Source organism: Haemaphysalis longicornis, unplaced genomic scaffold (genome assembly GCF_048455015.1).
Source record: "Haemaphysalis longicornis isolate Haplotype H1 unplaced genomic scaffold, Haemaphysalis longicornis Haplotype H1 scaffold_6, whole genome shotgun sequence".
Taxonomy (NCBI): domain Eukaryota; kingdom Metazoa; phylum Arthropoda; class Arachnida; order Ixodida; family Ixodidae; genus Haemaphysalis; species Haemaphysalis longicornis.
The window spans coordinates 122,507,410-122,572,358 of NW_027526407.1; the positions used below are offsets into that span (position 1 = coordinate 122,507,410).

At 46.6% G+C, this 64,949-nt stretch overlaps 1 protein-coding gene across 1 annotated transcript; it reads left to right on the top strand.

Annotated features, from left to right (window-relative positions):
* Nucleotides 1-14,109: 14,109 nt before the first annotated feature.
* Nucleotides 14,110-49,059, top strand: LOC144143236 (putative cytochrome P450 301a1, mitochondrial). Its single transcript, XM_077675020.1, has 7 exons — nt 14,110-14,322; nt 21,298-21,488; nt 22,535-22,665; nt 42,690-42,847; nt 44,705-44,783; nt 46,331-46,561; nt 48,935-49,059. Exons 1-7 carry the CDS (start codon nt 14,126-14,128, stop codon nt 49,052-49,054), a joined length of 1,107 nt encoding a protein of 368 aa, XP_077531146.1. The 5' UTR covers nt 14,110-14,125; the 3' UTR covers nt 49,055-49,059.
* The last annotated feature ends 15,890 nt before the right edge of the window (nt 49,060-64,949 follow it).

The following is a 64,949-nucleotide window of genomic DNA, read 5'->3' on the forward strand; positions in this document are numbered from 1 at the left end:
GGAGCGCCCATTAACGTGCAACTTTCACTACGCCATGGCTGCTACTCAGCCCATTGCTTCTTTCTAAGGTAGTATTTCTAAGGAAGTTGCTTATGTCTTCATTTTGTCAATATAGTAAGTCACCTTACATAACTCAATATAGTTATCCGTCAACACAGCTTCATTGTTCATCTATCTGCACAGTAGTGGAAGTGCTCCAAATTTTTTGGTTGGTGCCCAAAACATCGGCTCTTCCCCCCCCCCCCCCCCACACACACACACACGTACGCTCGCTCACTCACTCACTCACTCACTCACTCACTCACTCACTCACTCACTCACTCAGGCACTTTATAAATTATTACAGGTGTCGAGGGAGATTTTACAATAGTTATCGCCCTGGGCTGCTTCGACGGTTGCTCTTTCAAAGACAAGAGTGTTAATCTCCTTCAAATAAAAGGACGGGGAGAGAGTTGCCTCTGAGCATAAGGAACGCTCAGAAACGTGTACTTGCTGACATTGCGCAAAACTTAGATAAGAACATGGAAGCCGGAGGATTGAGAGGCCGTCGTACGTGTATTTGTCAAAGTCTTGCGTCACCTCCGCGATCTTGCGTGAACAACTCGTCCGAGTGTCTATTCTGCTGCGTCCCAGAAAAGGCGGCTGTTGAAGGAGAGAGAGAGGGAAAAACACTGCAAATAGACGACACCCCGGAAAGTACAGAAGGCCGTTTGCCCGGTGGTGGGCGCCACAGGATCCACAGAACGGAGAACGCGCGTGTTCGGTTGTTGTAAACGACGCCTCCATCGGTCACGTGCGCAGGCGGTTTGCGTCAAGGCTGCAAACCAGTTGTAGGCGCGGTCCCAGTAAGAGGCCGGGGGCGGGTCGTCCGGCCGCACGCGTGAGTGAACGGTGTTAAGAGACAGCGAAGCACAGCGCCTGATTGCAACCGAGAAAGCGAAAGTGCGCCAGTGAGGGGGGGGGGGGGGGGGGGGGGGGGGGGGAGGAAGGGGGGCAGTTGATTCTTAACAAGTTCTTCGCACTGCTTTCTCATTAACTCGTCGGCCCGTTGCAGCGCAACTACAAGCGTGAAGAAAGCACATAAACCACGTGTCGTAATCATCTGGTATATCAGTAAGTGTGTGTGTGAGAGAGAGAGAGAGAGGGAGAGATGGAGAAAGTGTTTATTGAGCATACATTTTCAAGGCGAAGTTTTGCCTCTCGTCATAGGGCACAGGTCTCGCCGGGGATAGGGGAAAGAGAGGGGCAATCAAATAACTGGTTGTATACTCTCATTCGCTAATAAAGAAAAACGCAGACTATTTACAGTGGGCTATGTACATATAAGGAAAAGAGCGGAGTAGTACAGTAAACTATATACGCACGCACGTGTTTCTTCGGCCTTCGTCAGTTCAAGGGTGGGTGTTGAGGCCCGCTTCCTCGAGGCGACAGGCGTAACGCCGAAAGGCGAGGAGGACAATTTGGGGCACGGGGACGAACACGTCGATTTGCCGATGGGGAAAAGTGGACGACGCGCTGTTTGAGAGAGAGGGAAAAACTTCTGACGAGGCTCAGTCCGAGCGGAACACGGATATTGGGCGCACAAAGTTGGGACTACGACGCCGAAGTATCTGACGCTCCAACAGTCGCAGAAACGAAGGAAGAATCATGTATCGACTTCGAGCGTCGAGAAAGCTCGTCGAGCTGAAGGAGCGAGTCGGCACCAGCCGAAATCTGTTGATGAGCATTGAAGACAAACGTCCGAGGTCGCGGCTGTTGGATGCGAAACCTTTCAGCGAAGCCCCGAGGATTCTTTCGCTGCCGCTCATCGGAACTTCGTGGTTTTATTGCCCCGTTGTCGGTGAGTGGTGCCCATTGGTCGTAGCATTACTCCACACTGAAGATTCCTCTCAAATTACTCTGTTAACCATTATTGGCACAGAAACCGTTAAGTATAAAAATTTACAGCTTGCTTATTTAGCACACTTGAATTAGGCATAAAATTAATATTTCTGTTCGCTATCTCACTCTGGGTTTTACGTGCCTTTAGCAATTCTGCTAACAACCAAGGTAAGTCCAGTGAAAGTCCAGGACCCAGGTAGCCGAGCGTAATAATATTTGTCTTTCGTGCACGTATACAAGCTTTCCCGGACGTCAGCGTAGCTACCGTTCTTGTCACCCACAAGTATGGCGGAAGGCTGCACACTTATCTCATGCTCTTATCTTTGGGAGCGCTGAAGAAGCTGGAAGTGGGTCCCAAGAAAGGGTTATCATTTCGCCATGTGCAAGCCATGTAGGTCAATTCCCAGCTTCTTTCTTTACGATGCCGGATGACTTCAAGATATGATAAGAAATATCTCTGTTCACCATCTTACACTCCATTTTAAAGTACAGTTTATCGTCGTACTGTGTACGAACCACCAGGGGTGCTTACTTGAAAGTGTTTTTTTCTGTACTTAGTCCACGTACGTTTCTGTCTTGTTTCTTTAGGATGCTGGAAGACTCGGAAATATGACTTCGAGATATCTCTGTTCACCATCTTACCCTCGATTTTAAAATACAGTTTATCGTCGCACTCTGCACGAATCATCAGCGGTGTTTACCTATATGTATCAAATTTTATGTAAAGCGCGCATGCACCAGTGAATATTACACCTTATTCAAAGGCGACGTTGTATTTTTTGTAAACCAATTAACAAATCACGAGCCATTCCACTCTGTGAAGTTGCACTACTAGCGAAACCTTTTAGCACACGACATGGAAGTAACACAGAATGTGATAGTTATGAGCAAATTTGATTTCTCTTGCGCGCTGACAGCGATCATCCCAACGAAAGACACATACATGCCTACATGCACGCACTTCTATTTTGACTCTACTGATCTTGGAAGTGGGAAATAGTGCCCATTGGTGACTAATCAACTCTGAATGCATATTCAAGTGATAACACACATAAGCTTGAGGTCGGAATCAATGCTTTGAATGGCGCGCGAATTTGCTGGTGACCGCGTGCTAGTAGCTACAAACATTGCTGTCCAATGTCACGTGCTATGCAATGCCTCGCGCTTCGAACACACGTGTAGCCTGGAGTTTTCGGTCGAAACATGAAAAATACACAGAACGCTAGCCATCGAAGCTTCGCCTAAAGCGCTGTGCGACAAACATCCTACGCAACCAATTGCCCCGACACGATGCGGGCAACACGTAACGGAATGTGATAAATATGACAGCAGCTGAAATGGGGGCTGTGTTTTAGCAATCCGTGTATTTCCGTTCGCTCAAAAGATCCCTCGCGGTTTGGAATGCGCACAGTATGTTGCCGCACGTACGGGGGTGATTTAGCGGCTCGGTAGGCGATAGTGTTTCGCGTCACGGCAGCTGGGCTCTTTACTGCAAAAGATATTTCGGAGGGTTCAAGGCCCCGAAGGTATACACCTGGGCTAGGGGGAGGGCCGCAGTCGAGATATCCGGGATAACTTTCACCAATTGGGGATCTTCCCCTAACGTTCGCCGGAATTTCGACACTCGGGAGTTTTCGCTTTTCGCCTCCATCTAAAATGCAGCCTTGCGAGAGCGTCGATCTGACCAGGTTGGTTGCGATTGTGAAACATTACTTCCAAGTTTCCGCACGAGAGAACAGAGCGAACAAACACAGGAAAAGCGCTTGACGTCAACTGTGGAGGTGTAGCGCTTTTCCAAGGACGGAAGAAAACCACACAAGCGCTAGACACCAACTGCGCTTTTCCTGTGTTCTTTCGCCCTGTTCTCTTGTGTGCTAATGCCCATATCTTGCGCTTGTCTTCTGTTCTTCTTCCATATAATTTGGTCTCTACAAGGGATGCCTATGCACACACAGACACACGCGCGCACGCGCACGCACGCACATGCATGCGCACGCACACGCGCACGCCCGCACACGTACACGCACGCACACGCGCGCGCACACGCACACACACGCGCGCACGCACGCACACTGTAACGAAAAGACAATGAAGAGGGCAACGTAGCGTGGCTCTGTCGTACCATCCTCAGACGACGAACAAGCTCTGTGGGTGCGCGCTTCCTGCGCGGTCTCTGTCACATACGTCGTTCGATGGTCTTATCGCTAATGTCGTCTGTCCTGCCGTCACGTAAATATATATATATATATATATATATATATATATATATATATATATATATATATATATATATATATATATATATATATATTGTAGTGAAGAGAAGTGAAAGGACTAAAGGACCTCGATCGTCCAATCCCTGTTCGGGTATGTGCCGGTAGCATCAAGCTGGCATCATCTCTGTGCGTCCTTGTGGTCAGATCAGCGATCCCCTGTCCGGTTCACCTGGAACAGACTGCGCTGCTTCCCGCCTCTCGCTTTTACTGCTTGTTAGCAATTAAACCGCCTTTCAATATATATATATATATATATATATATATATATATATATATATATATATATATATATATGGACTACTAAAGCGCTAAGTTGGGCGAGTTGGTTACTGTATACTAAGGAATTCATCGTACTAGCGAACATTAACACAGGGACACAGCTAAAGAGAAGACGAAAACGCACGCTAGAACTTCGACTCAGTTTATGCCACATAAACAGAAAAACACCAATAAGTACATGAAGAAGGAATGGGTTATCGTAAAAACACGTAATGAAACACTATCACTCATATCACAGGCCACATTACAGCGCCGGTCCATATCATATTGCGTAAATTTAACAGACACGTGCAAACAACCTTCATCCTTCGCTCACCCTCAACCACCTTTCCATCTCCAAAAAATTAATTTCCTTTGCGGATAGTGCCAAAGATGGTGCGCTGACGCATACATCCCCCTCTCTTCTTATCAAGAAGGCTTCCACAATTTCTCGGTCGGTTTGGGAGGGTGACCTATACATGGTGCGCGTACCGCAGAAATCTGGTGTGCAACCCTTGCACCTACGGCAATGATCAGCCAGGAGGCCAGCCCCCATCTGCGCATTGACAGTCGCCTGGTGCTCTCTCAGCCACACATTGAGGCACCTGCCTGTTTGGCTGATGTAGCACTTTTTGCACGATAGGGGGATCCTGTAGACCACCTTCGTCGCGCAATTCACAAACCTGCTTGTATGCCGCACGGCACAGCTGGCCTTGGAGCCGGTGTTATTAACCCTACGCACCATTTTTGACAGCCTTTCAGGTGCCGAAAAAACCACCTGCACACCACATTTCTCACCAACCTTTTTCAGGCGGTGGGACACTTGGCGTACGTAAGGCAAGGCTACCACAGGAACTCTCTGCCTTTGGCATTCAGAACCGGGCAGTGTTGCCCATGTGCTAGGCGTTTTCACTGAGTGTGCAGGTGGTTTGAAGTTTACGTTTCGAGTTGCCGGAGATGGGTGTCTTGCAGTTTCTGGATGTGCGCCTGCACCTTGGGGGTGATCAGCCTTTTTGGCAGTATGCTCCGCGTAGTAAAAAGGGCATCCTGCCCTGTCATTCAGCCCATTCAAAGCTTGTGAAGAGAGGCATTGCAAAGAACATTCTTAGGGCGGCGCTTACCAGGTCTTGCCAGCATAGAATGCAGGCTAGGTTGCTGGAGCGAGCGGAAAGACTGAGAGCGGCAGATTTACCGCCTGAAATGGTGGCCTCTGTGGCAGAAAGCCTTGTGAAGGATCTCAAAACAGACCACGTGCCCGGTTCTGAATGCCAAAGTCAGAGAGTTCCTGTGGTAGCCTTGCCTTACGTACGCCAAGTGTCCCACCTCCTGAAAAAGGTTGGTGAGAAATGTAGTGTACAGGTGGTTTTTTCGGCACCTGAGAGGCTGTCAAAAAATTTACACCATCTTCCCGCGAGGGGAATCATGGGGTAGATGCGACGCATCGGTGGTGGCCGTTGCGTTATTCAAATCATCGGACGATGTCATCGGAGCGCCGGCGGCGGAACGACTGAGCGGAGCGGCGCACTTACCGCGTTTATATGCAGCGGAATGAGAGAGAGCAGCGAATAGCAGCGCATGTGCATGTGTTAACCGAGCGCAAGTACGAGCGCAAGCTGCGCGCTAACGCACAGCTGGCACGGCGACGGGAGTGAGCTGACCGCGCTGACGCACAGATGGCGCTGCGGTGAGAGCGGCGGAGCGCACAGCTGCCGCGCCAAGGATGCGGACTACGCCGCGACAACGACGCGGGACAATGCGAGTTAAAGAGATGCGTCTCATCTAAAATGGTGCGTAGGGTTAATAACGCCGGCTCCAAGGCCAGCTGTGCCGTGCGGCATACAAGCAGGTTTGTGAATTGCGCGACGAAGGTGGTCTACAGGATCCCCCTATCGTGCAAAAAGTGCTACATCAGTCAAACAGGCAGGTGCCTCAATGTGTGGCTGAGAGAGCACCAGGCGACTGTCAATGCGCAGATGGGGGCTGGCCTCCTGGCTGATCATTGCCGTAGGTGCAAGGGTTGCACACCAGATTTCTGCGGTACGCGCACCATGTATAGGTCACCCTCCCAAACCGACCGAGAAATTGTGGAAGCCTTCTTGATAAGAAGAGAGGGGGATGTATGCGTCAGCGCACCATCTTTGGCACTATCCGCAAAGGAAATTAATTTTTTGGAGACGGAAAGGTGGTTGAGGGTGAGCGAAGGATGAAGGTTGTTTGCACGTGTCTGTTAAATTTCCGCAATATGATATGGACCGGCGCTGTAATGTGGCCTGTGATATGAGTGATAGTGTTTCATTACGTGTTTTTACGATAACCCATTCCTTCTTCATGTACTTATTGGTGTTTTTCTGTTTATGTGGCATAAACTGAGTCGAAGTTCTAGCGTGCGTTTTCGTCTTCTCTTTAGCTGTGTCCCTGTCTTAATGTTCGCTAGTACGATGAATCCCTTAGTATATATATATATATATATATATATATATATATATATATATATATATATATATATATATATATATATATATATATATATATATATATATATATATATATATATATATGTGTGTGTGTGTGTGTGTGTGTGTGTGTGTGTGTGTGTGTGTGTGTGTGTGTGTGTGTGTGTGAGGAGTTTTTTGTTGTGAGGAGCCCAAAGTCACGAAAGTTTGTACGCACATGTTCTACGCAGACGAAGTTCGCTAAATTAGTGCATTTCTCCAGCCACTTTTTCAGAAAAAGTGGTAAAAACGATGGCTCATCAGCGTACCGAATTCGTTACATCAAGGCTAACCGTCGCGACACCTTCGTTTCAATGGGGCTGGCAATGGGGAATTAAAAAACTTCGTTAAGTCCAGGAATTCGTTGTATGTAGGTTCGTTACATCCAGGTTTACCTGTATGCGAAGCGACGCCTGTGTGGTATTCTACTTGCAAAACATACTCTTTTGAACCACCAAACTTTTGTTTGCGTCAGTTCTTTGTTACCGTAAGTCCCATGAAGCTGAAATCAGGCAGTAAGTTTTAGTCAGAGGCTTATTATTGCCGGAAGCGTTCATAACCACTAGCGTAACGAATTGGTGGTTTCGGTTTTGGGAACCTGTAAGTTACTTGCCCTTTTTCCCTCCTTTCCTGTGACGCGTTTAATCGGTGTTGCCGGACTCCTGTTACGCTGGGCATAGCTACATGCGCTTCGAATGGGTAGACGGAACACTTCCTTCCGCCTTGTCTGCACTACCTGTAATTGATAATTTGGCGAAATTCATGCAAACTAAATTGATTCTGATAAGCTTTACGTGGTTGGTTATAAGCGCCAATCGTCCTTTTTTCACCGTCACTCACGGGACAACCACACCGCTTTTAGTCATGCGCTAGCCGATCGTTATGTCCTATTAATTTGATTAATTGTGGGGTTAAACGTGCTGACAGTAGGTGCACGTGGGCTATGAGGCGCCCGGTTGTGGGGAGCTTCGGATTAATTTCGAGGTTTACACACGGCCGTTTTCGCTTTTCGCTTCCATCTGGAAAGCATTCACCGGGGACGGAATCGAACAAGCGTCTTTGGACGCGTTCCGTCGCCTTCAACCGTGGCGACACCATGTGATTTCTTTGGAAAAAAATGTCATACTCGTGCCCTCTTTTTTCATTGACAATGCCTCGAAGGCCGTAGAAACCTCTCAAAGCGCTGAACGCATCGTGAGAGAAAGCTGCAAAAATTATTTTTTACTTCGAAGCAGTATACCTCTAACCAGTCAAGGGAATTTTCATGTCCGCGTCAGCAGAAAGCTCCCTGGCTACTACTAACTACTGGTTGCACCCAGGCTACATAAACTAACTACTGGCACCGCAAGGGATTGAACCTGAGCTCGCATAGAGAAAAGAAGCGAGAGCTTGTCGTCTTTCCGACCAAGCTAAGCCCACACGTAGAGACGGGTTCAGCGTCTGGGAAGGGGGACGGCGCTTTTTGTAGGCGACACACGAAACAAGAGTCAGGGGGAGGCAGTGAGAGAAACGATGTCATAGGCGCGCGTGCCGCCCTCTTTTTAAACCTTCGAAAGACGCTCCTCTCCGTGTTTTTTTCTGCCGACGCTGCTGCGTTCGGGCCCGCCCCCGCGAATCCCAGGTAACGGCTGGCAGAGTCCCTGGTTTCACTCTTTGTAGAGCCACGTGTGTGAATTCAAGTGACGCCGCATGGGCAATCGTTGTCGATCTAGTTTACAGCTTCGCCGTACAACCACCTTCACAGCGTGAATTGGAGCCAATTTTTCAAATGAAAAACTGCACGCAAATTGTGCGCGCTCTGTAAACATGCGCGAATGTGCAGCTCCGTGCTCTAAGGTCTCATTTGCAGTAACAGTGAATCGTATGCAGTGGACTCTTGTTAAATAGGACCTCCGGAGACCGGAAGGGTAGATTCATTTTATCACAAGTTTTATTTGCAGAGATAAAATGTTCAGCAGTGCGCGACGTGAATTTTACGTATTAAGGAAAACGGTACACTTTGGGCACAACGTCATTGCACAAAAGGGAACAATTTCAAGGAATTTGATAATTAAATTTGAGAAATTTGAAACTTTCGTTCACGTACTCATTCTGTCTGTAAAATATGGTGAGAACTGTGATGTATAGGATAGTAAACAACGACCTTACATTTGCTTGTTGTAGCTTTGCAGCCGTTTTTTGAAGGCGTCGTTCTTACGCCACGTGGTCGCAGCCAGTTAAGACTTCCACATTGAAAGGAACTAATTCAGTGTTTGGACTGCCTATTCCGCTGGCGCAGATGTAACCGGAAGATCGGAGTCGGTGGTCTTTAACCTTTAGCAACGGCTGCACGGCTCAACCCTAACTGATTGATTGATTGATTGATTGATTGATTGATTGATTGATTGATTGATCGATCGATCGATCGATCGATTGATTGATTGATTGATTGATTGATTGATTGATTGATTGATTGATTGATTGATTGATTGATTGATTGATTGATTGATTGATTGTAGGGTTTAACGCGCCGACGCTACACCGGCAATGAGGCTCACCGTAGCGGAGGGTTCCGGATTAGTTTTGACCACATGGGGATCTTTGAGGTGCGCCGAAATCTCGAACACACGGGCGTTTTCACTTTTAGCCTCCATCAGAAAAGCGGCCGCCGTGGCCGGAAATCGAACCCTCGTCCTCGTGCTCAGCAGTCCAATGCCTTAGCCACTGAGCCACCACGGTGGGTTCTTTCTGAACACTTTCTGAACACAACTGCGCGCACACCATGACTACAAGAGATGCGTCTGCAGGGGGTAGTGTGTGTAAAATCAGAGACCGCCGTAAACGCAACCTGGGAGTTGTGTTTACCCAGCCATGCGTATGCCCAACTATTGCAGTTCCTAGTCTGCTTTCGGTTCCACCTGAGCGGTGGTCGAAAAAATTGAGTTGTGATGAACAATATATTTTTTTACATTGCCCTAATGGAAAGCCAACTAACTGTGAGGTGCATGTCCCGTTTAAGCCGTTGTGCCGTTTATCCGGTTCCCGATTTATCGCGATTCCATGATTTTAAAGGGATAGACAGCCGATATTTTGTGGAGTATATGCTCCCTGTCCCAAATGGAAGGGCATCACTCAAAGCACCTTGAAGCGAAACGGTTTCCTATGGGAGCCCTGGAACGCTTTTAAGCGGAATTTGTAGATATACCAGCCATACGTACGCTGCCGAAATAAATGTCAGCAACTATGTCAGTGAGCCATGCAGCAGACAGTCAGTCAACTTTATTGATGTGAGCGGGGAAGCGGAATGCGGGCCTAGAGAAGTGAGTGGAGCCCTCTTTCCAGGGCCCCAGTTTCAGCTGCCCCAATCTTCGCTCTCCGGATCATCTCTAGCCAAGTCTCAAGGGCGAAGTTGACCAGGGCTGCCTCCCATGTCTCTAGTTTGTTGGGTTCGAGGGTGTTCTCTGGGGGCCTTGTAATGGGGTATCCCCAGGCTGCGTGGAAGAGATTTGCTACCTCTGAAATTTTTTCGCAGTGTTCGTGTCACGCTTGGACACTAAACGGCGCCACCTTTCAGACTTCAGAAAATTTAGTGCCAAACAAAATATTTGCACGAACGTTTTTGGAAATTCCTCGTGGTTAACCCACTCTATAAAACGCTGGCTTTCCTATACTAGGGAGCGTCCACCCTACAAAAATTCGTTGCCTGTCGATTTAAAATATTATCGTCAGCCTAATGTGTTTTGTTTAATTTGGTGGTGTGCAGCATTTTGCAATATTTCAAATGCAATTGACGAAAAGCACCTACACGTGGTCTTTCCAGAGAAGCTACTGCTCTCCGTATTACTTCGAACTCCGAGCAGTTGTTAAGCTTGGTAGCCGCGCGATATGAATGCCGGCTCCTTTTACACGAGACGAGGGAAATAATAACTAATTATTCACCAGAAAAATACTTTTCACGCGGTTCAGCCAATATATGGTTTCGATTCTAGATGGACAATCAATAGCTGATATGTGACATTATAGTCATATATTTGCTATATTTCATACATTAGAGATATTATTTACACAATACATAGAATAGGCAGGGTGATCAAAGTTAAGTCGACAGGTTTTTTTTTTTAATTAGGCGCTTAGATGTACGCGAAGACCACCCCTATAGGGAGGTTATCCGCCCAGGGGGACACAGAATTCGGGGGTAATTAATGATGTCGGTGGCTTAATTAACTAAAATTGAATAATTACCTTTTCAGTGGCTGCAGTAAGCAGGCATGTTTGTATTGAAAAGCAGGCACAATCGTGTTTCCACGCAGTTTTATTGCGCATTCGCACTCCTAAATATCGAACTGCGAATGGTAATTGCCGTTTGCATGATTACGCATGCAAAACACTGAGGGTCGGCGCGAAGCTCCTCCCCTTTGCGACTTACCTGCCCTGTACGGTGTTTAGTTTGACAACGGGGTTGAGGCGTAGGCAAATGTGATAACTGGCACCTTTTCGGTCTTGACTGGCGTTATCGCAGTATGCAGGGCTCGGAACCACAGTCCAAACACAGAACAAAGGGGAAGAGTTTTGCGGTGGTCTTCACTGTCTAGCATGCGTAAGCATGCGAACAGCAATTAAACTTCGCAGTTCGATATGTCGGAGTACGAATGCGCTAGAAGAATTCTGCAAAATGAAACCGCCTAGAAACACGATTGCGTCTAACTTTTCGATACAAACATGCCTACTTACTGCCGCCACTGAAAAGTTAATGTCCCCCTGGGCGCGTAACCTCACTGTAAAAGTGGTGTTCATGTAAATCTAAGCGCCTAATTTAAAGAAACCTGTCGACCTAATTTCGATCACCCTGGATATAGGACATCGCATAAATAGAATATAATGGTTGTAGTCTATAGCCGATATATGGAATCATAAACATATATCGGCTATATTTTTGTGTTCGCTAGATCTGTTTCCCAATATATAATATATACCCATATATCGTCTAAATTCTATAGCCAATGTATGGCGGAACTGTCGGAATGATCTGTACTTGATGGTTACTCTGTCACGCTTCTCAGGGGTACCACTAACTCATTATTGTAGCTGTTCTTCTGTGACGCCTATCGCCATTCATAGTCTAAAACACATTTCGCACTCGGTAGTAGGAACGCTCCATCTTTTAAGATTATTTCCTTTATTAAGCTTCTTCAGCACATAGTAGTTGAGAGAACGTCTAAGCGCCGTATGCTTGCTTGCTCAACCTTAATGCTTGCAGGTCGCGTCGAGTGACTGTGAAGGGCGGTGTGGTTTGATAAAAAAATTAGAGCCGTTCCACTTAATGTGAAAGCTGTCGAAAGTGCAGAGCAGTGATTCGCCATAATGTCCTGCAGCGTCGTTATCCACTCCACTGCTGCATTTCAAATTTCCCGCCTTCACTGTGCTCGCGCTCCCCCTGACTGAGAGAGCGCCAGCGAAAGTTCTGTTCTTTTTGCTCTCGCTTTAATTTCGTAGGCTGGAGCCTTTCTGCGGCATTTCGAACGCGCGATGTCTTTCTTGCGCGGCCTCTTTTTCCGCTTATATCGTAAAAACCAACCCAACAAGCGTTCCTAACTAAATGAACGCGGGGCTGCCGGTTATACACACAGATTTTGCCTTAAAGGTGCCTGCAGTTTTCTTTGCGCTAAATAACGGGGAGATGTATGACAAGCGCCAGCGGTTCACGAGGTTCGAACGGTTATGACTATTTAAACCGCGTGGTTTTCGAAGCCTCAGCGTCAGCGTGACTCCCTGACCAAGGTAGAGAAGGCTTAACTTGGGTCCGTTATCTCGCTGCGCCGCCTGATTTCGGCAGTCGCATCGACCGTTAGCGAGCTAAGACGGGAAGGCGAGCCTATAAAGTGCTCTGCACTTAACACAAAACACGGCTCTTGAGGACGGACCATAGGTGCTCCCATGGCGTCGCGCCATGCTAAGAAGAGTAGTAAAATATGCTTTCCATCCAATTTAGTGCGTGAAAACCGAAATTTATTCTGGAGAGACGCATTTTATTGTAAGGTTCTCGGGGCAGCCGCAGAGGAATGTCGAATTTGGTTGAACTGGTGTTTTCTGGGAATCATGTATTTCAACGAAAAAGGGTAAACGAGTCAGCTTTGAGATGCCCCAAATCGGGTAAATATTCGCAACACATACCCCTTCGTGTCTGGTCTTTACCTTTCACGAAGCAAAATTAATTCAATCTATACGTGGTCCGAAGATGTATCTTCTGGCCACGTCCAGAGGTGTATATTTTTTAGCTCTCCCAGTATGCATCGAATTCGAACACTAATACCCCTGTCAAACGTTCCTATTTAAGTGCACTTGCACAGAGTGCACTCAGCTAAAATGTCATTCGAGAGCAGCTAAACGGCAAACGTGAATGACACTTACAAGGAAAGCACTTTAAGCTGAGTGTTCCCCAAACACACTTTACCCGGGGCCAGCTCGCCGAGTGAGTAATCTCGTGAGCAGAAGTCAGAAAATCTGGAAAAATAACCTATAACCGCGAGTGTTTAGATGATAAAAAGTAACGTTAAAAGTTAGTTATAGATATATCTTGTTTACTTTTACAAAAAGAGAAGCAGCGACGAAAAACAAGAAAATAACCTCTCTCTCAACGACGTGCCAGCGCCGGCTGGTGGGGTTTTGCTCCATGGCAGCCGTTCTATGCGGCGTCCTCGTAGGTGGTTTCGCGTGGCCCTGTGATTGTGTTCCCGCTACAGCCTTCTTTGTTATATTCCACACTTTCAGATGATTTCCCCCAAACGATAATGCTGCCGTTATTCGCTGCGCAGTGAATAACAGGGAAGATATCAGCGCCGGTGTTCAGTCGCCATCCCGACTCCGTTTTTTGTGGACTTGTGCGAGGCGCCGATTGCGATTTTGAACACTGCCAACACAGCAAAATGTTTACATTATTTTTCACGTGACAAAGAGGGGGAATTTCAAGTAATTTTGTGTAATATTTACGCCGGCTATCGTCACTGACATCACGGCCAAGGGCACTTTATTTCGTGGTTTAGCAGCGCGCATCCGAAGTGTCACTCAGGAAGCCCGAGTGCACTCGGCGTAAGTGCACTTAAATAGGCACGTTTGACAGAGGTATAATACTATAAAATATTTTCTTTAATTCCTACCTCCCCATAAAACCCTCAAAGCGGTATCTTCTTTTCTTTCGTTTTCGCAGGTGTATCCAGTAACTTGCAGAAAGCCTCATGGGAGATGTACCGCCGCTACGGACCCATCGTAGCCGAGGAGAACCCCGGTCGGGGGGTCCTGGTGCACCTCTTCTGCGCTGACGACATTCGAACAATGTATCAGCATGAAGGCAAAGTGCCTTACCGGACCGGTTTGCGACCATTCAAGGCCTACCACAGGGCGAAACCCGAGAACTTCCCAAACGTTGGAATTCTGAATATGTGCGTACTTTTATGTTCACTCGTTACTGCTCTAAATTACACCTAGGATCAATCTGACATGGAAGGCGCAATGGGGGCTCAATCTGCACTAGAGATGGTGCTGGTCACGCTTACCTCAAAACTATCAAAAGGAAACCTCCAATGCACACCTGCTATGTGTATTTTGAATTATGTATGTCTTTGTTTCATGACCCAGTAGAGCTCTAGAAGACTATACTCGGTGACAACTTAAGAACGGCACCGGAAGTTGCCGCTGTGCCTTATCACCGTAGCCGGATGTTTCTCCACGCGGCGCAAGTAGGGCGTTACTGGGAATATTTTGAACATGGCGTGAGCCGTTCCCGTGATTTTTTGGACTTAATATGCTTATAAATGACTCCAGCGACGACAAACAAACTGCGTGAGACAAGGCAGACGATATCACGCTTTCATAGCAAACCCCTTTCAAAACGCGCGCGCACTGATGTCACGGGTCCGGCGCTATGGCGGAGTGATACACTACATGAGGTGGTGCCCTTCTTAAGTTGTAACCGAGTATAGTTTGTAAAACTCGAGAAAGAAGAGAAGACATCCGGCTCCCTTGGAAGCCTTCTCGGGATTTACTTTAGTGACGTCACATTGGTTGATAATGTAGATTGATGCTATTCCAGCATTCACCATTTATATCTGTATTAATTTTATGATGATCGAATTTACATTGTTCATGAACGAACACCTTTACACATAAACGCACTCCCATCCTGTAAGAGTGTACCGAGCGACCTTAAAAAAGTGCGCCGGGGCTGGTGTCACCAAATCGGCAACAAACATGGTGCAAAGACGACAGAATTCTTAAGCTGTCATTTCTTGCAAGAATAATGCCTGTATGCTAGAAAAAAAACGTGAACACGGCTTGTACACTGGACTTTGTCTACTGTCCCCTTGAGATACTCTCAAGAAAACGTACGTGGTCGTCGTGCTGTCACTACTTGCCAGTCATGACTGGTAGCGGGCACAAGGTTTGCAGGCACAGTTTTGGGAAGCACGTACCCCTCTCCACCAGTATTTCTAACAAAAAATTGGCTGCGTATCTGCTCCTTTCGTTGCAAATGTCGTCAAAAGACGATAGTCTTTGTATACATTTGGCAAGGAAATGACCCCCTTTGCTTTCCCGCTCACCTTTCATGCTGTTCCTGTACCGTCGCGCTCATCCAAAGGTAAACACACTAAAGGTTTCCCCAAGGCGATTTGAATTTACCGCGTTCCACTGCTACAGGCCGGGTTCCTCGATGCCAGCGCTGCAGCACGGCGGAGACGCGCGTGAATGGAGGCGGCCGACTACAAGGTTTATAGAACCGCGTGGCCGTGCTCCACGTGCGTTCCAAGCAGAACGCGGAACCTAGCTAGTGGAACCTTTCGTTGCTGTTGCTGCGTGATTTTTCATATGCCGCCAGGAGGCGGCGGTTTTCTTCAGTAGATGTAGTATATCATTTTTTATCGAAAAACCAAGCATCCATGAATTTTTAATAAAGGAACACTGTAAATATCCTTTGTGTACTAATTACCTGTCTTATATTTGCGTAATGTCTTGTTCTTGTTCAAGAAAGTTGACAAGTATGTACATATAAACCTGGCTTAGACGTTTGCATTTGGCTGTGAGTATATAAGACTATAGCGCAGTAAGCATTTGACTTTGGCAGGGTGGCTGAATCGAGTTACAGACAGACAGACGGACAGACAGACATACAGACAGACAGACATACAGACAGACCAAAATTTCTGGGTTTAAGTAGCACAAGAAAGACTATCGTCTAAACGAATGCCAGTACGTTCATCTGTTAAATCTTTCTTCTTTAAACTTCATAGCGGCACGCTTCCGGTAAAACCCTGGCTGCAGGAAAAAGGACTATATGTACACCCATGGACACTTAACTGTAGACTATGCCAAAAGCTGGAAACAATTGAGCACATGTTTCTGGACTGTTGGGATGCGGTGTTTCACTGGGACATCCTCCAACGAACCCTGAAAAAAGACTTACCATTAACGCCTTATGGCATTCGCTTTTTGCCCGTAAACAATGATGGAGGCGTGCCCTATGATATGTTCATGGCACTTAGTCTGCATTCTTTGTGGAAAACTCGCATGGCGGTTCAAAATGCCGAAGAGGATGCTCGCACAGTGCGAGAGTACTTCATTGAAAGCGTTGCTTATATAAGAGAAGTTTATCGAGTCATGCCGGAAGAGCCTGAGTGGTTACCCATTCTGGATGTTCTAGTGCAATTTAAGATGTTTTAAGCCACTCCCTTCAGTCGATTGGTGGCTGGAGCTAGTAATTTGTGTACTGAACAGTGCGTGTTGTGTTGTCGCCAAGCAGGCAATAAATAAAAAAAAAAGCCTTTAAAAACTTTGCACCACACCAAATTGTTGGTCAGGACCTAACTCCTGTGGTCGGCATAGGACACCGGGAAAACAGAGGTTTCAAATTCCTGAAAAAACGTTGGTTACTTCACAGAAAAACGACTATCCCTCTCAAACAGGTGTACGCACGACAACTGTTTACAGCTTTAGTGGGTAGTTAAACGATCGTGAAATCATATGGCGCAGCAACCTTGCGTCAAAACTGTTTCATATATTTCTAAAAGTTCGAAGTAAGGTTTAGGAATCAGAACTTTGGCCAGAACTTCAGACAAATGGTCATTTATCTATTTATCTAAAAATAAAGAAATAACTAAAGAAATAAAAAATAAATAGGTAAATAAATAAATAATTAAAAACAAATAAATAAAGGAAGGAAGCTCCCACTAACGCGTAAGACTTGAAGGTAGCGAATCTGTACGCAACCTTCACGACCATCACGACGGATTAAGTCCACGATCGCAGCCGATTTGCTTTTGAAGCGTAAGCTACACTGGCCGAGGTTGAGCATTTTCGCGTGGACCTTGAAGGGTGGTTCTGTGCAAGCGCGAGGAGCATTGGTTTCGATTGGATTGGATCGGATCAGATTGGCTTGGCTTGGCTTGGCTTGGCTTGGCTTGGCTTGGGTTGGCTTGGATTGGATTAAAATGGATTGCGGGAATGGATTTGGAAACGCAATCCATTTGGAGTACGGGTGTGTAGAGAATTGGGTCTGCACATTCGCCGGTCTGCGCATTCAAGAGGAGTGACGTCACAGCCGCGGCAGACGCACTGGTGCCGGCGCGTGCCCAGCTGTGCGCCTCCGTTTCGCAGTAGCCAAGTCTGACGCTGCGCCGGAGCCACTTGATAGCCGTTTCGCGTGGCTCCTGAAGAGCCGTGCTGCGCATGCGCGAGGAGCAGTGACTGGATTGGACTGGACTAAACTGGAGTGGATTGAATTGGATTGGATTGGATTGGATTGGATTGGATTGGATTGGAAATCGTTTTAGCAGCAGTAAGCATGATAATCAGCTGATCATAGACAACCAGGAAACCTAAGAATACCCAGCTGAACCTTAGCTCATGCTACGTATATCCTGGCATAGCCGAGCTAAGCCACTGCTAATTTTTTCTTCGCCCCCGCAACGACCTGTACTCCACCATTGTTGCCGTAAGTGTGAGATTCTTTCATTTTTCGGGATGTGATAATCATTGGACATCACCTTGGTAGGGCACACTCTATGACGTGTCTTTCTCGTTCCGAACAAGTGTTGCCACGGTTACGGTGAACGCTGGAGTTTTTTTTTTTTTTTTTTTGCCAGTCTTGGCCGGTCTTCCTAAGTGGGTATGCGTGGCTTGACAAACATGTGCTGGAGACACTGGGCGGTCGCCGAGAGGCCCGAACTCGCGTGGGTGCGCTCGGCAGTTTCTCGGTATTTTTAACTGCGGACACGAAAAATTACGATTTCCTAAACAGCTTCGCTGTTAAAATAAATACATAAATAAAAATTAATGTCGTCGATAACGTGGGCTGGAAATTGGCGGAACACGGTGAAGTATAGTTACTGTGTGTGTTCTTAATACTCGCCGCAGCGCATGACCGCCTGCAAGCGTTTCTTCTTTTTATAAGGGGCACTTTGACTGAATTTTATAAGAGTTTTGTCAGTATTAACTTGGTAATTGTATACGGCACTGCAATTAAGTTCATTCTGTGTGGGATGGCATTAAAATTTCGGCGCATTATGTGAAAGTTGGCCCACAGTGTTATATTAGTGTGCTTCACCAAATGAATGCACGAACTGTTGCGCGTAAGCTTTTGGTTGGTAACTGGCGTTCGTTTTCGCATTTATAACTAACCTGAATTTGTAACTGTATACAGGTCGCGGTTGTCGTAACTTGTGGAACTGGTTTACTGGGGTAACTATGTATGGCAAGTCGTGGAGAATGAAGCCCAACAGTAACACAAGGAATACTGTAAGATTAAGACGATAGTGAGCGACCATGGTTCTACAAAATATCAAAACAGCTTTAACCGAAACATAGACAGTGTTTTCGATATTCAATATGATCAGGTAGAATCGTGACAGAAGAACGGAAAGTTGGGCTAGTTGGTATGTGTTCATCTTGGTGGAAACAAAAGCGCCCAAAAAACAGGGACGAAGGAAGACGTGCTGTCTACGTCTTCCTTCGTCCCTGTTTTTTGAGCGCTTTTGTTTCCACCAAGATGAACACATACCAACTAGCCCAACTTTCCGTTCTTCTGTTACAATCACATTTTATTTTTAATGCATAAAAAACCCGCCGCGGTAGTTCAGTGGCCAAGGTGTTGTGCTGCTGAGCAAAAGGACCCGGGTTCGATCCCGCTGTGGCCGCTGTGGCTGCTTTTCAGATGAAGAAGAAAAGCGGAAATTTCTGTGTGTCGACATTTCGGCGCACGTTAAGATGGCCAAATGGTCCCCTCCACTACGGCGCGCCTCATAGCACGGGTGTAACTTCGGTGGTTTGAACCCCACAATGAATCGGTCAATCAATCAATCATAATGCATAAAACGCGCGGCTTGTTTATCAAAGAGGCAACACGCAATGAAGCGGCGAAACCTGGGAGGATACGGGCGTCCGCCGCAATAACGCATCAGTCCGAGTTTCTGTTTATTATTTTTTTTTTGATCGCAAGGTGCGGTCAATATGAACGCACTGGCCATGGCGATGGTGTGCGGGATGCCACCTGTGTCACCAAGCTTGCGAGAAATAGTAGTCGCAGGAAATGCTCACAAGGGTGTGTTGTGCTTAAGCGTGAGCCAAAAAGTGTACTTGCAGGTGGCCAATCTGGAGTAACCTCTGGACTGCGCCACACTGAAGAAAGCAAGGGGATGGCGTTGATAGTTATACTGATTTTATTGCTGGAGTAGGTGGTTCGTGCCTTAATAATTGAGGTAGCTACATATCGTCTGATCCACGATGAGGGGAATTTTAAAAAGTGGGATAATTATTAGCCATCTTCTCAAGTACAATGTCCAGTCTATTCGCCAATTCATAATCACTGTTGCTTTCTGGAAGTTTAGTACTAGCCCTCGGCACTAGCCGAGGGCTAGTATTAGACTTCGGTAGCACTAGTATTAGCACTAGTACTAGCCCTCGGGAGTTTAGTACTAGCCCTGGGAGTTTAGTACTAGCCCACTTATAGCAAACCAGGTTTCAACGAAATAGCGGCTATAACGAACAAATATTTGTTTCGCGTTACCATTTGTATACGTATATTTTGTGTCCAGGTATAGTGAAAAGCGGATATAACGAAGTGATTTCAGTTTCGCGATGTGGTTGTTATAAGCGGGCTCGACTGTATTAGATTTCCGGGCGCGAAGAAAGCTAATATCGCAGTCGCGTCGAAAACCAATGCATTTAGCAGACAATAGTATTTTACGTTTTATTGGACATTGCATCATATCTAACGAACAGTTCGAATTTTTCGTCATGTGGCTCATAACTGCGTCTCGAAGACAGTCATTATACCATAACCGAGGCTGTAGTTGTCACTACTATGTAGTCACTACTATGTAGTTGTCACTACTATGTAGGTGTCAGTACTATGTGGAAGTTTCCTGGATTATAAGGCTCCTTCCGAAGCAGTGTCCACAGATTCAGGATGGAAGTAGATACATGCAAAATTAGAGATATTTATTAAGTCGCGGGGCTGTATGGGCGAGCCAAGACCCTCTAATATAAATGACAAGAAGTGCAGTAGAGGAGAAATTGCTTTCCTCTGGGAATGGTTCGAGGATATTACGCCAGCCGTTCTGCCCTGTGTTCTTCGACGCAATGTGCTCTGATCCCTCATCATCTAATTAGGTTCATCCCAGTCGACAATGTCAAGAAAAATTTCTGTAGTCTGTCGTATTTTCGCGTGTCGTATTCTTGTCGTATTCTTGTCGTGTCGTGATTCTGGTGTTCTGTCGGGTGTCGTATTCCTGTCCTGATTTTTATGTTCCGTTGTCCCGAATTCCGGTCTTGTGATTCTGATGTTCTATCGGCAGTTGCATTTGCTTTGAATGTTATTGCCGACTGGGAAGAATAGTGTAAATGGCAGTCCTGTTGAAACTGCAGGAACGTTTGTCGTTGAGAGAATTGACTTTGTCGTTATGAAAGAAATGTGTGTCGTAACCACAGATGGCCTTGTCGTAACAACGGGACTTCTGTTGTCACAACAAATTTTTTTTGTGGTATGACAGGAATTCTTGTTAGGTTTTGGCTGCATTCCTGTTGTGAATTTAGACTGGGATCGCTCTCGCAACAACTCGACAGACTCCAACTTGTGGTATATAAGAGCTAGTTCCTGTAAAAGCTGTGCTCAACTATCAGCTTGCATAGGTCATTTGCTCTGATCTTGTAACAAGCGTGGCTTACCGAATACTGAGATCGTTGAAAAACACTTTTAGGAATCGTTAAAACAAGGTTTATCAGCTGCTTCGCTTTCTGGAGTGAAGGAACAATGTGCGCTTGCGAACTACGCCCACAGCATTTTTTTTTTCACAAATGTGCAATGGAGATGTTCAACGTGCTTTAACACCAAGAATTTGTGCACCCATGTATTTTCAACATTTCAGCCAGGGTGAAGAATGGCGCCGACTTCGGGGAGCGCTTCAGGCGGCCACCATGCGACCAAAGACAGTTCAGGCTTACGCCAGCGCACTGGCGAAAATAGCGGATGATACCGTTGCTCTTATTGCTGCTCTGAGAGATGAAAAAGGTGAAGTGGACGACTGCGACGAGATCATGCAGAGGTGGTCTCTTCAAGGTGAGCACGTTTTAGCCTGTACTGTTTTTCTAAAGGCAGAAAAATAGCCATATGGCATTGCTTCACTGCCACACGAAGGCCCGATGCCAGTCTATCATTGTACTGACTCCTGTGTACTTAAACTTCGTATAGTTATGTATGGTATACCGGAGTTTATTCCTTTTGATGAATTCAGTGTTTTCACCACACTGTTTTTTTTTCTAGGAATCACAAATGCTTCATTGTGCAAAAAAATTGTTCGGGAAATGTGTTTACTTCGGTGGCGGGAAACTAAAGGGACAAGGAACCGATTTTTGTGGAGTGCACGACATCGAGCTCATGTGAAAGCCAGCGTTTTATATAGTGAGGTAACCGCAAGAAATTTTCAAATAAACAGGCAGAAATACTTTCAATTTGACACTAAACTTTCTGAAGCCTGAAAGGTGGCACCATGTATTGTCAAAACGTGAGATGACCGTACGTGTCCTAGCAACACCGTCGGTTTCAATGCGTGATTCAAAAACCACGTAAAGGAGTAGGAAAGACTGCAAATCATTGCTGTTTTTTAGCGGGGATACAGCTTTAAATACCTCTTTTCATCTCACGTTCAGTTAAAAATATGTTGCCGCACGGCTAATTAACTGTCATGGTGGCCAGCATTTCTTTTGACAGGCCACGTATAGCTTGTAGATCTAAAAATTCCGATTTCGAAAGTTCTAGGGTGCTATCAGCAAAAACGTTTCGGGTTGAAGTGTTTTACCTGATGGCCCTCCGTTTCAGATAGTAAAAATATACTCGACAAAATTCGGTTGTCTCTCCCTTTCGTTAGGAAATGGAGTGCTCTTTTGTGAACAATAGGAACGACAAAAAGACCAACCAGGCTAGGGAGAAATGCATTACTTTTTTTACAGAACGCCATCGGTATCGCTAAGAAAGCTTTCGCTTTAAAATTAAGACTCAGCAACACACCCTAATGTGAAGGAAGAGTTGACGTAGTGCTGTGCTCCCTGGTAATTTTGTCAGTGCAATATGTGTTGCCAAAAAAGCTTGCGCTTGTACGTTTCCAGCGGCCGTTGCCGTGGCGCTGAACAGACGGCTGGGCCTGCTGCAACACCCTCTGCCAAAGGACTCGGACGGAAGCGTGATCCTGCGCTCCACCGGGCGTCTCATGGGCATCGTGGACGATCTTATGGTCAAGGTGCCTTACAGTCACCACTTCACCGTCCCCACCGCGCAACGAATGAAGCCCATCGCCGACGCAGTTGTGACGTAAGGGCTTCTTATTCTTCGCTCCTATTTTGTGTTTTCACAGCGGAGCTCTTAAAGCTTGGTTCAGTGGTGTTAGCAAAAAATACCAAGAAAAAAATCCGGGCCATCTCCGCTAACGGTAGACCTGGGGAGGTTCGAAGCATGCAGTGTATAAGTGTATTCAAAAACTGTAAGTCTGTCTCTTGCCACACCGCGCGCGCTTATTGTGCGCCGGAGAAGCGCCGTCGGGAGGAGTGATCGAGCGCTTCCTGAGGCGATCGCGCCCTCTCTTGCGTTGAACCGGATTTAAGCATTTCGAATGTCCCATCTGCCCCATTTTGGGGTAGTGGCGCGGGTCAACGCGAGTGCCAGCGCCTCGCCCTGGGGGGTCGTCCTCGGTGATAAACGAGTTCCCGCCACCAGACAAGTGAGCCTTCTCTTGCATCAACCGGCCACGCGACCAGAAGAGGCCCAGCATCGATAGCCAATGGGTACTTGAGTGTAATACAAACTATATATATCCACAAACAGCCTCTGCTTGTGCCTAACGATTGCTGAAGAGCAAAGACCGTTTTTCAAATCGTTAGATGATTTTAGTTCATTTTGAACCAGTTTTATCTGTTATACACTTTTGAAAGCAAAGCTTTCTACTTCTACCAGCCAACGGTTCCTTCGTGGCGTGCGGGACAAGAAACTCCCAACGCGGCTGAGGAGGGGGAGGGCGGTTTTCACTCACGGAGCAGAGTGTAGATGGCGCGGCGAATGGTTACCCAACGTTACCCGCCGCGGTGGCTCAGTGGCTAAGGCGTTGCGCTGCTGAGCACGAGGTCGCGGGTTCGATTTCCTGCTGCGGCGGCCGCTTTTCTGATGGAGGCGAAAAGCAAAAACGCCCGTGTGTACGAGATTTCGGCGCACGTTAAAGATCCCCAGGTGGTCAAAATTAATCCGGAGCCCTCCACTACGGCGCGCCTCATCGCCTGCTTTGCGTCGGCGCGTTAAACCCTACAACCAATCGTTACCCAGCGTTCCTCGCGCGCTGCTCACAACGACGGGCGCGTCGGTGGGATCGCTTTGCCGTTTGCTTTAGCGATGGTTATTTTGCGCCTGTTTTGGCGCAGCTTCGCCGTCATTGCGCGCTTCCTTCGCCCGGCTTGATTAACTTGTTCGACAGCACCTCCTCGTTAACCCGGAACAGATGGAATCAAGTGGTACGTTAAGGATTGGTTTGCAGGGCGGAAAAACAAAATGTACAAAGCACAGACAGACATCTGGTCGCTAGAGAAGCGCTACTTTTTGCGCACTTCTTGCCACGAATGGTACTCCGTTTTCTGAATTGGTGAATACCGCTTCGGTTGTGTTTTAAGAGGTATTACAAAACGCGAAAGGAGCAACTGGTTCTGATAAATAGCGATTAGTAAAGTTTCCACAGCTTTCTCGCCATTCTCAAAGATACTAAACAAACTACTTTAAATTGGTATAAATGGGAATTACTCAGCTCAATTGTTTCGTTGTCTGCGCTTGTGTCTCGCGGTGGTGTAGCCCTGAGCTAGCACATTAGGATGGCTGGGTTCCGCTGTCTCACCCTTCGAAAGACGCTCCTCTCCGTTTTCTTTCTGCTGACGCGCGGCAAGGCTACAGCGGCGGCGTCCGCAGCTCGGGCTCGGCCTTGGCCGACGCTGCTGCGTTCGGGACACCGCCCCCGCGAATTCCAGGTAACGGCTGGCAGAATCTCTGGTTTCACTCTTTGTGGAGCCACGTGTGTGAATTGAAGTGACGTCGCATGAGCAATTGTTCTGTGTGTCGTTTAAAGCTTTGCTTTCAAACCACCTCTACAGCGTGGATTGGAGCCAGTTTTTTTGGTAGGAGTTACGTTCTGGCGCCAGGCGTTGGAAAACGAGTGTCCTGGTGTTTTAGTACCGTGACTACTTGAGACTACGACGACAGGAGACGCCGACAGCCCGAGCCCCTAAGGGGCTTCGTCCCTAAAACTGCGCCACCTATAAAGGGTGCACCCCCGCACATACGGTATTTTATCACTGCAGCCGGCTTTCGCGCCTCATCAAGTGTGAGCACAAAGGGCATATGCGTATGCGTGCCCCTTACTATGCCATTTTAACGGTGATAACCTTTCTTAGGCTACAACTAATTAACCACTGAGTGTTAACTGCGCAAACGTAGCTATTAGTGCTCCTTCCACTAATGCAATTCATGTTTGTTGCTCAAATAAAATATTCGTTGACATTTTCTTGAGAAAAGAGTCCAGTGCATAAAATACGAACACGAACCTTCTGGCTCGCCTGGTCACATGGTTCGCTTGCACTTCAGCGAGCGCACAGACAGCCCAACAGGCATTGAGGGACCAAGCTCAGGCGAAGCGGCCCTTTCACCCTCGCCTAGTCATGTGGTGCCGCAGTGTCGAAGCCCCGAGCTTAAGCGAATGGGCCGGAACTCAGAGCAAGGTTTCACGCAGTTTTTATTCATTCTATACTCTACTTGTGTCTATTCTATTTCGGCTCAGATAAATTTGACTTACCAAGAACAGGCAAAAAATTTCAACGTGTGCATAAACTAAGCGATGCATGTATGTACATAAGCAAAACTCCGGTGCAGTTCAAGCATTTTCTATGAACACCGGACGGTTATCCAGCTTAACGCTACCTCGGTAGGTGGCTTTAAGGCGAGGGCACCGGTGTACAAGGCACGGCAGGCAGCGCATGAAGTAACCCATAGTCTCCGGAAAGGTACCAAGCTTTTGCACAGCTAATTATTTATTGAACATCTGATGTGGATACCTTAACAAAATCACAGAACCGGGTACATTGATATGAAGTATCCATAAATTAAGCAGGAAACCATAGCAATAAAAAGCAAACAATCGAATAAAAATACAAATAAAACACTGTGAAAGGGCAATAAATTATGTTGTTTTACAAGCATTACAGAAAAGAAGGCCTGCAGTCAGCGGGGAAACAGGAGGAACTAGGGGAAGGGCGTTCAGTCCTTAGGAACGCCGTCTTGAAGAGGACGTCGTAAAGACGCCGTCCTCAAGAAGTCCCAAATTTACAAATAATCTATACCACGGCTAAATTGTTCGGTGTACGTCGCTTTTTGTGGCGTAAAAATTGATAATGTTGCGAACAGAATCGTGTGACAGCGATGTAGGGTAAGTGTGGGCTGTGGTGTCGTGTATGCAGGAGTGAATGTACGAAAATGGGAAGATTTGGGACGGTGCCAAATTGGGTGGTTGAGATCGGCTGTGACGACTATAATGGTGATTAAAAGTTCATGGGGCGGGGGTTCTGTTGATAATACCATTTTGTAATCGTCTCTGGCGTAGTATCGGTGTGGGTGAATAACTTGCCTAGGAGGGCTTGCTGTGGTCGGGTTCGATTAGGAAATGCGCTGAGCTGGTCTGGAGCCATGACATCCATGAGGCGTAGTTTCAGTTTTTTGTATTCACGTACGTGCGAGACGTAAGGTTATCATTGGGCAGTTACATCAGGGGTTGTCTAAGGACGGAGGCGCGCGGGGGGCCATCAGAGGCTTTAGAAGGACCTGTTGTGCAGCCACTTGACAGTGCTTAATTGTTTTCTAATGGCGGCTGGTTCACGACCGGTGGTTCAGTCAACGCGTACCTGACGGCCTGATCTTTGTAGTGCAGTTATTTAATGAATATTTTGGTGAACTGAAGGGTGAGTGTACCTTGGGCGGTAAAGCACTTGGAGAGGCACATTGGGGTCAGTTATATGCAGTTTTATTTTCTTCTTGCCTTTTTATCTTATTTTTCACACGAAACTAAATCTGTTTCCTTTATTAACTAGTGATTTGTTCGCATTTATTTAACATTACTGAAAAGTTATATGTCAACGATTGCCGTTTTTTTAATTACAACGCAAATACGGTGCAGATTATACATCTGTGTTTTCGGTCTGCGCATCGCTGGTTGTTTGTGCTGCAAACATTATACGAATTTTACCGAATTTGCCACAGCAACAAAAAAGTAAATGGTGCATCAGCAGTCGCAATTTTTACATATGATCGAGACGAACAACGTTGACGGTTAAAAGGATTTTTTTCTGGTGGACTTGATTTAAAGCGTCCCGAAGGAACTTATCAATAGCTTTTGACCTTCTAGAAACCTATTTTTGTTCATCTTTGTCGCTGTCGGCAAAACGAGGTTAACATAATTTAGTAGTGACAGGAATAAGGCGCAATACTTCTAGTTAACCGTTCATTTTTTATTCATTCTTACCCTCAGGACCATTTGGTATTACAGAGAGGACTGGTTCCAGACAGAACAAAACAAATTGTGCATTATGTACGATACAAAAATTATTCTGCTTTGTTGGTTCAGGAGATTTTTAATTAAATAGTGAGTGGTCTTTGTGGTAGCCCTCAGTGCAGGAAGGTGGTTCCATCCAAAAGATGTACGGGGTATTTACGACAGGAAAAAACTGTTTGTGTTGACATGATGGCACTCCTATTTGCGAACATGATCTTATCCAGCTGATGTATGCTGTGGAGGCGGAATGGATAATGAAATACTTTATGAAACGGGTTGACGCGAATTATTTTACATCAATATGCCAAAGATTGCAGGTGAATACTAGATTTAGCTGCTGTTATGTTTACTGTTTGACAATAGCTACAAAGTATGAAACGTACGGAGTTGTGTTGAATCGTTGTGTTGAATGTATTAGGTTGTTTTGCGCTGGATTCCAACACAGGCACCATTTTCCAATTAGTGATTTTTATAAGAGAAGTTTAATTGAAGAAGGGGATTTAGCGAAAGAACGGAGCGAAATAACCTGACTTCCCGTTGTTATTATTGATTACAAAATTATGGTGTACCTGGCCAACCCAAGATAATCCAGAAGCCACCGACCGGTCAGATGAAAAAAGACAATACTAAAAGCAGTGTCGTTTTGGCACACTTCCTCATCAGAAACTGCAAGTTCTGGTACAGGTCGTGATGGTGCTGTTTGCATCTGTCTACCATATGCAATCTTTTGTGTTGTTGTGTAAGGAGTTGCTCTATAGAACACCAGATAGCCATCGACGCCTTAGACCTAATCTCTTCCTTGACCAGGTAGTTCCGTGATTGCTTTAGTCAAAGTTTTAAAAAAGCGTTCTGCTACACCGCTTTCCTCAAGCACAAGTGGTGTTATTCTGTGATATGCAAAGCTATACCCTGCAGAAAACGGGTTAAAGTCTGCTGATCACTTTTCACATGGTGCGCGACACCAATTTGTGCAAATAATTGGCGCAACACACTAATTTTTGAGCTTGCATTTGTTGACGTCCCGACTTCGACCACGGGGAGGCGGGAGTAATCATCAGTGAGTTTCAGGAGGTGCTTGCCATTGGGAAATGGACAGCAAATCATGCTCAAATTTGCCCAAAGCCTTTTCTGCTTTTCTGAAGTGTAATTGGTTCCACAGGATCGCACTGGGAGCTTGGTGTTAAGGATGGACATGGGATGATGCCTCGTACTGCCTGCTCCCCAGACAACACAAACACATCCTGAGCACATCCCGAGGACGTTCTATTGAGGACATCATGATGTCCTCAGTATGTCCTCTTCTGATACTCAATTGGTACTGAAAAGGTCCTATTGTCCGGCCTCAGCACATCCTCAGAACATCCTCAAGATGCAGCCAAGGATGATTACAGTACATTCGCAGGACTACTGTACGACGTCAGGACATTTTGAGGACTACTTTCTAGCCATGCTTTTTTTGCTAGGTGTTATGCACAGGGTGTTCGAGAAAGGAGGGGCCTGGGCTTGATACTGCCATCCCCGAGGTATTTGTGCAATTGACTCTTTGCCAAGGTATGTCACTTTGTGTACCCCTGGAATCTCCGCTGGGTACAGCCTTTATGTGTAGCATTAATCTAAAACCAGTACTGCCCAAGCCTCCTCGTTATGACACAAGTATGCAAAATATGCTGGAGATAATGATTTATTGCACAAGCAAATGCATCGTAGTGCAATGTGAGGCGACGCATGCTGTGAATCGTCACCGGAGTCCACTGGAGAGCCTAGTAGTCACTGGAGTCCAACTGCCCCAACGACCCTAGAAAAATGATACAAGCAGAACAAATTAGCAAAGCATATACACAAGAATTTTCTCTGAACTGGACCCCACCATTTTGTAATTAATGATGATCCAGCTTCTGGGCATTTCTTGGGGACTACGGGGCGAGCAGACGATAGCGCAATCACACCCTGTTGCGCTGTGGCGTCCTTGGTTATCAGACATCCCAGCGGCATCGAAACTCTGTCTCACTTATTCGGTATGTCAACAGCGTGAACTTTAACAGTGCTTAAGGGGAACGTTTAAAGCGACGGGGAGCAGCCAGCTTTGCCCATTAATTCCGTTCTCAACCCGCTAAGGCGGCAAGCGTGCACCCTACGTGTGCTGTCGTGATGGGGGTTGCCTGTGAGGATATGTTTTGCTGTGCCAGCAGGACGAATGCCCAACGTTTTATCACCAATTGACATTTACTTTCTTCATTGTGGGCAGGTTTCCGTCATTGACTTAACTTGGCAATGCACAGCAGCCACCCGTCCGGGCGTCATTACACCGTTGTTCGCTGAACAAACTATCGGCATAAGCGCAAAGTGCTCACACAAGAAACGTGTTAAGTGCACCATGACAAAAGAAGTGTCTGCTTGTGTGGAGTGTATTCACTTCACAAATTTCCTGCATCCCTCGAGAGCCGCCGTGAATGGGTCGTCGTGCTGAATCGGAAAGTGTTCGAACCTAGCAAATTTGTGAGAGAAGGCACGGTCCTACGCTGCTTTGTAAGCACTGTTTATTTACTGTCATGCTAAATCCTTATCGCATGTGTCTGTGCTCTGGAGGTATTCTCTGTTCATTTCATCCACGGGAAAGTGGTAAAAATCAACCCTACATCTTTGCTGCAGCTAGGGTACGCGAAAACGGCGAGCTGAAAGCGAAATAGGAGTGTCGCGGTGGCGAAGCATGCCCGGTCGTTTCGGTAAATCGCTAAAACGCAAAACCTCTTTAAACGTGCAATAAGTGTTTAGCATGAGGGTGAATAAACAGTGCTCCCAAAGTAGAGTACAACGGTATTTACTCTCACAAATTTGCTACTTTTGAAGTCTTTCCGCTTCAGCACGACCCATTCGCGGCGGGACTCGAGGGGTGCAGGAAATTTGTGCAGCAAATAGACTCCCCACACGCCGACACTTTCTTTGCTGTGGTGCAATTCACACGTTTCTTGTATGAGCACTTTGCACTTACGCGGATTGTTGGTGCAGCCAACAATGGCATAATGACGCTCAGACGGATAGCTTCTGTACATTTCCAAGTAAAGGCAATGACTGCAACCTGCCCTGAATGAAGAAAAAATAAATATCAATTGGTGATAAAAGGTCGGGTGTACGACCTGCTGGTGCGGCAAAATGTAGCCTCACAGGCAACTCCCATCAAGACAAAGCGTGCGTAGGGGGGCACGCTAGCTTAGTGGGTTGAGAACGTAATTAATGGGCAAAGCTGATAGCTGTCCAACGCTTCAAACGTCCCCCTTTAGGCACTGTTAAACTTCACGCTGCTAACATACCGAATAAGTGACACTTACCAATTTTCCATGCTGCTGGGACGTCTGATAACCACGCACGGTACGGCCCAACAGTGTGTGTGACTGCGGCGTCGTCTGTTGGCCCCGCAGTCCCCAAGAAATGCTCGCCAGGTGGTGCATCGGTCGCCAGAAAATGGCCAACCCGGCAAAATTCTTGTCGATAAAAAATGAGAGCATTTCGTTGCATTATTACAGACTTTGACAACCTGACTAAAATGCTAAAAAATTTGCTTACCCAGCTGCACGGCTATATTTTCAAAGTTCTAAAGGGGAAGTATTGCCGGTCATGGTGCAGTGCCTTCCAAGGTGTGCTGAATGAGTAGTAGCCATTATTTAATTACCTTTACCCAATTAGCTTAGAATGCAGAATGCATAGACCACGCTCCAAATGTTTCTCTAAAATTTTAAGCTATTTTCTTCCCAAGGTATTGACAGTTCCCTTTCCCTCACACCATCCTCCATGCCAATTAGATCTATCAACATACTCGCAATTCACAGGTGGGCTAAATTTAAATTTAAGTGGATCGCTATTCCTGAACCTGTTAAGCAAAAAGTCGATACTGACCGTGAAGTGTATTACAATAACATTTTAGAAGCTTCAGGTAGCATGAAAACCGGTAGCATGAAAACCCATCACTGAGCAGGCAGCAGCTGTTCCTTGCAACAACTCCAAGAACCACAATTCTGGGACCCATCACTTTCTTAAACTGTGGGTCCTGATAGGGAGCAACAAGTGGTCCAGAATCATGTGCGATGGACAAACAAGGGCACCTTGTAGGCTTTTGAGGTTTTTCAGATTTATATCCTTTTCCGCCAACCTACAGCACAGTTGCACTAGGGGATACTGGGGCTTACGCACCACCCTCTTTAGTGTCGACATGGTTCTCAAATGGAAACGCACTCCATGCGTCCAAGGGGCCCAAATGCTCAACATCAGATGCCAAATTGCACAATCCATGCACACTGTGCGTGACATTGTGCTCACCATAGGCAGCAGCAAAGCCCTTAACAAAATACCTCAAAAGTCTATTTGCATACAGCACATCGCATGCCGGCGTACAAGATGTTGTAAGGATTAGGATAACCACATGGAAAGTGAGAAAGTTCTGGTACAAGTTTTCAGGTAATGCTGTGGAAAGGACTACAGGCCCTTCGTACAGCAAACAAAGCATAGTTCAGCAGCTTTCGAGTGATCCAGTTCTGGAAGACTTCGTAGCCTCCTATTGAAGTCACACGGAACAAATTCGGCTAATTCAAAGTTTCCTTCTGAAACCTCATTGGTTACAAGTGTCCACAGGTTTTGTCGTGGCTCCCGAAACCACAGAGCAAGTAGTTTGCGCATAACACCAAGACAAACATGTTGCATGTAATCAAGGGGAACGTTCTCAATAAGGTCTATAGGTATACCCGCGTGCTGTTCTTCCTGTGCCTTGTCATGAAAGCTCTGATCTGTGCGTAACTCCTGTCTGATATCTGGGTAACACACCCTGTTCTCATGTTTGCCTTTCACAATGCACTTTGAGCCGCAGAAGAAGTCTGGATGGCCTTTTGTGCACAAAACAAATGCTTTAGCAGGAGCATCACATACTAATGCATGCAGCATCATAAAAAATGGGTTTGTGATCTAACAGTTATGCCATCACCAAACAACACTTTCATTTCATCAACAAAACCTGACAGCGAATCATTCGTGTCACTGGGCTTGCTACGGCCGAAGAAGCACTCACATCAAATAGCTCCTTCTCAACATTGTTCACATGGCCAAAAGTGACCCAAAAGGTAGTTCTCGTGCTTTTACATATTTCTAGGCCGTCTATATTGAAGGAAAGGCTGAGTTCTGCAGGGAGCTCTGGACAATCCTGAAGTATTTTGCAGTCCTGCTTTTACACTGAAGTGCTGGTACAGTTGAAAGCTTTATTACAGTAAACACGGAAGCGAATGCCGCTCAATACATGCAGAGCGCTCTGGTGAGAGGATGGCGTGCTCTCACAGTTTGCGCGATTGGCGGATGCACTCCCTGAAACGCCTTATCGCATGCCTGCCTGCTGCATCAGTTAGTCACGGAGGATGACATTTTTTTATCACCCAATTAGGAAGCGAAAAGAAAACGTTTTAATCCATTCGCGCCGTTTCGCGCTTGATAAAAAGCCCTTCATCGGCACATGTATTCTCTGGAATCATGCCCAGGTATCTAACGTAGCTACTGCAGCAGCGCAATCAACCGTTGCCAGGGGGTGGATCCGCCAAATGTACGAGCTGCGACAGTTCGCCATCCCATCACTAGACCTCTCTGCATGTACTGAGCGACACACGCTCCCGTGTTTACTGTACAGGGTGTTGCGACGATAATTGGAACACTTTAAAAAATTTTCCTGAGGTAACCACCACTCTGTTCGCACTGAAACTTGCCACGAAGGTCGCATTTTGTGGTCTATTTTGTTTTATACCGGGAACAACGACGGTACTTACCTTTGTATTCTGAAAATAAATAAAAACAATTTTAGCCTACGGCAAACTGGCGGCTGATTTGGACGTGCGAGCCAGCGCAAGTTGATGTTGGAACGACGGAACCACCGGGGGCATGCAGAGCGAAACGCACGTTTGGGATTCAAGGTAGGAAGGAGCCAAATGGAGCAGCAGACGATCAGAAAATGCAACTAGGAATGAACTAGCAGACGATCAGAAAACCCTGTTTTCGGGCTCGCACGTCCAAATCAGCGCCATTTTTTTACAGGTGAAAATCGTTTTTATTTATTTTCAGAATAAACAGGTAAGTACCCTCGTTGTTCACGGTGTCAAACAAAATAGACCACAAAATGCGACCTTCGTGTGAAGTTCGAGAGCGAACCGAGTGGCGGTTCGCTCAAGAAAAATTTTTAAAGTGTTCCAATTATCGTTGCAACTCGGTATAAAGCTTTCGAGTGTACTTTCCCCCTAAACGTTGCGAAGTACCATTGGACCTTGGTGTGTGCAGCAGGGCTCTTCCAGATGATGGCAGTGATGAAAAACACGTGTGGCTGCGCAACACACCAAGCAGTGATGTAACTGCGGCAAGGGTGGATTTAGAGTTTACCGCCCTCTCCTGCAGTTTGTGCCGAAACGCCAACGTGGTGTCTCCATCGTCTTCGTTAACAAAACTGTGGTCTGACAACTCGTCATCTCCGCTGGACAGGGGCCACGCAACGCGACTCTCGATGTGGCGGCGGTTTATTACAGACACAGCAGTATGTCACGAACTTTGCTGCTGGTGGTTGCTCGGACTGGGATTACGCCCACAACTCGAGCGTGTGCTAGCATCTAATTAAGTTGCTTCTAAACAGAGCCCACGTTGTTGCGATGTCAACGGCTTGGGCACAAAGTCGATTTGCGCGCTGCCAACTAACGCGGAAAATGCATCGACGTGGCGCTTCCGTTCCCGCCTGAGCTGCCGCTCGCTGCTTTCTGACATTTGGAATCCAGTAAAATTATACAGAGAGCTCACGTTTGTTATTTGCACCCACGACAGGTACTTACCTCCGTGCGTGGCGGCCATCTTTCTCAAGCCGACTGGCTCGTCTTCAACTTTCAACTTGGCTTGACTAGAATAAGTACTTGCGCATGGTGGCCAGCAACAAAATAGAAGTGCTGAAAAATTGTTTCACACAGAACACATGCACGTACTGAACATTTTCTCTTTTGCATCATTTTTAATTTTAAAATTTGCAGAAGATGTTTGTATTCTTCTGAATGTTGAAAAGGTACCCAGCCAGTAAATTAGAAGCGCTATTTTTTTACCTGTATTTCAAACAATCAATGTGGACGAGAACGCTAATCACTATCTGTGTGAAATACCTGCACGTGAAAACTATATTAGCGAGCGTTCCCATTCTTCTAGAGACCAAAATTAGCACATCCTGAGAAAGTCCTCAAATAAACGTTTATAGGACACCAAGCGCACTGACGTACTGAGGATCTCCTGAGGACATAGCAAAATCAGTGAGGACGTTTGGACCTTTTGAGGACGTCCTGAGGACCTTGTGTGTTGTCTGGGTCAACTAATTTGTTCATGCTTGGGAACTAAGCGCAGGTGCGGAGCAGTTGACTGGTTTTTACAATGCTCATGTCTCTCTTATGGGCAATCTCCACTGCACGATGATGTAGGCCGGCTTGTAGCAGAAGTGGTGTGCACCCTAGGATGAGTCCGTCTGGTGACAATGCAAGTTCTGGTTCCATGTTTTTGTACAGTTTGTGCTGTATCACTCCTGGTACCCTCAGCTTGGATGGCTTCCCTTAGTTGACAGTAGGTAGAATCACCATCAGTGAGCCAGGAGAGATTAGATGTTATATGGACTCCTAAATACTTATAGCTGTTGATGGTGGTATTCATGGGAGCTCTGACCAGCAATGCTAAAACATGGCTGTTACTGCCCAGAGATTCTTGCAGAGGTGTATAACGCCAGCATCCCAGCTCAGGTTAACGTGCACTCCTAGTATCGTATGTTCAGGGACGAATTTTAAAATAGACCCATAAGCGAAAAGTTCACATTCTTTAAACACAAACAGGAATTTCTCGGCGCTATGGTAAAACTAAAAGCTATAACATTTGTAATAGCAAACGTTTTTAAGACTACGTGACAAGAGAAAGCCATAACGATTGGCTAAAATGCGTAATACTAAATTTCGCGAAGCCGCCCAGAGAATACGTGTTAGGAGATTTATGTGCGTGGGCTGGTGTGCCATACAAAATAAATAGGCGGAAAAAGACGAGAACAGACGAAAACAGGTAGAACGGATAGGCGCCAACTTCCAAGTAGTTTATTCGGAAGAAACAGTGGTTTTTTCACATGGCGAAATAATTGTTTCACAGATATTTCATGAGTTTTTTTCTAGGGCATTATAAAAAGTAATCTTGTCGGCGATGTAATCACTGCCAGTATCTAGCTTCCTAGTCTGTTACCACAACGGGCAAGAAAATTGGCGCCACGGAGGTATAGACGGACATTGCATTGCTTACAATGTTCAGCCGAATGCCGGTCAGTATTGATATTTACGGCCCAGCTGTGCACTTGAACAAATTCGTTTCGCTGCCAGCGTGTCAGTACCATTCGGAATAGGCATGGTATCACAGCATTTAGTGGATCCTGCTAAAAATTAGGGTAAGCCACAGCTAGAGGCAGACAGGCGGCAGTTTTGAATGGTTGACATTACTATGGGGGCAGGGTTGTAGTTAGCATTTGCTAAGTACAGTACAGCAGTGATACTTCAAGAGACATTTCCACGGCTTTGCGTTTCCTGTGTACACTCTTACAAGTGTATTCAACACTGCAAGTGTTCGTAGTGATCCTTTCTGGGATTTCTTTTATTTTCGCAGACGATTGCTTAAGATTTTTGACGACACTGTCTCATCATCCACTCGACAAAACAAAAGTAGCGGGCACTGCGCCATTCTTCAACAACTTCTGGACGATGGAAAGCTCAGCATGGATGAAGTGTTTACCTTCGTTAACGACTACGTGGCTTCCGGCACACACACGGTAAGAACTGAACGTTCTCCGAAGCGGAGCTTTCTGCAATAATATGTAAAGCACACAGCGAGTAGAAAAAACTGCTGCGTATGTCTTTTACGTGACGTGTGTATAACAACGCTTAGTTAAATTGACTGGACTAGGTGCAATTCCAAATTACTCGGATAGTCCATGCATCTTTGCTTTAGCAAGAAACTGTTGTGAAAGTTTGACCTTTATTGTGTTAAGTGCGCAAAACATTGGTGAATGCATGCTTTCAGAGATTTAAAAGTTGCCCAAATATGTTCTTGGCACACTACACCTCACAATAGGTGACTGATATGATCAATCGTCGGTGGTGTAAATGTGATCAATTTATAGTGCCCAAGGTTAACTGACACAAGACGCAACCAAAATGGCACACACAGCTGAGAGATAACCACGGCACCTCAAACAAAGAAAAGGGCCAGGAATAGTGCTCCAATAAGGAAGCACCGTGGGTCGATAGGACCACTCAACCAGGAAACGCCGCGCCCGACGACCCAACCAACTAAAAGCCCCTAATAGGAGAAAGACCAGAAGTGGAAGCTCTCGGAGGACAGGCCAGGCCGACAGGAGGGACTAAGCGGGAGGCGCTCCAGGACGAACGATCCAGTCACAAGCACCGAGGTTCCGGGACCCGTAGACGCGGCACAATTAGGCCTGAGCAGGAGTGGGCTGGCAGCGCAACGGGCGTGCTCCTCCTCAACATATGCATACCCTTTTCAGCGCCTTACCAAGACACAAGCCAACAAAATCGAAACAGCCATCAGAAAATGCATCCGCATAGAAATGGGAGTGCCTCTCTACGCTCCCACAGCATTAATTAATGACGCTGCCCTCCACAACACGCTTGAAGAAAAAGCCTCAGTTTATCATGAAGCTCAGCACCACCGACTAACAACTTCAATGCAAGGGCGGGAGATTCTTCGCGCCCTCGGGTATCCCACCGACCACCTCCCACCCATCACTCCCTCGCCGCCACCCTGGGAAAGCATACCAAGAATCACTGTGCTACCCATACCAAAACACATGAGTCAAGCCACAGATCAAGAACGTAGAGCATCGCGCGCTCAACATCTGCCCGAACCAATCCATGACACCTACTACACGGACGCCCGTTTTGTGGACCATACAACGACTACGGCATCGGTTGGCCCCTGCACAGCTCACGTACGGCATCACGTCAACGTCCCCTCGCCCACAGCTGCAGAGACTCAAGCCATCGCAGAAGCCATTACACTTCACCAGCATCGGACCGCCCACATTACAGTCCGCACGGACAGTCAGGGAGCACTTCGAAGCTTCGCCTCGAATGACATTCCATCCCCTGTCCACACTAGCCTGACAACATATATGCACGCGCATCCCCACCTACACGTTTTCCTCGAATGGATCCCTGGCCACCAAGGCATAGAGGGTAATGAACGAGCTCACGCTCTGGCCCGCGACGCTCATTTCCCGGGCAGCCCTCAGCCGTGGCCTGAGGAATACAATCCAAAAGAGGATAGAGCAATGCACCATAAAAGGCGCCGCGAACATCTCGGCAACCTCCGCAAAGCAAGAATGGTACTTCCCTCCCCATCTAAATTTATGTCACGGAGACACGCTACATATATTAGACAGGCGCAGACATTGTCCCTCCCCTGTGATCTGTTCCTCCACTACATACAAAAGTCACCAGGCCGTCCGCACTGTCAGGTATGCGGTGGCTATCCGGACAATGAACATACATATTGGCGCTGTGTACGGGCGACCTCGTCTTCCACATTTCTTTCGACCAACCCCTTCCCCCCTGATATTCCCTACTCGTGGTCTAGCTGGGCCGCTCCCCCTGAAAACCTACGGGCAGCCCTGTGGTCCCTCTTGGCTGCCCACATTGAAACGCTTTGTGCACCTCCGCCAAGCCCACCACCGTCGGAGGACCGTGGAACACCCCCTTCCTCCGTGGACTGATAACTCCGCGGCTCGGACTTGAGCTGCCTAATAAAGTTTCATCTCTCTCTCTCTCTCTCCTCAACGAACCGTCAACCATCGCTTTCACATCCTCGGCAGCACTTTCCTCTTTTCTAGCTGATATCCAGCTGCCCCATCCACGTACCTTTCGCCGGCTGCCAAATCTCCCACTATGAGCCGCCTCGGCCGTCAGCCATCGCTTCAACCAGCTGAATCCGCCGGTCAGTGCACCGGTAAATCCAGCGTTGACTACGAAATGTGAGCTACAAGCCGAAAGGATGACATCGGACATCATGCCGACAACCCAGAAGAAGCCAGTGACAACATCAGAAAATTAACAGCACCCCACACGCAAATTGCGCTCATCCCGGTAGGCTACGTCTCTAAGAACTGTGGTCAGAAGAGTGTTTAGAACTGTCTGTTACACACGCTGCGGTGGCTCAGTGGCCATAGCGCTGTGCTGCTCTGCCGAAATACGTGGGTTCGATCCCGTCCGCGGTGGCCGCTTTTCTGATGGAGGCGAAAGGCGGAAACGCCCGCGTGTCGATATTTCGGTGCACGTTAAAAATCCACAGTTGATCGAATTTAGACTGGAGCCCTCCACTAGGTGCCACGTAGCCCAAGTATAGCTTCGGCGTGTTAAGCCCCACAATCAATCAATCAATCAATCAATCAATCAATCAATCAATCAATCAATCAATCAATCAATCAATCAATCACTAGCTTATGCTCATTACACACCACAACCAATCAATTAGTCAATCAATCAGAACTGTCTGTTACGACTTGCACACCAAGACACTGCGACTTGACTTGACTTGACTTGACTTGAGCTGAATAAACTTTTATTTAGGCCCAATCCAAATCAGTGTCTAGGGGCGGACCAGTGGGGGAGTCGAGATCCTGGCTCTGGATAACAACAAAATAACTGTCGAGCCTGCCTAGATATTTTATTCAGTCCGTGCCTTGCTTGACGTGCAGGAAAAAATGACTCGTACCAGAAGCATGGGGTAAAGCTGGCACAAGCGGTACATAACAAAAGTGTCAAACAGCCCAAAATATATTTACATTAGAAATACCTTGAAATCATGATAAACTGTCCGTAGTGGCTTTCTAACCACTTCTTAAGGCGGACGTGGCTTACCTGGATAGATGGACATTGTGTGTAGAGCACCGTCTGCTTTCTCATGTGGTAACATGGCTTGTGGCTTCAACACAGGAAAATGCGTCAGAATGAAGGTGGTCACAAAACAATTTACATTCCACTCCGTGAAGTTTATATTCAACGAAGGTGTAAAGTAACACACAAAAAATTTACGGAAGAAGCTCGTCAATACACTGAACCAATTGATTAATTCGTGTTCAAAATGCACGCACTACCGGCTTTGGGGGGGCTTTTATTTGCGCCACTTGGTTCGCTTACAACTTCGGATAGATGTTTTGCGAAAGTTAGGTTTACATAGCACCTATCTGCAGTGGATGGTGGATGTGAATAATTGTGGCACTATTTATTTATTCATTTATTCATTTATTTATTTATTTATTTATTTATTTATTTATTTATTTATTTATTTATTTATTTATTTATTTATTTATTTATTTATTTATTTATTTATTTATTTATTTATTTATTTATTTATTTCAGCATACTGCAGGCCCTTCAGGGCCCATTCAGGAGTGGTTACAATGAATGCAAGTTTGATTTTAAACGAGTACTGACACGAAATTTCAAAGTTGAGATGACTATCTAAAATGCTTTCTTTTTATCGGGAGATATCTCTCAGCAAGTTTCAACAGCAACCGTTCGGCGTAGCATAATTTAAATTTATTTTAATCTCCGCCCACATGAGAAAACGCAGAGCGGGACGACATGACATCACCTGCTACTTGCTCCAAACTCTCGACGTCGGGGCTCCCATGACGAAGCGGACGCGCTGGCTGTGGTTGACGCGCGCTGCTCCGGCGTGTGTACACGTCATGGTTTTGGAACTGACGTCATGCTGCCCGGGCGCTTAAGGACGGTGAAGACCTCGGCCGGTCTGGGCGCACGCGCGAGCGAGCGCGCGCGCGTGCGTCTAGAGCGGCAACGGTACGGCAAGAATGGTGACGTCACGTGATACCACCTGTCATGGCGGCCGCTCGGCGTTGGTTTTGTCGAAACTGAAACTGACACGAATAAACGACGCTGTAAATGAAAGTTTACGCTGCGCTAGACCATCTAATGTGTCATTATATAATTAGTGGGCTGGTAAGCACGCATAGCAGTGAAAAAAACGTAACACGAAAATTTCGTGTGAGTACTCCTTTGAAGATAACATAGGTATTTAAAAGGCAAGAGAAAAGAAAAATGAGGAATACACATGAACAGAAGCATGCTATACAGTGCCAACTTTTAGTGCACAAAGAGAAATTATATAAACACTAAATATGCAATATTTGCTTTTTATCACGCGTTAAAATTCTAGGTCATAAATAGCTCTGACGAAGCACTCTGCAGATGTGCTGTTGACGGCGTGCGCCGGCAGTTCCCCAGTGCGATGGCTGATGGAAATAAAGAGTACTTATGTGTGTTTATGGTGCTATTAAGTTGCGTGACAGTCTTATTATGATTTGTGCGCGAAGAATGCCTGAAGGAAGCTTGGCGGTAGCTCGCTCGGGGTATTTTATAATGGTCGTGGCACAGAAGATGCAGGAACTTTAATACGGATATCATTCTGCAGTCTGACAGAGTTCTGAGGTCTGCCCGTTTTCGTTGACCGGTAACATTAGTAAACAGGGAGTAGTCGGAGAAGATAAAACGCAAAGCCAAGTTCTGTAAACGTACAACTTTGTATATAAATATTTTTGGTGGGGGTTCCATATTATGTCGGCGTACTCTAGAGTTGGCTTAAGAAATTTATTGGCGTTAAGTTTAACCATTAAGGGTGCCTGGCGTAGGCGTCTCCTTAAGAAGCTTAGCATGTAGTTGTCAATGTGGCTTTCCTAGGATAAATTACTAGAAAAAGTGACACCTAAATATTTTACCCGGCCAACCTTGACCACTTCCGTATCCTCAATTGTATATTGGAATTTTAAAGGAATTTTCTTGTTGCTGAAACTGAAGCTGAACGTTTTGGTTTTGTTTAGTTTCAACCCCTAGCTTTTGCAACATGCCTCAATAGAAGCTAATGATTTGTTAAGTTTCATCTGATCTACTGTGTTGTTAACTGTTTTATACATCACACATTCATCTGTGAACAGTCTAGGAGTAATAAATGAGTCAAAAGAGAAATAGATATCGTTGATATAAATTAACAATAAAATTGGGGCAAGGACTGAGCTTTGCGGCACGCCAGGAAATACATCCAGAGGCTTCGAGATATGTTCATTTAAACCAACGTATTGTTTTCGGTATTTTAAACAGCACTAAATCCACAACTGATTTTACAGCGTTTCACAACTGATTGTAATTAGAAAGACAAAATTATGTAAACCCACATTTACCCTGTGCCCAGGGCGCCACCGCAACCGCACGTGTAAATCAGATTAATTTTTAGCAAGAATAGCTGAAGAACACCCACCTAAACCCCGTTTTCTAAGAGCAAATTCCATCTCATGCATGGTCACAGACGCTGGGCGATTATAAATGCCTTCTGCATTTTTCAAAGCGAAGCTTTCAGCCTCTCGTTGATGTCGTCTGTAGTCCACGCAAAACGCACTGCAGCTAAGCCAACTTTCTCTAACGATGATGATGATCGTGGGTGAGTCGCAATCTAACCAGGGTCCCTGGCGTTATGAAGCCGTCATCTATCTGATTGCGCCATTCCGGCAAGGTCGAAGTAGTTTGCATTTGGGGAGAGGCGCACGGACGAGCAAAATTAGACAGAAAGGGCACCCATCTTTCTGGAGACGGCGACGGTGATGGTTGAACGGTAGGGAAAGCCATGGAATCTCCGTACGAGTAAAGCTCTAGAGAGCACAATGGCAGTGCAGTTAGTTTGGTATTGGACTTGATTTTGGAAACTTCGCGTTCCACCATCGAGAGTGGTGGTCAATTTTTGTATTGTTTTGTCGTAGGCACACCCATGAACGTCACCACCTCAGAAGTTGCAAGTTATTTTTATTACAAGAACAGTGATTGCTCGCCGCTTAGTTGTGCTGGATTGTGGTTAATATGCGGTGCAGTTTCCTGCGTACCGCCGTATGCTTAGGGTTACCAACCGTTCCGCACTTTAGGGGACTGTCCCGACTTTTCATGCAACGTCCCGAGCCCCGCGCCGCCCCTGGCGGGACAGCTATATGTCCCGGATTTGTTCCGGATCGTCCTGTTAGAAAATTTTGTGCGATCCAACGCAGGCTCAACAAGGCGCGTCACGCTACGGAACACAAAGTCAGCACGAACTTCTCCTGGAATAGCGGCAGGTAAAGTTGAACTTCCGGGTGAAGTGTGACAATTTTTGCGAGTTCATTCTTCAACAAGAGCAATTGTTGCGAGCAGCGTGTAGCCGGATGAAGTACCACTTCAAAAGGCCGCAACATCAAAGACACAATGAATTTGTCTGAGAGATATTGCAATAAAGAAAGCTCATTTCATTGCCTCCCTATGTTTTAGGAACACTACCCGACCCCCCCCCCCCCTCGCTCCCGTCCCGGTTTCCTTCATTGAAGAGTTGGTAACCCTACGTATGCTCACCAGGGAAAATGCACGTTATGAAACGCCTAACCCATACAGTATTAATCACTTTCATGCCGTTTTCAAGACCTATACTGCGGGCATAATTTTATGAACGCTTACGCGGAACTGTATCTAATGAACTCGCTGAATATTATCCGTGGATTAAAATTCGCTCACCACGAAAATTCGCCCGCTATGTCACTACAGCCCGCAATTTCAAATTTTTCTTTTCAGACATCGAACATGGCCTCGTTCAGCATTTACCGGCTAGCAGCGCATCCCGAAGCCCAGGAGAAGGCGCGCAAAGAGGCGCTCTCCTTTGACAAGGCTCCTGACGACGACACACCTGTAGATCTACCTTACATTCAAGCCTGCATTAGAGAGACCCTCAGGTAAATTTGAACAGCCTAAATGTAGCCCGCAGGGGCGTAAAATCTTATGCAAACAGTTTCGAATCGAGCAGTGGTACAAAGATGGTATGTCGTCGTGTTTACTATGTTGGGTTGATCAGCACAATAACGACAGTTCAGTTCTGGCGGCGGCAACCGTTACTTTACAAGGAGCAAAAGCAAAACGACCCTTCTTGAAGATAACAGCACACGATTCAGATAGCCATGTGGATCTAATCAATCCGCAGACATAAACTACTCTCCTCGTCATATCCCAGGTGTGACTTATAAAACAGAAATATTTGCGAATATAAAATCGTGGTCACTGACCAAGTCAAAAGGAAAAAAAATTGACGTTTCGGAGCCCATACGGGTTCTGGACCCCTGACCAGACGAAGTTTCGTCGAACACTCGACTACGTAAAAGAGAAATATGAACTTAGACACGCTCCCAATAGCTTCCACATCAGCGCCAAAAATTAACTCAGGGATTTTCGAGTGACAAAAGAAAACGTGCATTGGCACGGGCATCCCTTTTGTTTTCAGCACAAATTTCCACTCAGAAACAGTGGTTGAATTTGGCTTCCATGAGTCTGTAAATCGGCTTTTTAAAACGCATGCATCAACACTGACCACAGAGCACCTTTTTTGTGCCCCCGTCAAATTAGTTAAACGAGATGCTGTCGAATAAAGCACAAGCTCAGCTAGCCAGCAAGCACTGAAACAACTGTACTCACCAACATGAGCAAAGCATTTAAATATTGTCACGTGACTCATAGTTGGACAATGCCCCACAGCGCCATGACCCATGACAGCCGACGGTGCCGAAGTGGCTGGCGCTCTCATGGCCGCTCTCATGGCGACTCACCATGGCTCGCTTCGTCTGTTGTGCCGTCACGTGATACTCAGATATTTTAACGCTGTTTTAATTGCAGTTTTTATGGTGAACAGCTTTAGAGCGCATATAATTCTTTGTTGATATTTCGATTACCGTCGCTGTGCAGTACCGTTGATAGCGAGACCTGTATCGGGTGCGATGAGACACGGTGCGATGAGACAACTGAAGTTCGGATCGACCATTACAAACAGACCCCAAGGCAACTGGGAAAGCTACGTAAGAATAACGAGAAAGAACGCCATTGAAACTGTTGTCTGTCCAGTTCTCTAGTAGGGAGATTATCTGAAATTAAGTGGTTGTCATTGTAGGGTCTCATGTGTGTGACTGCTCGTCACGTGATCGTTGCATAGTGCTTGACTGCGTGTAAACATCGTGGCCAATAGTAGTAATCCCCCACGAGTTTTTCGAAAGACCGTCGAGTCCACCCTTCCCCATCTTTCCCCTCCCTCCATCTTGTAGAACGTCAAATTTCGATCTTTAATTGGCGCTTCTTCGCTAGCTGATTTGTAAATTAAAGCTGTTAGTAACTCTATGAACTCGAAGTGAACTCACGAAGAATGCCCCGTAGTTTCGCGCGATATTTTATGGGAAATGTGGGAACAAGGAGCGGAAACGAAGATTCCTCCCTCCCAAGATAAGATATGGGCAGTTACATTGGGCATAAGCAGCAAGTAACGAGAGGGAAAAGATGGTACAGTCAACGGGCTCTCTCTTGCTGTTTTGTCCATACGTTATTCTTCTAACCCATAGCGAGGGGTTACTTGCAAACAGCGTCTTTCCAGGTTTATGCCGGTTTGCCAGGTTGGCCGACAAAACTTGCTGTTTCCAAAGTTTTACCTCTTTTCTTCTGAACTCGGCATCGTGGAATCTGAATGTGAACACATACCTGTTAAGTAGAAGTGGTTTAGATTTAAAATTGGATATAAATAGAGCATGACTGGGTGTAATACATTCTTTTTTCAGGTTTCATCCTGCTGTGCCTGGTGTGGACAGGAAGCTTGACCACGATGTCGTCATGTCAGGCTACCGAATACCAGCAAATGTTAGTTGTGCCATTCGTGTTTATTTCAAAAATTTGATACACTTGACACATATTTCCTGGGCCTTTGTCGCATATTTGAAATAGGTTCGCGAATACTCTGTTCGCCCAGCTTGAAAGGTCTCAACGATGGACATGCACCATTAATTAGTTCACACAATGAAACGCAGTATTCCGCCGGGGGGAGCCAACACCACATGTTTTCAAATGTATCTCTTTTTGTTCCTTCCAAGAGCCGGTGAGGCACGCCGCGTCATTGGGCTGATAAAGCGAGTGTAGTGACACGGGTGACGTTGCTCAAATCTAAGTAAATGATCTATAGCATACATTGTCTGGTTCCCTTGGACGTTATTTGAAGACAGTCTCTCCGACCAGGCCAAGGCGCACCACGTTCCACATGAAAACCAGTGGTTTAATAAACGTAATTCTTCAGTTTTTCTGTGTTCGCTTGCATAACCAGTTTTAAATTTCCAACTAAACATCCCGCTTCACGGAGTTTTATTTTTTACCATCCGGCAGTAAGCCTATTTTTTTTATTTTCTCCAGAGAAAACTTTCATATAGGTGGAGGAGAGCGTTCCTTTCGGCGTGCACTTTCCTGCGCTTCATCGTCAAGTACGATTTGCGAAGCGCTCAGCCATTAGGGCTAGCAAAGTTATTGTGCCCTCGTAGAAAAAGAGCGAGAGAGCCGCAGAGGTTTTGTTTTGAGTAGCCAGTTAACTGCTGGGAAAAGGTTTTGTCGATTTGTGACAAGTGCTAAAATATGCGATTAATCGCTGTTGCTCGCTTTTACTTTCAACGAAATGCGCTCTCGCGCCGCTAACAGCTTGCGTTCTGTTAGAAAAGCCGACAGTGTGGCTGCCCATGGCCTATAAAGTACGTAAACCAAACTTTGAGCACCACTAGTGGACGGATTTTGTTTCAAGATATCTACCTTTCCTGAGTGACTTCTCAGTATGCGGCAAAATATTTCGATAATCGATTTCATTCATAGTTACTGGAAAGTGCGTGCACCAAGACAGGCGAGGTTAATTGTGCCTCTCCATTTCTTGCATGGTTAATGGTTTACCCCTTGCCACTCTTGTACGAACCGATCACACTACACCGCGATAAGAACTGTAAAATGTCTTCCCAATAACCTTCTACGCCACACTACAGATTGCGCCCTTCTCTAGATCAGTTACAAATATCCCGAATAAATTTCAATGTGTCAGAGCTAGATATCCCAAATAAATTTCAGTGTGACAGAGCTAGATATCCCGAATAAATTTTAATGTACGTGACAGGGCCACATTACGGAAAATAATGTGCCAATTTTTTTATTGGCGCAAGATTAAAGGTACAAAGTGTGTTAACAGATCATGGCCATTGAAATATAAACACGGACTGCGAAAAACGCAGGCGTCGTAATTACCATTAAATGCGTCAAAGTGCCCTGTGGCTTAGTGTGTAGCAGTGCAGTACGTCGTTGAAGATAACGCAACTACGCTTTAACATATTCAAGCTTTTTTTCCTTATTTACCAATCTTTAAATCTCAATTTCTTTCTCAGACTGAGATGAGAACAGTGCTATCGGTGGCCGGCCGAATGGAAGAACATTTCAAACATGCGGACCAGTTTGTCCCGGAAAGGTGGTTGCGGCGGAAAGAAAAGGAAGCTGACAAAAACCCTGGAGAAGCTTGGAACTTCCACCCATTCGCTTCTGTGCCATTTAGCAAAGGCCCAAGAATGTGCATTGGCCAGCGAATCAGCGAGCTTGAACTCTCAATCCTTCTTGCAAAGGTGAGCATATCACAATATTATTATAGGACCCTGCCACACTTTTTTTCACTTCTTGCAAAACCTGGTATACTTTCCGAGCGTAGTCAACCAGCGCATCCTTAATTGGCCACAAGGTGTCCCTGCTCTATGCCCATCATATAAAGCCTAAGTACTTGCTAAAACAATTTGTCGTTTTTTTTTTTGGTCTGGGCGTCGTTTGAGCGCCCCATTGACGTCGTTCGAGCGGTGTCGTGTTTAATGGCCATTTCCTTTCATTTGCACCCATAAATATATCCAGTTAAAAATACAGTAGACTCACCATAATTCCAACTTGAAGGAACCTCATTATATTGTATGAATTATCAGAAATTTGAATTACCAGAAGTTCTCATAAATATGACTCGGGGCAGCATACCACCTTGTATTGCAATGAAACCCTCACATACATTTAATAATACAACATTCCCACACAATACTGAAGTGATAATCACACTCTGAAAAAAAAAAGAATTGAATGGATGACTGCTTCGTCGTTGCATGTGAGGGCAGAACGCAGGCGGCTCTTGCCGCGAGGTTGTTGGCGTGAGGTTATTGGTGCGGTTGTTGGCGCGCGCCGTTTCGCTTTCACAAGCGTATGCAGAAAATCGGCTTTACATGTGGTGTGACTGTTGGAGATAGGATGCAAATGTGCAGCTAGAAGAGTAAATGCAGGAGATATTTTCTGGCGTGGTCAGGCAAAATGTGCGAATTAACCGAACTTACGCAATGCAGCAGTTTGAATTAAGTGGCTATAAAACACATTTAAAACGTAGAGGGCCAACCAAAATTCTGAAATTTGTTCAGAATAACCGAAAGCTTGAATTATCCGGATTCAAATTATAACAGAACAAACCAGAAGCTGGAAGGCGTATCTCTTGCGACGAGTAAATCACTGCAGTGCTGCTTTTTGCTTGCGATAACTATACCTTTCGCACTGTTTTTAGGCACAAAAGAGAAAAGTGAGAACGTTTATCGTAAGTTCTGCAGGGTCCCTTTGAGGGGAACGTGAAGACAAAATAAAACTCTGTTTAGATTCAAAGATTTAGCTTTTGTTAACTTTCTCAGCTACATTCCAGCCCCGGAAGATAGTTTTTAATCAAAAAAATGGAAGGAATATTGAAATTCTTATAATTTCAAGCAACAGTGACGTAATATGGGCAGGAGTGACGCAGTATGGGCCAGCTTAAAAGCATATCTAGCGGTGTGTTAACAGCACGTTGGCATCCATGTGATGCCGACGTGCCAAATGCCCCACTGCAGTCGCCCATTCATATTTCTTGGACGTGGATTGATATTTGGGTTAGATTGGATTGGATTGATATTTGGATTGGATTGGGCGTGGATTCATATTTCTTCGCGTCAGCCGCCAATTGCACAAACAAGATTCTGTGACGTCATAGAGATGTTGCCGGAAAGTGGCGTTCGAGTCACCGCTGCTCGGTATGTTTTTGTTATTATCTCCAATATTTTTTTCAAGTTTGTGATACAATGGCATGGTATCATTGTTATCGCGACAAAGTTGTCTTTTTAATGAATCAAACTTGTTATTTATCTTCATGACCCATTTATTGGCTCCGGCTCCTTGAGATTAATTTCGCTACGAAATGTCGCCTTCCAAAATAAGTTGTCTTGGAAACTATCGAAAGATTGCGGTTTGCTTCAGATTGATACTACACCCGTTACCAATGAGCGAACAGTTGTAATGGGCTTAACATGATTTTCGTTCCATTCAACAGCACCAACGTTATTAGTTTAAGGGCGCCATTTTTTATGCTAACACCTTCTCATTCAAACAATCTGCTTTGCATAAAATGCAGCGTATACGTCAATCTAGATTGCTGTTCACTCCGCTCCGTTTTTGACGTTTTTGAAAAGCACAGAATGAAGCATTGATGTAGAAAAATTGTTGAAACGCCTTATGTTTGGGCATGGTTACATACAAAGTTGTCTGCACGTTAAAAAGTCAGCGTAGTATCTCAACACCGTTGCCTTTATGTAAAACACGATCTTGTTCTCACCGCGGCCGTGGCCTAGTGGTTTGGGCACATGTCTTGGCTGCGGAAGTTGGAGGTTCGAACCCCACCGCCGTACACCCACCGACAAAATGGTACAAGCGCGTCTGCGGCCCTCGCTTCCCAGGCCTCCTCAGAGGCGCCTACGCTTGCCAGAGGCCCGCTGTGAGGTTGCGTTCAATCTACGTGTTTAGCTCATGGCCATTAATCGATTATCCCCCGTCTGTTGATCGCGCCTAGTCGCTTACCCTTGAAATTTCAGTGTGCTATGGCTGTCAGTTTTTGAAATGAAGGCCACTAGAAACAGCTCTGATTAACCTGAAAATCTTGTTTTTCTCTGCAGGTTCTGAAAAGATACAAAATTGAAAATCACCACGGCGACATAGGTTCCTACGCCAGATTCATGACCAGGCCAGACCGCCCTGTCAAGCTTCGCTTCGTTGAATTGGGGGAGTCGATCTGAGGTTAGCGCAAACTTAAAGGGGCACTGACACAAAAATTTTGCATCTTGTTTTTTTTTTTTTTTTTTTGCGATAAGTAGCTAGTGACCTACTTATAACCTGTAGAAACCTCATTTGTTTCAGCGTGCGACGGTTGTTTAATTAGAGGCATTTTCAATGCGGCCAGTCGCAGTTTCGGTTTCAGCGAGTGCCGCGAAACGATGGATTTTGTGGATTTTGTGTGTACAAAGCTGACCACGTGACCGTCGGAGGGATATCACAGAGCAGAGCCGCCGTAGCACTGTCCAATCCGCATCGACGGCAGTTTCTGCGAATGCCCCCACGTACTGATCTCGTGAGGCGCTTAATTAAAAAGCGACCGTGGATGTGACGCAGGCGCTGCGAGTGCAAATGCTACCGCGGCTAAAGAACGACGCGCGACGCTCGAGACGGTGTGTGGCAAGACGCGCGCTGGGAGCAGCCGGCCGGTCTGCCTACAGGTCCGCCTACAGATGTGTTCGGCTTAGCACTGCGGCGGATATTCGAGTGCCGCTCTCGTAAGCGGTGCAGATAACAATTTTTAATGCAACCCGCCATGGCATAATTAACTCCTTTCTCATGTAAGCCACCATGGTCGGGACTTGGGGACAATTTCGTGCAGCGGTAACAAGCTATCACTCGAGCTACCTGCGCCGGCCTGGGCCACTTCGCGGCCGTGGCCGCCGCCTGCACAGCGACCGTGCGGCTAGCTCAGTGGGATTTTCGTGCCTCCGGCGCGTTTTCGCATCCAATGGTAATAAACAGTAATAGAAACAGAGTGCCTGGAATCGCTGTAGAACTTTGGTCGCGGCCAGCTGCCCGATGAGCTGACGAAATCACGGCGCCTCCGCCGCCAACGATCGGGTCGTTCGTTGTCGAGAGCAGAAGCTCCGCCCTCCGGCCCTCCGATTCGAGCGGCGAGCCGGGCGAGCCGGCGAAAAACGCCGGCAGTGCGGAAGCGGCAAACACAAACTCGTGACGTGTTTGGACGTTGTTTATTTACACAATATTCTCGGGATGTCGATTGCGCGTGGTCCTCTGCTGGCTGCTCGGTTGCGTTTCGCACATTTTAAAATTGATTTTAAATATGTTCTAGGCTCTATTCGCCGCTGATATTTTGCAGATGATGTAAATGTGTTCCCACCAATCTATCTCCGAAGCTATCTCGCCTTCAAAATTTTGTGTCAGTGCCCCTTTAAGGCATGCCCACCGGAACTTTCAAAGGCATCCTCCACTGTCATTTTTGTTCCGTTTCTAAACAACTAACGAGCAGATTTTACCTCGCGCGTCGTGTTGGCGGGTATTTTTGTTTAGTGTAAATAAAGGTATACTTCATCCCGGAATCACTTCATGGTCGCCCCTGAGAGAACAGGAGAAAGGTGAGTGGTAATTTTGTGGAGCAGTATAAGACACAACACTATCCATCAATGCTATTCACGAGATTTCTCTCAGGTCAGTTAATCCTATAAAAAACACGTACTACACGTGTCTCCAGGAACCCCAACAACCCCAGGAACCCCCAGGAAGCCTAGGTTGTTGTACAGGCAGCCACCACTTTGTTGCGCCTAATCTCCCGTTTGCTCTCTCTCTCTCTCTCTCTCTCTATATATATATATATATATATATATATATATATATATATATATATATATATATATATATATATATATATATATATATATATATATATCTCCCTGCCATAACATATATAATTGGTGTCGTATCGATGCAACGTTCATAGAATTCGCTAGCAAGCTCATACAGTCACAAAGCAAGAATAATTTATACTCTCAGGGGCAGTGCTTCCCACTGATCCCGTATCGATGGGCACTAACTCACCATGGCAATTTCGATAACGGCACGCTACCACACAACCGTTAGTCAGCACAGGATGGTAGCGATCTGAATGCGGCTTGGAAAATTGGGAGCTGGACTTATGTACTGCAGGCTATAATTTCTGCATTTTGAACGTATTATTCAGTCGCTGATAAGCGAGACAGCTCTCATATCTGCCTACGCATACTTGACAAATCTGGAACGCACAGATGAGAATTGTGGTCTCTGAATTGTGACGCTGCAACCAGTCTTTATATACTTGCGGTAGGGCGTTTTAACAGCGGAGCTGTTTAAGCGTTCTTTCGTCCGTGTGGATAGTTAACAGGAAATTCCGCTCGGCTAAGTGGGGAGGGAAACAATGTTAGGCCAAAAAATGTGATGGAAAGTGCGAGGACGCAAGAAACCTACGAGAAGGTGTTGGGAGAGCGCGCCTCAAGAAAAAAATTGGCCGCGTCTCTGCTCCTTTCGTTGCTAATTTCGAAAAAACACGATAGTCTTTCGTCAACATTTGCAAAGTAAATGCCTCCCTTCTCTTTCCCTCTCACCTCTCATGCTGTTCCTCTCCCCTCTTGTTCCTCCCAAGGTAACACGCTAGAGGTTTTCTCAAGCCAATTTACATTTACCGCGTTCCATGGTCCAAGTCGGGTGCCTCGATGCCAGCGCTGCCATACGGCGGAGACGCGCGTGAATCGAGGCGCCGTACTTCAATGTTTATAGAATTACGTTGCCCTACTCCACGCGCGTTCCAAGCGGAACGTGGAACCTATCTAGTCGAACCTTTCGTAACTATTTCCATTTGATGTCTTGAAATGCCGCTAGAAGCTATAGTGGCGCAGGCGACAGCAGGCGATAGAGTGAATTTTTTTATGCAGCAGGTGCAGTATTTCATTTGAATCAAGCATCCATATTTTTTTAAATAGCGGAACACTGCAAATATCACTTATGTACTGATTTCCTGCCTCATATTTGCGTAATGTTGTGTTCTTGTTCAACAATGTTGACAAGTATGAACATTGACACAGCACTGACACGTTTAGATTTGGCTGTGGGTGTATAAACCTATTGTGCAGCTTATATTGCACTCTGGCCGGGTGGCTGAATCGCGTTAGAGACAGACAGACAGACAGACAGACCGACCGACTGACCGACCGACCGACCAAAATTTTCTCGTTCAAGTAGCCCAAGAAAGACTATCGTCTTTAAAAACGCTTCCCGTAGTCGGAATTGAACGTGGCTCCCTCAGGCTATATGACACCGGCGTCTATCCGATTCAGCTGTCATTTCATTGCGGGCGCACTTCATTTCATTTGGGTTCGTAGCGCGGGCGTTGACATTAGACAATTGGCCGCGGGTTCTAGCGCGTGCGCGGTTTTTTTTTGGCCGAGATATGAAAGCCTGCGGACGAAACGATCCGGGCCGGCCAGTCATGGAGAACTTTGAGCAGAAAGTTCAGAAATGAATGGATGAATGAATGAATGAATGAATGAATGAATGAATGAATGAATGAATGAATGAATGAATGAATGAATGAATTTGTCTCACGAGGATGGCGCAATGGCCAAAGAGGGAAAGTGGGGGTGACAGGGAGGAAAGGTAGTCCACATTTTCAGGCCCTTCCCACGAGGTGTGCCTCTGGCGAAGGCCCACATCGTGAGCAGTGTGTCATCCTCTTGATCGTTTGGGTAGAGCCATTTGTTGAGGCTTCCTACTCGCGAAGGCTTGTGCTTGTCACGGATATCTGGCAGTTCCGGGCAAGACCAGAGTCGATTGCTAATGGTCGAAACTTCTTTGTGACACTGCAGGATGGCAAAGCAGCTTGTTAGGTGGAACTTGCACTTTTTGTGTTGCCTGTTGTGCGTCTAACGTGCCATTATATCGTCAGTGGTGGCGTAGCCAGTCCGTGCTTTGGTAAGGAGCACTTGGGCCGCCCTCAGAACGTCATGACGTATAAAGCGGAAGCCTGGTGCCTTACTAAACAATTTGAAACAAACGTAGGTCGGCTCAACGGGCCATAGAACGAATAATGATCGGAGAAACACTTAGAGGCAGGAAACGAGCTTCCTGGATCAAAGAACAAGCTAGAGCAGAAGGTAAAAGTTCAAATAAACGAAAAGAAATGGACTTAGGCTGGCCACGTAATTGGGTGAAATGACAATGGGTGGACTACCAGAGTGGCTGATTGGACCCCCACCAGAGACGAGTCTTGAAAAAGGAGGAAGGCCTATTACTCGATGCAGGGACGTAATAAGAAAATTCGGAGGCAAACAATGGACTCGAGCGGCACGGGACAGATGCGGTTGGAGGTCGATGGGAGAGACCTTCGTCCTTCATTGGACCTAGTGGGCTGATGCTGATGATGATGATGCCACAGCCGGTTCCAGAACAAAGGAAGTGGGGCAGCCAGCTCTGCTGTTTCTCCAGCATTGCACCACTACTGCAACCTGCGCCAATTTTCTATCTTTCTTTCTCTTAAGAAATGGGCAGACCTAAGTGAAGTCAAGTTAACCCTCGTGGAGACGACCAGCTCCATTGTTTCCTATGTCCTCGCTTCTCAATGGCGAAGGTGGCTGAATTTTTTCCCAGGATTAAAGAGGAGGTGCAGGGTTTTGTAGCCATGGCAAAGGGGGTCGCACCGATTAGAGCAGCTACTGTCCATAAAGAACGTATGTTTTCTGGATGTAAAAACAATTACGGTTTCTTATTTCGCAGCATTCGTCTGCACCACCGACGGGAAAAAGCAGAATTTTACAATGGCATTTCAGGCCGGTATCGATTTCCGCAAAGCGTAGATGAGAGTCCAGCACGCAGGGATTGCGTGTGCAGTGGTGGTGCTTTATTATGCTTCGCTACCGTATTTGGTCTGATACAATGGGGTGGTGACATTCAGAGCCCTGGTAACCTGTGCTGCCCACCGGCTGCATGGGGAACGCCCCTTTGTTGACCGTTGATTCTGGTCCCAACGAGACGACCAATCGACTCTTTTGCGTTATACATACGGCATATTCCTAAAGAAAAGGCATTTTCAACTCGTCGCTCGTGCCGTAGTCTGTCAAAATTTTCAAAACAACCACGTTTACCTGTCACGCTGCACGCAGTAGGTTACCTTTTGCTACAACTTTGAAAATGTGGAGATATCAGGCTCTAACTTTGGAGACCCGGGTTCAAATCCCGTACAAACGCGAATGTCCTGTTTATCCTCTCCATCACATTGCAGAAACGCACAGGTAACACAAAAATAACGGCAAATTTTGCACAGCGGGACACTTAATCCTTTCGCCGTAATAAAATGTGATTGTAATTCATTGGAAGGAAAATAACGACAAAAGTTGCCACTTAAATGCGATAGACCACTATTGCCTATTTTTTTGCTTTATTTATTTGGGAAAACTGCGCAGACAGTTTGAGAACTCACAAGTAAATAAATCCAACATACAGCGCATAGAAAATAATAACGCACAATGAAAACGTAAATATGACGTAAATACACAATTTGCGATTCATTTTCATCGTAACTAGACAGTACAAAATTCAAGGAAATGTTAGAAATAAGTACTAAAAACGACAGTTCCTACTGCCAAAAGGGACACCGGTGACCCTCCCACATTGCCTTGTTCACGGAGCACTGGAAAACTCTGGCGAACAGCGCCGAGTTCCTCAGCGCGGCGTTGACCAGGACGTCAGCGTCCCGCTGTCCGCAGTGTCCCAAGGCCCAGAGAACGAAGAAGAGCTCCGCGTTGCTGTAGTCCCGGTGCAGCCGGACGCCGTGGCCGAACTCTTCAAGTAGCCGCCTCTTGTACAGCGCCATCAGCGGAGTCAGAACCCCGGACTCCAGGGCCGTCTCCGTAGCCAAGTCACGAATGTCTGCGCTTGATACGGTTCAAGACGGAATATTTGATGACTGGCAATCTTAGCTACAGCTCATACCAACCCTTGTTATCATTATTCCACAGCTGCGGTCTACAACTTTGTGACGTGTGGATTGCAGCTAGTTGGTAGTCCATGACCGACACAATTAAGCGTGGAAATTTTTTCATGCTCTAGAACAAGGACAGACGCTACAAGGACAAGGTCGAGCACGTGTCCTTCTTCTTAAGTCCTATGTCCGAAAAAAATTTCGTGTTTGTTTTTACGTTTGTTTACACTCTGTTTATACGTTGCGTGCCGACTATCTTAAGATATAATATACAACCATTCTATTCTGCGTCGGTAGGACCCTAGGTGCCACGGACGGATAGCAGGCAGCCAAATGGGCTATGCTAGTGGAAACGAGATTGGAACGCTTGTGGTGAGGTATGGAGATATTACGCATTTTGGTACAAAATCATCACTAGCCTTGTAAACTAGTTGGTTTGAGCTAGGGAAATAAACAAACGCTACCATGGGCGGCGTCCAACCGTGGTCTTTTCGGTAGCGAAGCTGACGCCTCACCGACTATTCCATGATGACTGTGTAGCTTCAGGAGAATATGCTATTCGCCACTTTGGTACTCGTCTGTGGAACACGTTACAGCACGAAGGCAGACGAAGACTCAAAGATAGAACATAGGAAAAGTCCCGGATTCTGTTGTTCAGCCTTCGTATGCCTTCGCGCTCTAATGTGTTCCACGACTGTTCGCTGTTTACCACCGATTCATTGGACGTGAGGCCTGCGCAACGCGTGTTGCTACAACGGCTCAAGCCTCGCCTTGTGCGCAACAATGCCCCCCCCCCCCGCATACACGTAGCGTAACCGTGGAATGTGAATCAGGATTGTCATCATCATCATCATCAGCCTACCTACGCCCACTGCAGGGCAAATGCCTCCCCCATTCATCTCCAATTATCCAGTCGTCAGGATTGTCGTCAGACATTCGTAAAGGAGAGTCTCGTCCATCCAGTATACAAGGCACGTATCCACGTGAAAGAGTGACCGAAAAAGGCATACTCCATTCAGATCCGCATCCGCATATACACATATGGCACATTCTCATGCTCCAACGACATCGCTGGTGCGAAAATATAATTCCAACCAGTTAAACAGAAGCCCAAAAAAATAGTTTTGTGCGTCGTTTCGTCGTTTCAAAAAATGAGCTTTCGCACGATATCCCATAGCCGGCGCAGCGAACCACTGATGATTTCTTTAGGTTCAGCTGGCATGCCACAACGAATACATATGTACCAATGAATGCCCTCATTGATTGGTGCTGAGAATATGCCTCACGCACGTAACAGCTCGCATGAATGTTATGCCAGTGGACATAACATGGCAGCTGAGGATTTCGTAACAACGTACTGCACACACGAGGCAATCCAATCCATTATATCTTATAAATATTAGCGTGTATTAATGGAGACACGTGCGCGCATGCGTGTGTGTGGAGCACATATACGTTGACTGCGTGCGTGAATTTACTAAATTTACTTCAGGCAAGTCGTCTTTCGGCGATTACGTAGAGAGAGTAAGCGCAGACCTTCCTTGCCACCAGCGATGACGAGTCCGGAGGCAACGCAGTCCACGATCTCTCCCAGGTGCTCCTCGTTCAGCCGGCCCCACGCGTACGGCCCCCGGCTCGTCGGCATAAGGGCACGCAGCACGGGTCGGCCCAAAAGAGGCACCAGCACGGGCTCAACAATCGACGAGGCTTTGAGCAGGAGCCCCAGCAAACCCGCTGGAACTAGCAGGGCCTTGCGCTCTTCCGCGTAGCTCACCTTTGATCGCAAAAGAAGCGGACAGCGTTCAGAGTGTAGATAATGCGACAAACTATTCTTTGTGATTTGTTTGTTAGCTTTGTTATGATCGTTTCGAGCGGAGCTCCCGTTAGGTTTTGTAGTATGCCGTGCCCGCGGGCAACCCTGCCCGCGACATTCTCATCTGCCATGAAGAAAGTGCAAGTTTAGTTCATTAAAAAGACTCCTTTCACCCGATAACATTGATACCAGTTTTATCGCAAACGTGGAACAAATAACGAAGATACTGAGGGAAACATACGAAGCAGTGGCGACCCATCAGCCATTTTCTCGCCCAGTATCTATGACGTCACTGAGTCTTCCCTAGCGAAACGTTCCGTAAATACGGAAAGATGGGAATGGGGATTTCATACGGAGTATTACGCACCAAGGCATAACTTATGCAAATAATCATTACAAAAACAAAAGAATCAAGTGATTTTTCAGAATACAAACTTTTTACACAGTTTCTTGGGTTTGTATCCTAACTAAATCGCTAAATAAGGCAGCTAATTTTTTTTTATTCTCCGTATATACGAATTCATACGGACCATGGTTTGGAGTTTCTCCCACTCTTACAAAGATAAAAATGGTGTCGAAATTTTCTAATGTAGTACATATTCTGTTATTTTGTGTTTTGGTAACATATCCCTGTTTGTAAATCCGCGCTGTGTCAGCAAAGGTAAGAAATTCGTATTCCCATAATTCCGATTATACCGGACGTTTCAGGAGGGTTTTTAGTGCGATTGGCGGTCGCCGACTGCCAAGAAACATGACCGTGAGACTGTAGCGGAGACTCTCGTTGCGCTAGATCGTATAACGTTTTTATTTAGTGCCATTTTATACCGCTACCAGTACAAGCGGAAACATTTCCAGGTGTCGTCCTCCCATGAATTGACGTTACTGTTTTCGGTGTCTGGTAATACGAAGAATATATGGCGTAGTAAAGGCCGAGTGTGCACTTGCCTGCCAGGAGTACGAACTGCCGAAGGGTTTCGTGGAGTCAGAACCATCGTATATGACAGCATCTAAGCTGCCTAGCTGCGTTGAGAAGTTTTGCGTCGAAAATGGCGATTGCACCCCCGTAGCGTGATGGTCGTTGCCACGGAACGTGTGGGCTATCCATGGAGGAACGAGCCGCCGCATTACCTGCGATTATTTACTTGTCAAGCCACTGCCCTCAGCTGAGTGAAATGGATGTGCCTCTACTTTGCAAGTATTGCCTGACCAAGAATGAATATAGCATACGGCTCGATGGCGGTGATGAAGCGGATTCAATGAATCAATGTTGTCTAATGCAAGTGGGCGTTTTGTGCGGTTATTCTTTTAAAAAATGGACAATACAGTTGTCTCGCTGTCTGAATGTTTTCTTTTTCTGATTTCTACACTAAATTAAAAATGGAATAATCAGCATGGTAGCAAAAATACTAACTCTAACTGCGTCTCGAATATTAGGTGGCGTTTCTTGTGCTGTTCCGAATATTACGACGCGAAACTGTAGATATATATAAGTTGAACCTAATTTCTCATCTTCGACCTTCCTGTACCGCACAGGCTAAAAGGCTACCTTTCGACTAACGTGCAAGGGTCAATGCGCCATAACTACCCATCTACAGGCTATGAGTGCACAAACAGGGCTTTGGTTGTAGCATCTGTATTCTACTACCTCACAGTACAAATTTCTCGAGTTCGCGAGGCGTTCGAGCCGTCAGTATGTCATTAGCAGATTTCACTGATAATCCCAGATGCCGAATTAAGACAGCGGAGCCATTTCGACATGACGCGGTACTGCCGTGCGAAATGCGTGTTTGCCGTGATACGGAAGCGTCATGAGCTTGCGAGAACCTATGCAGAAATCAAAGCCCCTTTCTTAAGAAAAAGATGGCTAAAAGACGAACCTTTCTTCCATGCAACCTGGGTGAAAGCCAAAGTCCATAATTGAAACTGCTTCCCCTGTGTCCAAAGGACACAAACGGATAGGCGTAGGCTTCATAACACGAGGTACCAAGGCTCGATACCGACCAGGGTAGCAGCGTTTTTCTTTAGGCGTTCATTGCATAAGTTGGCTTTCCTGCAGTGCGTTTGGAGTAACTGTGGGCGGCACGAGTGAGGCATAGAAAAATTCTCTTTAGAAGACATCACAGTGCCGATCTCAAGCACGAGTGCAATGACGACTCGAAGAGGGCACGGTGGCTGCTTCCGGTACTTTCGGGATTTTGCGAGTTTCCGGACTATGGGGATTTTTGGAGTTTGGGGAATTTTTGGAAGTTTCGGGGCTTTGGAAATTTCGGGACTCTTCGACGTTTCGGGACTTTTGGAGAGAGAGAGAGAGAGAGAGAGAGAGAGAGAGAGAGAGAGAGAGAGAGAGAGAGAGAGAGAGAGAGAGAGAGAGAGAGAGAGAGAGAGAGAGAGAGAGAGAGAGAGACAACTTTTGCTGAGCCCATTTCAGGTGACGCTCGCAGACGTCAAACTGGGTGGAACACTATTCACAAGTCCCATACGCGTCCAATAGCTCCTGGCCCCTGGACGCGAGCTCTTGCTGCATCGACAGGTCAGGGCTGGACATCAAGATCTCCCATCGCTCGGGTAGGGGGGAAAGGGGGAGAGGGAGGGAAGGTTGGGGTTTTGGAAGCTTCAATGAGTTCTCAATTTTTTTCAAGTCTCGGGACTTTTTAAGATTTCGGCAAGTTTCGAGGCTTATAAAAGTTTCGGACCTTTTGGAGGTTCCGATAAGTTACAGGACTTCTTCAAGTTTAGATACCACTGCAAATTTCGGTAACTTCGCCTTCTGATCCTTGGGTAAGTTTCACGGCCGCTTTCGCTGGCGAAGAAGCGTTGAGCAAGAAGAACTGTCTAGGCCCTGTATACCACGTCTCTATGGCATAACGTGCAAGAGAGTACAGTCGCACAGACACGAAAATATTCCTAAAACCAAAAGATACGCCCGAATGACTGCTAGAAGCAATGTTCTTAATCCCAGGTTAGCTGCCAAACCTTCAGCACTTCAAAACTTCCAGGTCGGAACAAGATTTTGGTAGAACCTCTCTTGTGGTATGGTGCCTGGACCAGTATAACTTGGAGGCGTTTGAGACGTCCGCCATTTACATGAAGACAGCCAGTTGTGTAAGCACACCCTCAAAACTATTGCCCAAAATATCGTGTCTGAACACCGTGTGACAAACCTAAAATCAGTGTTCCTCTTTTTCTTTCTTTTTTGAGAACAAAATGGTTTATGTGGGCATTACGCCTGTCGTTACTGTTGTGAACGCATTTCGCCATCAATAAAAACAGGGGTGCCCCTCAAAGCATTTTTTTTTTGTCGCGGGCGTTCACATACCGCATTTGCGTTTTTTGCTGTTTTAAAGCCTAAGGTTCTTGCCTCTTGGGCCTCCCACAAAAAGTTGCTGACGGCGTCTTTCGGGTTCTCGATGGCCTCGGTGAGCACCGCATTGACCACTTCGGCAGTCTTTCCACCGAATGCGCTCTCTACGACCAGGAGGCAAGGCTCGAGCCGGCGCTCCGGGGGGCTTCGGTATGCCAGCTTGACCAGTTGTCGTGCCTGTGAAAATTCAGGAGCGCACAACGCACGACAGAGTCCTTTAACTATGTTTTTTTTTAGTTCTTACAGCATCGCCTACTTGCTCAAGTGGAAGGTTAGTGTTTATTACTGCTTTGAAGCACCTCATTATGATACAATTTGCGAACACAGGTGGTATATACGTGCGTCTCTGCGGGCGTGCATGGTAAATTTTAAGGAAACTTTTCAGGAACGAGGTGAAATTTAAACAAAAATGCTCGGTTTTAACACACCTAAACCTAGTTATTACGACCGATAGGCTGTATTCATTAGCGAGGCACGCATGCAGGCGACCATGTGAAGGCGCCGTCATTGGTTACGTCGAGCTCCGCGGGATGACGGTACTTGTCGTGCTAAGGACATGTGTCTTGAAAATTACAAACTCTACCCCACCGAACGCAAAGTAGTTCGTCGACTCCAATATGAGTGCGATTAATAACATCTCTGTTGACACCTCCCTTGAGAATCGGGTTGCAACGGATCAGACGACGCACTCCGGTGTTTTTTTTTTTTTCTCGGCGTGCGGGCGCAGTGCACAAGCCGCGTCATGTCCGTTGCGCTTTGGCCATGTCCGTGGCTGTTTCCAGTGTTGCCAAGCGAAGAAATTGACAGCTAAACTTTTCAGTGAATACAATCTATATTAAAGACAATGCACACAGTATTTCTTAGACGGGCCTTTGCTTGTGATTTCGCAGTCTGCCGTCTAGCTATATCTACTGGATGATTGGATTCATCCTTTCGCTTGCGCTGCAGGCCACGCACAGTCGGCCCATCCGGCGCTGAGCGATCAAGCGCAGGCGAAGCAGCTGTTTCACCCTCGCCTGGTCACATGGTACAGCAGCGGCGAGGCTCCGAACGAGCGAACCGATAAAAAGGGCCAATCTCCTCGCGAGGGGGACTCGAGTAAAAGCGTCGCATAGGGGGTGGGTGTATTGCGTTAACGTTTAGTGTTTGGGGAGTTGGTGATAGTGAATGCGTTGTATCAGCAGCTTCTTGACGTAGCTTGAATGAGTCAAGGATATAAGGCGCGTTCGTAGCCTCCCATTCTGTGTCGGCGTTGTGGCGCAGTGGGAAGAGCACCATGTACATTGCGTTCCGCCCGCAGGGTCGTGGGATCGAAACCAGGCGCCGGTAAGTATTATTTTTTTATATAGTGTAGGGCGAGGGGTGTGGACCTGTTGTTGAGAGCGCGGAGGGTAGCATGATGCGGGAGAGGAGGAATGGGGGAGAGGGGCGCACCTGCGCGCTGAGCTGTTGCGGACGCACGGCGGACGCTACGTGTGAGTTAAAGAAATGTTCTGCATTTAAAAAGGCGCAGCTTTCGCGCCGCCGGCTAAAGGTTACTTGCGACGCCATGAATTACCTTGAAAGTTGAAGCGCCGTAGAGCTTTTGCTCAAATAACCCACTCGATGCATTGGTGGTTTTAAAGGGCAGCTTTTTCTGGAAATCCTAGCCGTTCGATTCAGATTCAAAAGCGGTGTACGGCACCGGTGCAGATAAATTTCCGTGGGGCGGTGCCGTGCGCGTGGTTCTGCGGTGCCGTGCACCCCGGCTGCACCACCAGCAGCTCCCCTGCGTGTTTGCAGTCGAGCAAGGTGCAGGCATTCTCGTGTGCTAATCATCCTCGCCTGTCGTCCCGTACAACTCGAAGTTTATGGCCATCTCGATTGCGCCGAACGCATCAGCGACGACGTGAAAGTCGTCTCGCGTGTTTTCGAGTTCGAAATACATTTTCACGCGGTCGCCGCAACTGCCGGTAGCCGCCTGCCAACCCGCAACGCCCCAACTACGGCGCGCGCTCATTGCAACGACTCGTTGCACCTCCTCCGTGGAAGGTGAAGCAGTTCTATGCACCGCGGCGGCACCGCGGCGGCACCATGAGCAATCGATGGACGCTGTGCACGGCGCCATTCCAGCAACGGCGAATTGAGCGTTTTGGTGCACCGCACCCTGCACCGTTGCAGGGGTTGCATGGAATCGCGTCTGAATCGAATAGAGCTTAATCTTAAATGCTTTAATAACACCGTTAGGCGGGCTAGTTGGTACTCAGAATTCATGCTGAATTTTTGCGCAGCGTAAGACAGTGTTCTATCTGTCCTAGTCTTACGCTGCGCAAAAAATTCAGCATGAAAACTTAAATGCTTGCAGAATGTAGTCGACCAACACCGCACCCGCAGCTGTTGCTATGCGGACTACGGCGGCGGACGATTCAGGCTCGCTTAAGAAGTGCATTCGCACTTAAAATTGCTTTCAGCAAGTTTCTAAGTCATGTGATGGGCATAGCGCAGGAATTTTGCGCCCCCCTCTAGTCTAAGTACTGGATATGTTGGTTGACTACGTTCTCCAAGCATTTAAGATTTCGAATAAAAGTTTAAAAAAAGGCTCTAAAAACGCTAGTGCATACTGAATGGTCCCGCTGTGAAGTGGTGGAGCCACAATCATGAGCACCGCACCCCCTACAACACCTATAGCAAGTCCATGGCACAATACGCATCCTATTCCTGCCAGTAACAACCGCCTGCAACCCCACCAGCGTTAAAAGACCGTATTGCTAAACAATACGGTCTCTTAACGAGCGCAGACTTTAACCAGTATGCGCTGTGGCTATTTCTCCAGGCACAGAAGTTTTGTTTGCCTTGCAACAATAAGTAAAAGGAAATAACAAAAGAGAACCACTCAGTAATTCACCGGTGGAAGCAAGATAGCACTGCACTCTGCCACAGCCGAGATCCTCCAAGACATATGGTTTTCTAGGCAAGACATTGGGAGACAAGGACTGTTACAGCTAAGGGCATTGCCAAATTCACACCAGCAGAGTGCACAAATAGTGATTTTAGGCACCTACCTTCTTGCCCATAAGGGGAGCGAAAAAGAAGAGCTTCCAGATGGCCTGGTACAGGGCAAGTTGGCTGAATGTAACCGTTCGATGAATCTTTTTCAGGTGGCACCGCGAGGCGAGCGCCACCCGGAGGCAAGCCCGGGTCATCCAGCGCTTTCGGAATGGCATTGATGCATTGGCTTTGCTCAGGACGTGCAGGCGATCCAATTTCATCTCCGGTGCCAGGCTGCAAGAGGAGCAGGACTTGAACGGTGTCCTAAATGGCTGCCCGTGCAAAGTCGTCTGAAGGCTTTCCTCTTTCGTTTCGCAGATGAAAGCAGCCAAGCTTCGAGAAGTGCTGTTTAGATATTTAGATGAGCTGTTCATGGCAACAGTGTCCTGCTTTTAAAATGTAATTGCTCTTATTCTTCAAAAAGTGTTTATCTGAAAGACAGAACAATCTGGTGGCTTTAAATCGTCGCTTTCTTCGAGTTGGCTTCCACACAATGGCAACAATACAGGCCGTAGAAAAGTGGCACAACAACTGTGCTTCTGATGACAGTACTCGGCCGAATAATGTTCGGAATTTCGGTTTTAAAGTTTCCAATTTTGGTTTCCTTGCACAGCACAAGCAGCTGGGCATGAGGTGTGTCATACTGACGAAAAGCAGAGTCTGTGTTCTTGAAACCTGTGGAAATCGTGTACACGCCGCTAATTTTACTGGTCTTCAGCAGAAATCGAACTTGTAACCTCGACTGAATTAGTCGGACGATTCAAATGCTTCAAAAAAGTGCGAAGAAAGACAGCCCAACTTAGTCAGGTTTTTTTTTATCGGCCAACGGGTTGTACGATAAACCTGCAGCGGTGGCGATTCCGCCAGCGAAGTGGCTAAGGCGTTGTGCGGCTGAGCCCAAGAACACGGGTTCGACCGCGGCCACAGCGGTCGCTTTCCTGATGAAGGCGAAATCCGAAACCACCCGCCGGGTGTTCGAGATTTGGACGCACGTTACAGATCCCCAGGTGGTCAAAATTAATCCCGAGCTCTCCACTACGGCGCGCCTCACAGCTCAGTTGTACATTTGGCGCATTAAACCTCACAATTTTGGTTGTCTGACAAACTTGTCACAGACTTGCTTTAAATTAGCTTTATCATTTTTGTCCGGGTGATCGGGGTCAACAAGCAAAGCTTGACTAAATGGTGGAAAATGGGCTCGAACCTTCGGTGCATCCTTCTCGGGCCCCAGAACTGGTCTGAAATCGGGCTAAATAGTCGCCTACACAAACTTTCCCTTCTGCTTGTTAAAGTAAATCCAGATTAATCCTGTAAGTGACGAAAATGAAGACAATGCAAACAAGCTTTGTTTGCAACCGTGCTGCCCTTGGGGACGATTCGCTTTGATCTAGAGTTCTCTCAAGCGATGGCACCTCAAAACGGCGCATGTTTATGAACAACGGTTTCTAAAAAAGATACTTCATGCTTGCAAGCAGTTTATTACTATGAGTGCTGAACGTGAGCAACTGACACATATGTCTTTTAGACTGACTTACAAGTCACTGGTTCACAAGAGTTACCAACACTTCTATGGGCATCTAGAAGACACCCAGTATTTGGGCCTACCAGTTCTCCCTGGTGACAGCATACAGTTGGCTTCGAAACAATCAAACGACACCCGCGTTACATGGTTGTAGTGGGCCTATTTGAAGACTACGGTATCGAATTCTTTTTCGGAGCCATTGACCGCTTTGGAAATCCGTCGCACAGCGTTTGTTTTGTAAGGTTGTGCAAAAGATGATCAGCGTCGTCGAACATTCGCAGCGCTATCGTGGTTTGTTTACGTCTCAGCGCTATTTTTTAAGTGTGCTGCTTTGCAGAAATAACATTACGGCAGCTCCAGCGTCACTAAATAAGCTACTCTTTAGTGACGCTAGGCAGCTCGGTAGC

Coding starts and splice junctions, on each gene's coding strand:
- LOC144143236 (XM_077675020.1), top strand. CDS start 14,126: ATGTACCGCCGCTACGGACCCATCGTAGCCGAGGAGAACCCCGGTCGG. Junction 22,666..42,689: donor TGGACGATCTTATGGTCAAG/GTGCCTTACAGT, acceptor TTTTCTTTTCAG/ACATCGAACATGGCCTCGTT. Junction 44,784..46,330: donor GCTACCGAATACCAGCAAAT/GTTAGTTGTGCC, acceptor TTTCTTTCTCAG/ACTGAGATGAGAACAGTGCT.